Source organism: Scomber scombrus, chromosome 6, assembly GCF_963691925.1.
Source record: "Scomber scombrus chromosome 6, fScoSco1.1, whole genome shotgun sequence".
In the NCBI taxonomy this organism is placed as follows: Eukaryota; Metazoa; Chordata; class Actinopteri; order Scombriformes; family Scombridae; genus Scomber; species Scomber scombrus.
In genome coordinates, this window is record NC_084975.1 from 20,658,654 (window position 1) to 20,730,742 (window position 72,089).

Sequence of the window (72,089 nt, forward strand, 5' to 3'; positions counted from 1 at the left end):
ATTTCTAACATGAGGATATCAGAAAAACCACAGCCTAATTTTTTTATCTTCATCTTTTAGCTATTTTTGCACAGTACTGTAAGTCTCCAGCACTGACTGAAGACAGGCTAAGTGTATTTAAAATGTGCAGTAAAGCCAGACTGAAATCTGATGGCAGCAGATCAGATATTTCTTGCAGTGCTGAGAGGGTAGAATGTCAAAGTGGTCGCGCTACAAAAGGAATGTAAAATAAGTGATAATATACCGCAGGAGAAGCTTGCTAAGAAGCTCTTTTTTTTTTACATTTTCTTCCTGGTGTCGAGATATTCAGAAGAGGCTGCTGTTAATTGAAGGTACGACTGGGCAAAGAGGGTTGGCTCCACTACAGGTTGGCCACAGATCATGGACAAACCTGTAATGTACTAATAGTGACCAGTAGGCAACTAATCAGGGCTTTAATGATGCTGAGCAGGAGCTTCCAGGAACAGCTGACTTTATTGCAGTTTAAAGGTTACATTAGAGCCCTGCTAACATTTATGATATTAAAAGGTTGTTTTTTTTCCTGTGGCAATATGATGACCTGGAGTAGATGACACCACCCATCATGATCCAATTGAGTTAATTTGAATGGAAGTTAAAATAGATGTTATTTAACAGTATAAACAATATAAATAAAATGGATATTGCTGTAATCATTTTTCATATAAGACATAGAGATCCTCCAATTGTTGCTGTTCCTGTTTGGTGCCAGATACACCTTCGTATTAACTTCCATATACTGGCAGTCCCTCGTCCATAGAGTAATGAGGCATTGTTCCTATAAAGTGAAGGTAAACCATCATATCTGATTTTTCTCTCATGCATCATGCATCGCCTGGTTAAGAAAGGCAGTTACGTTTATTTTATTTGTTCAAACTGAACATGAATAGGAGATTTTAATAAAGGGAAAGTAATAACAGTTTCCCAGGCCGCCCACACCAAACCCCCAGCAGATCTTAAGCAGCGCATACCAACCCGCTCACGTATCGATATGGTAAACAGTATTCCCACACGCTCCACGGCAGAGCTGTACTTCCTCGGAAGAAATAGATCTGTGCATGTGGAGAAATAATTTGATCCTTTGACTCGCTGGCAGGACGGCTACGCTGCACTGGTAACCATTTGTGCTGAATTCCTGAGTTGCTGTGTGACTGGGTTGTTTTTAGATGCTGCTGCGCCAGTTGTGGGACTTGACCCCATCTCCATTTGTTTACATTTGGTCAACAGATGTTCAACTAAGTGGACCCAGTTTTCTGAGCCATTACCCAGCATCCTCTCTGGGGATAAAGATCTGTACCCCCGCAAATAAACCACAGGCCATCTGATGACGCACTGTGTGGGCAACATGGACTCTGCGATACATACAGTATCAGCCTTCGACGTTACTTAACACGTTTAAGAAAAAGTGTAAGCATCATGTTGACTGTGAGAAGGGCTTCGCTGTGTGAAAAAGCACACAGGCTATTCTAATCGTGCCCCAGAAACGTCTTGTGACTGATTTTAGCTCCCAGCGTCTGTCTTTTTTTTTCTAGCGATGTGACTGATTATCTAAGTATATTCTAAGCTTTTTGTAAATGCTCTCCTGTTTATTAGAGAGCAGTTCCACTTTTTTTAATTAGAAAAAAGATGTACAAGAATATCCCTCAACCCTATCAAACCGTAAGGTGTTTCCCATCACTCACAGTGTACACAGCATAAATTACCATGAATTTAGCATGCTCTCTAGGCCTGCTTTGTCAATGAGCATTTTGCTGAAGTTTCAATGTCTTTTTATAGACATGCTTGGTTTAAAGCTGCTGCGCTGCTAGGTCAACCTCTCCAGTCCAGGATTGATGAGTCCTATCATACCGAACTGACTTCATGTCTAATGAGGAGGCTCCATGGATATGTCCAGTCTTAGTTAACCATGTTTCCAAGAGTAGAGCAGCCCCAGGATCCCTCTGCAGCATCCCAGCTCCTCTTTGTATGGCTCGCCTAGTCTACAATGCTTCTCTGAGCCATTCGTCAAAACTCTGCCCACATTAAATTATCATGACCCGAGAGAGATGTCTACCTCTAGGAAGAGACTCTCAGCCCCACTCAGACAGATAGCGTGTCTTACACAGAGCACTGAATGAAAAATTGACTGCACAGAAATGTAGGTTTGTTCAGACTGCAGTGCTCTAGTATTGTATAGCTACATCATGAGAATCTGACCAACGTCCGCCAGGAGAAGAAACAGTCCCTGTGGCTTCAGTATGTTATCATTCCTGACACTGTAAATCATCCTGTATGTTTTATCAAATCACACGCAGCATAACACATCTTGAGATTCCCGTGACTGCTCTCAAAGGTAATAAAAAGATAAGCTGAAAGGAGAGCAGATGGTGTTTATGCCACAGACGAGTTTCTAATGTTAGTCAGAGTCAAGTCATTCAGGTTAAACATGAGTTAGTGGCCCCTGGAGGGCAGTGGAGCTTTCACATTATTCTATTCTTTTCTATTCATTAATACAGACAGCTCCCTAATGAGCCAGTCAGACTTAAAACCAAGAAAATTTCTCTTTTGAGGAGAGGATCATGTTACAACAGAGAGCAGCTATTTTGAGATGAAACACAAATAAAGATCAGATCCTTTGGTGAAAATTAGAGATGCACTGATTGCAATTTTCTGGGTTGATTGCAGAGTTTTTTTTGCAGAGTCTGACCTGATTCTTTCTAAAAACCATAATTGACAACATACACAAACATTTTTGTCACTTTTCTTTGATGGAAAATTCAATTGTATTTGCTCTGCTATAGCTCCTGTTGTTTTGTGTGTGGCTGTAACGTTACTATACATGCCGCCGAGACTGATTGGGGTGGGTCACTGGTCATGGTCGATCAACTGAAAACTGTTTTCAATCAGCAGCTAATTGATCGGTGCATCTCTACAAGCAGCAAAGGACACTGTGATCACGCAGTCATCGTCTCTTAACTCCCAGATATCTCTAGATTTTTAACATTTTAATGTTGATTCAGTGGTTTTCTCATAGTTTCTGTAGATTTTATTTCATGACATGGACAGAAAATCATTATGAAAATTGGATGTCTTTGATTGGTGGCCGATTGATTGGTGCATCTCCACAGAAACTGATCCATTTAAGGGGCCGAATTCTTTAAAATATTGTTAAAGTCAGTACTAGTGAGTAGTATCATTGGTTGGCAGTGTCTGTGTGTGTGTGTGTGTGTGTGTGTGTGTGTGTGTGTGTGTGTGTGTGTGTGTGTGTGTGTGTGTGTGTGTGTGTGTGTGTGTGTGTGTGTGTGTGTGTGTGTGTGTGTGTGTGTGTGTGTGTGTGTGTGTGTGTGTGTGTGTGTGTGTGTGTAAGTTTATGAGAGTGAGTGAGTGAGTTTGTGTGTGCACTTCAGTCTTAATAAGGAACTTAAGTAAACAGGGAGCTTGATGTTGGAGCCTCCTCCCTGTTGGCTTTGGAAAAGTATACTAGAAATCCTCTCATTTGTCCTGCTAGACACACAGTTTCCCTGCCATGCGGCCCTCTACAGTACGTTACAAAACACTGAGTACAAAGAAAAACAGGCAGGCAGGAAAATGAGACATAGATAGATAGAGTGTTAACATGAAATGAATCAAGACAAGGTCAGATCCTGGTACATGGCTGCACTGTGGTCAGTTTGTTACACTGATGGTGGTCTTTGTGACTATAATGTGAACTCCTGGATATTATAGTCTTAAATGTTCATTGGCAATTTACTGTAGTGGTCCCAGTAATATTTGACATGATACCCTTTGAGTCAAAAAAACAAACTAGTTATTTCCACTCACATCTTGTGATGTTTGATTTCAAAAATAACTTATTTAAATTTTAATTATAACTATTCCAGTTATCTGTGACTCCCCCTGCTCTGTCATCTGTTTCTATTCGCGGATGTCTGTAAACATTCAGTCTCCTTCATATGTTTATGTAGGATTAGTATGCTAGGCTAACAGCCTGTCAGTTGTGTGACTGGGACGTCTTTCAGAACACATAGACACACCTGTATCCTGCCCAGCATGGTTCTGGTTCTGTTAAACTGGAAACGCCTTATTTTTTACACAGTGCTGTGCTAACAATGCTAAACATGCTAACTAGCTGTTAGTCACTGGTAAAACAGTAGCGTCTCTTTGGATCCGCAGGTTTGTGCTCCTGTCAGTGTTGGAGCCTCCATGTGAGACACTTTGATCGGTAAATGTGTGTTTTTTAAACTTAGAAATTCATGGATTATCCCAAAAACAACAAGAGTCTGTAGTTTAATATGTTAGTCAAGAGTAGACTTTATGATAACACTGATTTATGCTCAGTTAGGTTCTAGGGAATCAATGACTGTTAGTAAATGTTGTTTTTGTGCTCTATCGTCACTTACAGGAAACTGATCATTTCACCAATGTTACATCTGAATACATCTTGTGGACTTTGTAATGACTCAGTATTCAGGCAGATGTGACTGTGTTGTTGTGAACTGATTACACACGTGTGCTGTGCAGGTCAGCATTGACATCTGAAGTAAACATTGGCTTCTTTGCTGAATTAAGTCCATCAGAGACGAGTTGCGCAACATGTTTTCATTTTGTTAGACTTTCACTGACGCTCACACTGGTCTGCACCTAACCGTGTGTGTGTGTTCTTAAAGTTATAAATTGCTTTGCTGAATTAGACAGACGACTGGTTTGGTGGCCGAGAAAACAAAACAACACAACAAATGTTCTGAGTAACTGAATTAGTCGTTGCCAAGCTTTACTTTAGTGTAGCTTAACGTTGGTGTTGGAACAGGGCAACAAACTATAAGAAAAAGTAACTATAGCTATATGAACTTATTTCAGTTAATATTTAATTAATATTATATGTTATGTACTTAATATACTTCAAATTGTAATTCTTTGAGTTGATATTGTAATGCTGCTGCTATGTCCTAGAAGAGGAATCCCTCCACTTCTGCTCTTTCAGGGATTTCTCCCTTCAAGGTTTTTTGTGCAGTTGTTCTAAAACTGAATCAAGGGGCTGTAGATACAGAATACAGCATTTTAAGATTATAAACCCCTCTGAGATCAGCGTGTGATTTTGCACTAGAGAAATAAAATGGACTTGATACTAATAATTTTAAAGCACAGCTACATCAGTTTTCCTTTTACAAATGTTAATGAACTAAATCAAAATCCCCACAGTCTCCTCTCTTCTTACCTGTCGTATTTGTCGGCTGTTATTTGTACACAGACCTCCATAAAGACACCAGCTGTGGTTACCCAGGAGATCTGTGACGTAACTCTGAGCTCTGTGTTTGCTGAATATTGCAGTTTTACAGTCGACGTCAGTGCCAAATTGTAGGCTGGCAGTTGTCATGTGACAGACTGTGACTCACCATGCGGTGGACGTGTTGTAGGGCAGGAGTGTGGGGCTGTGGCTCTCCCCTCGGAGGCTGTGTCTGGGCTGGTAGTGGCTGGGCACCATGGGCTGAGCTTGAGCCTGGGCTTCGCTCTCCTCTGGCATGGACCTGTGCCACTGACTCCGAGCCTTCTTCAGCCAGCGTCCTCCCAGACCCCATTTCTCCAGGTAAACCCGGCACAGCTCGTAGTTTATGGCTGAGTAGTAGAGAAAGTCCAGAGCCAGCAGCACCATGACGAAGAAGCCGTAGATCCACACTCCGACCAGGGCTGTGTAGTTACTGCGGGATAGACAGACTTGGAGTGTTAGCACAGTGTGATCTGAGTAAGACAATGATAAACACTCTCCACATGCTCACTCACTGCTGTCCAGAAGCCCTTAAACTGGGCTCTTAACTCCTAATAACCAAGAAGGAGCTGCCAGGTGTGAATGTTTGCTGTTCGTGTGGTGAAAGACCAAAGACATTTATCAAATCCTCCCTTGATAGATACCAGTTAAATATATAAACTTGTTTTATATATATATATATATGTATATATGTACACCCTCCATCTGTTCTTTTTAAATACGCTTCTTAAATTGGACAAAGGATTTCATTATCATCAGACTTTTTAATCCATCTCTTCTTGGCTCCTCCACAGTGCTCCTCGTTTTCACCTCTCATAAAAATGTTTTAACGTGTTACATGATCCAGCTGAATTTATGTGGGGCACATTTGAACTTTATTTTAGTCCACCCACATCTGTAAAGTGCAGCAAGGTAAATGAGCTGATATAGCTTCCTTAGAGATTTGAGAAGCAGCATTTGCCAAAACAGGGGTACGAAGTACACTTGGTGTGATATCTTTCCTTCTCTTGTTCCAAGCACTACACATTTGTATATTTGCACATTTGTGTGTTTCAATACTGTATAATTTGTTGATTTTTAAAATGATTTTTTACATCTACCCTTGATTTTATTATTGATTTTTATTATTTTTATTCCTGCTGCTGTAAAAAAGACATTTCTCCCTGGAGATTAATAGCCAACCGCCCAACCACCCTTCCCTCCCTTCCTCCCTCCATTCATATGGAGCGGAGGATATTTAGTTGAGGAATATCACACAAATAGAAAGTGATTCAGTCTCATCAGGAAACTTCTATTAGACTAAATGAAAAAAAATTCTTCTGACTTCGAGAGACAGAGATGACAGAATATAAATATGAAATAGAGATTTATTTGGAGGTAAAACCATCTTTTATGTCATTAAACTTGCTATTTGTTCGATTGCAGCGCTTCAAATTCAGTATATCAAGTGAATTCACTTCTGTCTGAATATGATGTGGCCTTGGGGGTATTTATCTGAATAAATGGCTTTAAAACGAACATCCGTGATACTCAAATGAACATCAAGGCAGGTGAAAACAACTACTTTATTCAAACTTCAATGTCTCCTTAACCTTTCCTCACCGCTGTGTTGGAGACATTTACATTTTATATCCATTTTATGTCTACTGTGGTAACCTCAGGACGCTACAGGCTTTCCATGCAGGGCTGCATTTACTTTAAGTTAACCTGAGGGAAAACAAACAAGAATATATGCTCAGTCCTTGGAGGGATTGATAATGAACACACAACTAATATTATTCAGTATTTAACACAGCTTCCTCCTAAAATGAAATCAGATGCTCTTGATTATCTGTCAAAGTTTTATAGCTTTTCCCGTTGCTTTTAAGTCTCGTATAACTCTTTCACGTCTTAAGTTAATTATACAGTCCTGGCAGGCCACCAGGCCATAAAAACCTTTTTTTTTTAAATACCAAAAATAATGCCAAATATCCATTAATTCATAAATCAATAGTGTTTGGGGTGTTTCTGTGCAGCGCTGCTCTGAAAGGTGAGTCGACCTCTGTGTTGTTACCTGGGTAGCTCCTTTTAAGGAATAGGATACTTTGTGTTGCGTGTGTGATACGAGTGTGTGGTTAAGTGTGTGAAAAGTGACGGTGAGTGTAGTAGAGGATAAAGTTAGCAGTAGGTCGTCAGCCTGGTGGTGAATGTATGGTATAGACGACAATATGTGCTGGAATAGTAAAGCCTGACGATTCTAAACAAAGAATAGAGAAATTGTGCAGCTGTTGAATCTCTCCCCAATTTTGTTCAATGCATCCCCCCCTCGTCACTGCCACCAACACCCCAAAGCAGTCAACATAAGGGAAACACTGATAGGACAATATGCTGTAATGCATTGACCCGTGAAACCCTCAGAGACTAAATGCCTTCAACTGCAGTAAATCTGAAACAACACTTTCACCATGCAGGGTGAAGAGCAGAAAGCAGAATTATGGCCCGTTTAACTCAGTTGGCCAGTGGTAAATATCAAGCCAGCAGTCGTCTCGCCCTGTGAGCCAGGATGAAAGAGCGGTCCAACAGGCCATCTGACAATTAAATGAAATATCATGACCTGCTGCAGGGCAGTATGTACCGTCCACGGCAGAGGCATGCTGGGAGGGCATTAGTACAGATAGCTGTGTTTTTGTCACCCAGTTCTCCCACTGAGAGCTCCTACAGAACAAGAGGCTCATTTTTCTGTCCTTTACTCAGCTTAAATCTGCTTATTCTGCAAGAGAAGCCTTCAGGTTTATTTTCTCCTCTGTGAAAATATATTGTAATATCTTTATACTTCTAGCGCAGTTTATTCATAATAATACTACAAAGTGTACTACAGTTCATTTCATGAGTTTCTATGATTTAGTCTCGGTTACTGTAGTGATACTTGATATAATAAAGGGCAGTGAACATCTGCCTTGATGAGCTCTCATGAGAAAACGTCCCACTCACAACACAACTGCTTCCAGCTTCTGCTCTCCTCTGTGGTGGTTTTGAGTCCCTCTGTAGGTGTTCATCAATGTTACTGATCCTTCTGCAAGAGGCAAATGGTGTCATTGAGAGTGATACTGCTGAGGGAGCCGTTTGATCTGAGGACTTGTTTGTTGAATATAACTCTACTTAAGATTCAGCACAACTTATTTTTCCCCTCTAACTGCTTCCACTAAGACGGTAATGTTTGTGTTCCTATTTGTTAGTTAGTTTGTGTTTTAGCAGGATATCTCCGAAACTACAAAACACATTTCAGTGTAAATTGGCTCAAAGAAGAACTAATTATTTTTTTGGTTGGATGGCGCCAAAATGTGGCGATTTATGAAGCACATCACATTGTGGCTCATTATTACTGAACCATAAAGCATAGAGGCAAATATCCTGCCTTATTCCTGCACTTCTAGTCCTGGCCATTTCCTCTTCAACAGATTAGATTATTTTGTTTGTTCCTATCCCAAACCTAATTTGGCACATATTTGGATGATGTCAACAGAACTGAATTTTTTAATTTTGGTTTTCATGTTACCTCGTTTATAGGAAATGTTTTATAAAAACTCTTGAATCCATTGCAAAATTGTGACCATATTTAGATGCAAGTGTGTTTTGAGTAGGGCTGGGTATCTAAACCGCTATATAAACCGAAACCAAGTTGTAGCTGCAGTCGATCCTTTTTGCACCCACCCAAAGCTCAAAAATATGACTATTTGTATGGACTTGCTCACAGCCAATCAACGCAAGCGTTCTTCGAATTAATGTAACGTGATTGGTCCACTGCCACAGCAGCTACTACCCGTCTGTGGTGGCGAAGTCGCAGTGAATTTGAGTTAGCGCGCTTAGCAGTTCAGCAGCCAAGATGCCCCATAAATGCTCTAAAGTGTGGCTACACCACACGCATACGCAATTTAATGCCTCTATTCACATGATGGGTATTGAATGAAGTGCTCAGTTGGTATCGGTATCACTTCAAAGGTACTGGTATCATAATTTTTTAAAATGATACCCAGACCTAGTTTTGAGCAGCTGGATTTTGTGGGATAAAGAGAAAATATATTGAAAACACACGATGATGATCATGATTTGGACATCCGTACCTCTTACTGAGGCCTCATGCCCGCTAGGGTCAGTTTACTAATCCATCCGTTTAGGTTTCTCCCAAAATCAACATGATTATCCATCATCATGTGTGTTTTGATCCAGATCCAGATGTGGATGGAAAACTTCCAAATGTTTTCTGTTATTAAAATGCAGATTTAAGGGATTTGGGAACTATGTTAGGCTCGCTCTGAATTCTTTCTACTTCATAATGAAATGACACATGAGTGCTTCTGTGCAGGGAACATCACAGCAGTCGTCAAGTATTATTGTGTAGCCTACGCTGTCAATAAATACACAAATAAAGTGAGCAAAAGGCCATCGTCGAGTGTTGTCAGCATCATCATCATCATTATTGTCTTTGCTGCTGTTTTTATTAGTGTAATTATCACTCACTTGTGCGCATAACCGTCAGAGGTGGTGGTGAGGTTGATCTGCATGACCATCTGAAACTCAGTCTCGTTGCAGCAGTACTTGAAGGCGGTGTTGTTGTGGTGGCAGCAGAACATGTAGGTCTTGTTGTCTGAGAGGCGTGGGCAGTGAAAGCCAAAGTGGTACCGCCCCTTGTGGTCAGAGTAGGGTTCACACACCCGGTAATGAGCCGAGAGAGCTGGAGAGTGGTGGGAAGACAAAGCGTTAGGTGTAAAAAAGCGCTCAGAAATCACTATTGAATATGACTCATCAACTTTGAGGCACAGTTCGTGTTCGTCTCCCTACTCACAGCTATCTAATATATCAAAATTGCCGCTGCCTTATCTTTATATTATTAGAATTATTGATTGAAAACTCTAAAGGAAAGACCTTTCAGCCTGCCGCAACCAAACTACAAAACAAGAATAATTAATGTTTTTTGTTTTCTTTGGAAGCCTCACACAACCAGAGAGGATGCCTGTAAAATTAATGAAGGACCAACAAACAAAAAATAAACACAGCGTGCTGGCAAAAATAATCAGATGATACTTGGACACATCAAATTTATATGTAATTAATACATGAGGTATATCTACAGAACCTTAGATGGACTCTCACAGAGGAGATACAAGCATTTTTTTTCTCTAAAATTAAAGAAGTAGATTTGCACCAGTGTCCTTGTTACATGTTAGTATACAACAACATGGCTACTCTGAAAGGTAGAATCACACAGAATGATGAAATCTAAAACTCATTAATTATATTTGGTACAAACAGTACTTGAGCTTATTCTGGGCTCCAGACTAACTTTCCTCACCACCAACCTGAAACCCTCCTATAAAACAATTTTAACCGTCCCAAAATCGAAATGTTGTTTCTTTACTTTATAAAGCAAGACAGATCTCATGTGTAGTTGTAGAAATAATTGTTATTAGTGTCTGTATGTTTCTTAGTATTCCCTGTTGTTAGTTTGCTTAGCTATGAGTCGGTAGTTTGTGCGTGATGAAAAATGAAGCTGTCTGCTGTGGTTCAAGCTCTGTTCTCTGCCTTGTTCATATTTTAGAGAATGTAATTAATATTTTCCTCATTAACTATGTATTATTCCACCACCTGCAATTCCTCCACTATTAATCAATATGTAATTTTTAATGATCTGACACACCTGATCTGTGGATTATCCGCAGTGCTGCCAAATATAACTGCAATCAGTGCACTGGTACGCATCACTACTGTCTACGAGCAATGTTTAATCAGTGTTAATGTTTAAATTACAATAAATAAAACAACAATACATTAAAATCATTTAAATGTATGTTTTAGTTAATATACTCACACAACGTGTTTGTGAGGTCCTGCCAGCCGTTTGTGACTGAGAGGATAGATGGACCGTTACTGCAGGAACATATCAGGTCTCGAGCTGCATAGCCAACCAGTGATAGTAACCATAGTAACAGCAACTCAGTGCTTGGTTTAGTTGGTTATTTTCTAAGCGATAGTTTAAAATAAATAAATGAATAATATATGTAAAATTGAATTTAAAATCTCTTTTGTCCCTGAGGCGTCCCGGGGAAGATGTTTGATCGTTTGTGATTTGTCCAGAACACATTTTCTACCGTCCCCGGGACAATGGGACGCCGTTAGTCTGGAGCTCTGTTATTTGTCATCTGTAGCTGTGCATTAATGTCCCTGCAGCTTCAGGAGAGGATAAATCTGTGCATCCTTGCTGTCACAAAGGATAAAAAACAAGATTGTTTTTGTTATAGAATCTGGTAAACAATAAACTTCTGCTTGAAACTGAAATCACAGAAATGAACTGTTAGAGCAGCTAAGACTCCATCTGATAATAAATCACCAATATGTCAGAGAAATGACCGAGACATAGTGCGTGTCAGTTTATGAGGCTGATGATGGTTAATACTCATCACAACAGACCAGGACAAACCTACTTGTTCAACACCCTGATATCTATTCAGTATCAGTTTCTCAGCATCCTCTCAGTCTCTATTACTAGGAAGACCGAAAATGAAGGATCTGGTTCTGGAGACAGACGTTGTTAGCTGCATAGTGCTGATACAGTACAGAAACTGCACAGAAACATGTGTGTTCATTCTGTACATTTACAGAGCGAGGGCTGTTTTTGTTGTTTCCCTCGTTCACACTCAAAATGAAACAGCTAGCTAACTGTGAAGAGAGACTTGTTGAATTTGTTTCCAGAATCACTGACTTTACCTTAAATTGATTTGTCTTTGTGCTGTGTGTTTCATTTCATCAGTGAAGCCTAAAAATCAGTTTTCGGTAAAAGAGTTGTTACTATGATTCAATTCAATCTCCACTTACACTGTCGGGCTGATAAAAGTCTTTCAGTAATTTCAGGCGGGGACAGATCAGCATTTGAAAGCAGAGAGCCCCTTTCAGGTTATAACCGGTTTGGTGTGGCAGCTTTGTTCCCCTCTACAACCTTAATTTTTACTGAGAACAGAATGAGGTGAAGGACGGGAGGATGGGAAGTCACATATGATATAAGTCACATTAAAGAGGGGGTCAGCAGTTGTAGGGAGGAGGGCCGTGACGATATCTCGTGCCACGACAAAAGACGACCAGTTTTCTATCGCTCATTTGCACATCATGTCACGTTGTGGATCAATTAACCTTGTTGCGGTAGGCACTCGTTCTAGTTTATGAACTAGCAGCTTCTACATGCTGAGAAGATCTCACAGTCAGTAGTAGGAGATGAGGAGAGGAGCAGGTTGACCTCAGGTCTCTACACTGAAAGCCTGAGGTAGGAGGAGGGGAGGAATCTAGCGCATCATGTTAGCTTAATGATGCAAAAAAGTAAAATTAGTCACACTACCAAATTTAAACACAATTTATAAGTATGTTGTTCCACTTGTGTATTTGTGTGATATAGGATTTGTGTAATTTACTTTTATTTCTGCATTTTTTATAAGCATTTAAACTTGTAAAAAAATTGTATAAACTAGAATTGTTTCTATTCTCAATAATTAATTTTTTTTATTTGTGGTTGTATATAATTTTGGTATTTATGGTTGTTATTTCCATAAATACCAAAATGATCTTTCTATGAAATATCACATTTTGCATGTTGTGACTTTCAGTCAAATAAAAACTATTTGTTCAGTCATATATTTTGTCATTGATGTTTTCTTAAAAATAGTGATAAAATCTTGTCTTGTCTCATTCTCGTGACAGTATCGTGTATCGCCCGTCTCGTGAGCTGAGTGTATCGTCACAACCCTAGTAGGGAGGTGTGCTGACAATAAGGAGGCAGAGACCCATAAAACCCCCTAATGGTGCAAGACTTAAAGGTTGGATAAGACAGATTTCGGCCAAGTCTCTCAAATGAACAGCAGCTGCTTTTGGAAATGATACAGTTGTAAACCCACCCACCAGCTTAATTTCATTAACACCTCTTGAAATTTAGGATACAGTTAACAGCTTGGCTCTTGTATTACAGTTTGTTTACAGCCTGTGGTCTGAAAACAGAGAGGACTCTCTACCACTGCAGCAACAAGCAGCATCTGAGCATCAGTAAGCACTCACACATCATATTTATGTATTTATGACAGAAATCACGCTCACAGTGTTTTGTCTTTATTCTGAGACATAACAGAAAAATCATTGGTGTTGTATTTTGTTTTTCATTCAGTGTTCAGTAACAAACAAACAAAAGTCATGATTCACAAAGTAGCTTACATAATTTATTAATAAGCTGTAAATCCATTTCCTACTCCTTAATCTTTTACTAATTGTGATGGACTTTCTGTGTACCTTTGTTACTCACACACAACAGAAACAGATGAATATGAGCGTCAGTCTTGACAGGACCCTTTGTTCATTTTGGAGCATCATAGATCATTCAGTGTTTCCTCATATTTGTTCTGCAGCTGCTGAATTATGAGTGGCACTGCGTAAATTTCATACGATCATTAATATCAATGGACTTCTAAAGATTTTTACTCACACACAGCGAGTGCAATATCACCCAACGTTATTGTGGGATTGTTTTGAGTTATTGACTAATGCATCAAATCCCAGAAACCTCCCTCTCCTCATTCTTTAAAGGACCAAGGGCTACACCAAAAGGCGTGAAAGGTGCTGTTATAACAGCAGCGTAGCTTCTTTAAGGAATGGGGCGGTGCGTCATGTGTGTGATTGAGCGAGTGTGAGAGAACGAGTGGCAGAAAGATGACGGTGAATGCGAGGGCGGCAGAGGAGGTTAGCAATAAACTGTCAATGTGGCAGTAAATGTACAGTTCAGGCTACAGTGTGTCAGTTATTAATAATAATAATAATAATAATAATAATAATAATGAAGCTTCTCAAGACCAAGAAAAGTATCGTCTGTTGTTTCCTCAACTGCTGGAAAAGTGAAACCTCAGGGAATTTTGAGTGTCCATTTTTCACTCTAATTTTGACATCTTATAGATATATAGATTTTTTATATTATCAGTATAGATAATTTAGGCCTATAAATTAATCAAAAACATACTTGGTAGTTAAATTGAATTATAAATTAATATATAATCATTAGTTGGAGCCATTCTATCAATAGTAAAACCTGACTATACAATCACCGATTTAAATCTCTACTCTATAGTATTCATTGTAAAACAGTTTTGTCTTTTTCTGGAAAGAAATCTAATCATTCTGTCAGCTAGCACAAAACAAATCTGTAAAAAATCTCTGATGTTTCCTTTTTTTTTTTTTTTTTTTTTTACTTCATCTCCAAAGTACAAGCAAACATCACTTTGCAAACATCAGTACATCTCCTATCAAGATGCAGAAATCCAGTTTGGAGAGTTTTATTTCTTTCTTCCTGACTGCCAAACAGTACAAAATCATTTTGACTCTGGCAGCCATCCAGAATTGATAGAAACATAGTTACATAAATAACTATTATTTGGAGTGGTTGCCTGAAAAGAGATCAAGGTTATATGCATATTTTGATGTATGTGAATTGGGAGAGATTCAGCTTTAATAAGATGGTCATTTACATCATTCACACTCTCGCTCAGTCATTCAGGGTTCACAGTTTATTTTAACCTGCTAAAGGCGACATGCTGCTGCTCACTGTTGGGTTGACTTCTCACTACGACAATGCATCCTCTTTCTGTCTCTTCGTACCTTCCAGTGTTATGATATGTGTGTACGCACCATGGCCTGTGTCACCATAAACTGTGTATTTTCCTTTATTTAGTTCATGGCACTCATGGCTAACTAAAGGACCCAAAAACTGGGTCTAACACACCATGAATAAACTGCTCCTAACATACATAATATTAACACACCCTGCAGCTCTTACACGAGTGTCTGGAGGCTCCTGTGATGATGGTAATATGAACTTTTGGAGACCAGACAGGCTCACAGATAAGCACACAGCAAAGTGAACAGACCTGCAGTGGACAGCAGGAGGAAGATGACTGTCAGGACATTGAAGGACTGCCGGCTGGTGATAGTCATCTTCTCGTCTTCATGTGGGAAGAAAGGGAGGGAGCGGGAGGGAGGGAGGGGGAGGAGCGGCTCGGGCTTTAGCTGGACGTGGGCATCCTCTGCTTGCTGACAGCTCCTCTCACATGGCTGCTGCTGCTGGGAGTCAGGACTCCTGATGGAAATAAGACAGGCACAGAGAGAGAAGATTAAGATATGTGATTTGGATTTCTTGTAGGTTCACCCTGCTGTGTGGACAGCTTGTCTGGCAGCGAGCGCCCACGAATTCTTCCGAAATCTGTCCTTTGGTTTACATAATGAGAAGGCTTTAATTGAAATTGGCACTGAGGCAACACTGGAGCTCACATGCAGAAAACAGCGATGTCGTGACTGTAGTTTCTCTGCTTTTATTAGAAGAAATGTGTGTGTATGATTCTCATATTACAGTCCTCAACAAAACCTCTAATGAAGAATTACAGAGCACTTATTCAAACATCAATCTAAAACACAAATATATTCAATTTACAAGGACAAAAAGAAAAAAGTGGAAAATTCTCACATTTAAGAAGCTGGAACCCCCAAATAACATCAATAATAACAAGCCTAATTGACCAGTTTGTGCTGATATGTAATATATAAAATAACTGAGCATGGTGGTAAAGCACAATGAGCGCATCGTCATTTTATTTTTTAAAGATTTTCTCTGGCATAGACGCCTTTATTTGAAAGTAGAGAGACAGGACATTACGGGAGAGAGAGGGGGGTGTGACATGCAGAAAGGTCCGCCGGCTGGGACTCGAAACGGGGTCCGCTGTGTACATAGCATGCGCTCTTAACCACTCGACCACCTGCACGCCCGCATCGTCATTTTAATAGCAGTGCACTAAAAGTTTGTTCTTAGAGAAACTGTCGCTGTTTGTACAGAATATTTAATGAAATTCACTGAACTTGCTCCTTCAGCACAGAGCAGTTTTGATTGCAGAGCTGCTGAAAAGCAGTTTGCTCGTAAATGATGGATCGTGGGAGTTTATGGATTCCTCTTATTCCCCCTCACCTGGGTATCACTGTGCACTTACTGATAAACGCTCTGTCACAGCCATCTGTCCACTGATGATAAGTGAGATTAATGCAGCCGGATTGTTTTTGTTCTTTGGCAAATGTATTCCTTCAATAGTACCAGAGGAAATGAAACAAACGGTCCCTGTCCCTGAATTAGTTAAAGGTAATGTTTATGGTAATTTATTACTAAGTCTGTCAATGAAGCATTTGCATTTAGAAATGGTTTTACAAAGTTAATGAGAGGAACAACATGTTTTGGCTCACCCTCAGTGCCAAGTGGGGTGCTGAGAGAGCTCCACGTGGAGGCAGACTGGAAACAAAGGTCGATGGCAACAGTGAAGAGAAGAAAAAAGACGCAACCTAAAGCCATGAAAATACTTTCTCTGTGAAATTTCAGACATTCACCAAGTCAGAAATACTAAGGTGTTCATATTTTTTTTAGAGCAGCTATCTTTTAAATTGAAGTGACACAATGGTCGTCATAGCAGAGAGGAGATGATGAAGTTGAATTAGTCATTTCTAAGAGATCAATAATGAACTACCTTTTAATAAAATAATAAAAAAAGTGACTGCATATACAGATTGAACACTGGTAGCGATATTTATTTGATATTTGTGCAATACCAGCAGTGTTGTGGAGGCACTCTTAAGACATTGGTTTTAGAAAGTCAGATGATGCACATCTCCCAATAAGAGATCTTCACGTCCAAAATGTTTGACCTGATCTAAAACAGACCATTATAAAACCTTTCTAAACCCAAGCATGCATAAATAATATTTTCAGTGGCAGAGAGGCTAACAGGAAACAAGGGGAGAGAGAAATGGGTATGACATGCAATAAAGGTCCCGTACCAGACTCAAACCAGGGACATTGCAGGTATGTATCATGTTGGCTACGAGGGCGCTCCAATTCTATTTAGATTTGAATTGACCAAAGAAAAATGTGCCACCAAATTACGAGCAGCTGCAGTTGAATAGAGCAGCAGAGTCCTATTTCTCATCAAAATCACATTCTTCTCCTATGATGCATCCAGTCTGCTTGGATCCATTTGGATATTACTGATATTGGCACAGTACAGCACATACTGGTCTTTACTCTTGTTGTGATGCAGCTCCTCACTGGTTAGCAATATGCTATCTTGCTACATGAATGTGAAGTCAAGCGTTACAGAAAAAGAAAATGTTTCTGTTTAATTGAACCTCTGTAGATAAACAAACGTACTGGCGGAGTCGTGCAAACGCTGCGGAGAATCCCATTCCTGCTCCTGTTTTATTGCTCCACCTATTACCATGTTTTCTACTGTGGCTCAAACACAAGGAGCTGATGGATGCACATATACAAAACCATTAATATGGACTGTATGGACAGAAAGTGTACACAGAGCACAGGAGCCTGTTTCTGTTGAAGTCTTTAAAAGCATTTTAGATCAGACAAGCTGTTCCTTCTTCAGAAAGCCAGGCAGCTGAGGTCCCACGGGGCTTGTTAGAGTGGCATTTTATATATTTTTTCCCACTCCTTTTACTTCTGCTGAGAGCGTCGGTGTTCTGTCAGATGACAACATGTGCAGTACAACTAGGGATTCCCATCCTCTCAAAAAAAACCACCACCACCTCCCCCGCCCTCCAAAAAACAGCTCTTCCTCCCCATCCCTCTGCTCTCTTAGAGGGGGGTTTTGTACACGTTATATTTCTGAAAAAAAAAAAAACCTGGAAGACACCAGGTTTTTTTTTATTTTCTCACAGGAAGTCACATCATTGTCACGTCGCTCCCCCGCGCTGTACAAGCTATAAAAGGACCAAGTTCACTTCATCATGTTGCTCGGCTTGTTTGCAAAGAATTTGAAGGGTTTGTGTAATGAGCCTGATGGTAGTGAAGCAGAACATGTACTGTAAATACGCACACACACACACACACACACACACACACACACAGTGCATAGCTCCCCAGGACTGAAAATAGGACATACTACCCAGCCGAACAGGCATGCAACACAGATGGAGGGTCGATCTACTTGCAGTTTATATCTGACATCAAACTAAAATATACATAAAGACTGTGACAACCTTGTGTTACCACTCTCAGAGTAAATGTAAAGGCTGTTAAGAGAGGAAATGTGTAAAAAATTAACAAACTCCTGGGGGTTAAGAGCACACAGAGCTTTTTTTTTTATTTCTTTATTTGTCTACTACATGTTACTCACTGTTGTTTCCTTACTGCAGCCAACCACTGTGAGTCTTACAGTGCACTTTTCATTACAGCACAGCATGAGACCCAAATCTGTCAGAGGGGTTTGATGAGGGGAAAGTGCAGTGAAAGATTTTCAGCTATTTGGAGATTACACATGGCGACATGCTGTGTCTCATAAACAGTCTTGTTCAAGTCTTATTTTTGTTACCTATTTTAACTTCAAAGTATGTGACCTGTTATTATTGCTTTCTGAAAAAAATCATTATATATTTATTTTGGCCTGCTATGTCTTATCCGGGAGGCTTTTATGTCGGTAAAGGCACAAACTCAACATTACAATCCTCTCTCTCTCTCTCTCTCTCTCTCTCTACTTAACCAGATGAAACATTTAGGCCTGTCATACGGAGTGTGTACATGTTAGCTTTTTTTTCTCCTATGGATGATGGTAGTTGGATATTTATGCAGCAGCTGAGCCTCGTTATTAGGTTTTTTTTTTCCTGAGAGCACACGCTCTTTTTGTTGCTGCTCTGGCCCTTAATCCATGTTAATGTGTATTATCAATCACCCTGAAACACGCAAATTAGTGAGCATCTGCAGCGAAGTACAGTTTCGAGATGAGACTCCCACTTCACACTGTGGGACAAGTGACTGCATCTTTTATCTGGGTCTGCTGGTGGGCTCGCTTCCAAATACTGATCAGTATTCTGCTGCCTAATTGATGCCCTCTTTGACTGTCATCATCATAAAATGAGATTCATTTACTTTTAATGACAGCGGCGCTTCACTGAGAAGCCCTACAGTGCTCCATTAGGATACGAGCCCATGTTGGGAGATTTCGAGCTGTGATCTAATGATCGTCATTGGCAAAGAGGAAGTGAAGTGTGTGTGGCATGGCCGTCAGAGCGGCAGCCCGAGGCGGTGGACTAGATCACTTGTTGACGGATGTGTAGGATAGTTTGTGTTAGAAGTCGAGTTGTAGATATCACAAGACCGAGTCCATCATCTTTAAGATGTCCTTCAGTGCTGTGAGCAAATGTCGTGTCAACAGGAAACAGCTTTCATCACAACATTAAATCAGTATAAACCAGTAGAAATTAAATATACAAAGACCTATCCAATCAATCAATCAATCATTGGAACCATTTTTATTTAAGGTAACACAAGGTCATGGACTGCTGTGACTTGATTGGTCGCATTCGGTAGATACCCAATCAGTTTAAAAAAATCAATACTGGCACTGTTTGTAGAGATCAATGCTTCTCTCCAAAACATTTTCAAACCATTCAACCAACATTTTCATGCTTATTGAAGCCTGAAAGTAAAACTGGACAGAAAGTCTTAATTATAAGGAGAAAAAGAGAGGTGGACACAGTTTCTGGAATATGATCAGATCAAAATCTATTGAACATATTATAAATAAGCGGAATATTATTTCCTGATATGAGTTGGGGTTTTTTTTTTTTTTTATCCGACTGTTCCCCGAGGAAATCAAGAAATTTGATATTGTTTTAGAGTCAGATTAACACAAATAGGCAAATATTTCTGTATCTCTGCCTCAACAGCTGGTTTATTTTTATTGATCTGATTACAGTTTGTAAAGCTGACTCTTGTGAAGAACACACATTTCCTTTATGGGCCTTCAGTGGCAACTTTGACCTCGGGGCTCCGGCTTAATTTAATGCAGGACAGCCCGACGCTGATTTGAATTTGATTTGTTGGTATTTAATACTGAGAAGCTGTAAGAAGGATATGTATTTCAATGAGCATTTGATTTTGTTTTATTGCCTTATGAGATCTGTTTTTACTAATAACTCAAAAATCCGCTCAGTTGAGATAAAAGGAAAAGTCGCCTAATAGATCTTTTTTTATTAGAGTTGTTAAACATATGTTTGAGCCTCATTGCAGTATTGTTATATTCATAAAGCTGTGGATTATTTCTCACTAGATACACAATAGTTTACAAAAAGATCGATTTCAATCCCTAATTCAAGAAACATGCAGTATACTCATACTCATACACAGTCAAGGCCAAGTGTGTTTTTCTTTTTCTATTATTTACTACAAAACAGCGAAAGCATCTTTCCATTACGAACTGATGAAGCACTGTCGGACTAATAACTGCTTATTCATTGTTGTGTTTCAGTGCGAGCTCAGAGCAGCAGAGCTCAACATAAATTTGACTGATGAACAGAGGTTCTTCTCCAGTTTATACAATCAGTCACCTGAATAAATTTTCCAGATCAAATATTCTAAATAAAGCCTTGAGGCTGCAACGTGTTTTGGTGTGGTGGCTTGATGTTGCCCGGGAGACGTTTACGTCACAGAAGATATGAGGACTATGTAACATCTACTAATTAGCAAACACAATGTAGCGTACATGAAGATGAATACAATCTATGTGAAAAAAAGCAGAGGGAGAATAACACAGCAGGGTTGCCATAGAGCTTGTTGTGGAGAGTTTAGCCTGTACGGCAGAATAATGGGCTCCGCTATTGTGCAGCACAGCCACCTTCCTGCATGGGTGGTCTGTTTCTGTTTTTGACTTTGTAATGGTTTGTTAGCTTAACACAAGCAGAGGATGAGCGAAGAGCTGTAATCAAACTCGCCTCTGCTGCGGGCTCGTTGTGCTCCTACCTGCTGAGATCTGACATGTTGATGGAAACCATTCTGCTTCCTCCATCACTTTGTTTCACATCCTTCATTTTTCATCAATTTGGATCACGAAGGCAGATTGGAAATAATAGAGGATTTGTGTGAAAATCCCTCTCAGATCCAACTACTATAATAACTCTGATCAACCTCTTTTTATGTGCAATCTACTTTAGGAAGACTATTAGTTGATATTTCTGCAGAGGGTTAAATCAGCATCCATCTGAGTGGAAATAAACGTCCCCAGCAGCGGTTTAGAACCGATATGAGCATTGCTCATTTTAGCTCGCTACACTGCAGCCTTATTTTCAAGTTGAATAAGCAAGTAATATGAAAACTATGGAGGTGAGGGAGGAGAACTATGACACATTTTCTTTAACTTTAGTCACACATAGAAACAGTGAAAGGGGGTAATTATAACACGGTTAAACACCCCAGGAGGTTTTTCATCATCAGAGCTGAGAGGAGAAAGTGTTTTCTTGACCAAATGAGATTTTAACAGGCCGATTCTTTCTGGAGTCATTTTTGCTTGGCAGTAAATATATGCATCCAGCGAGGGAGAGACGGCTAATGAGACAGCTACTGGAGATTTTAATAAGTTGAATTCATTATACAATCAAGGTCTCAGAGTCAGTTGGGGGATGAAATTCATGGAGGCCCATCTAACATAATGCACATCTACAAAGACATTTCATTTGATACAGTATGAATGAATTTCTGTCTTGTGTTTCACTCTTTAATCAAGCAGAAATAGACAAACATTCTCCGGTTCCAGCTTCTCAGATGTTACGATTTCCTGCTTCTCTGTTTTGTGTTACTGTAAACTTAATATCTCCATTTGATAAAATGATCTCACCACAACATCTGTCTATAAGCTGCTCTCAAGCTTTCAATCAAATCACACGATCTTTCTCCAAAAAAATTTAGTCTTAATGGAGTTGTAGATCAGTGGCGCCTAACTCCGGGGGGTAGGAACACCCAAAAAGGGGGTCACAGTTTGCTTTGAATGGGAGGTGAGAAGATTTCCAGGATAATAAATAAGAAAAATAAAACATTACCTTTTAAGATTTTTACTTTATCTTAACTCTTAGAAAATTGCGTATAGTTTTACAGCTTCTGGCTCTAAAATGATTTAAATTAGAGAGAAAGGAGAAAGAACCCAATTCATGCATCCTGTGATGATTATACATCGCTGCAAATTAGGTCAAAAACGGTTAGAAAACCACAGTTGAGGATGTTCAAAATTCATTTTTTTAAGCACTTCACTTAAAAGTCAAGATAGAAACAAAACAATCTCACCAGAAGCTCCATTTGGTACTTTGAATATATTACATGACCTTTATGAAATTGTGATAGGTGTTTTTCACTTATTTCTAGTGTTGACTAAACAATGAATTGATTTAAAAATGTGTCAATCAATTAGCTGATTGCAATTTAGGCACCCTGGTGGCCTAATGGTTAACACACATACCACATAACCGCAACACCCACGGCCCGCCTGATGGTAAATGGAGTCTCTTCGGGTTATGGATGAAATTTGAAGGAAATTTTGAAGAGATCAACTTGGGCTGTGGGAAGTTACTGTCGGAAGCTACTGTTGTAGCTGTTGTAGCTTCCGACAGCTACTCTGTGGGAAGAGTAGCTGTCGCAGCTAAGTCATTTTTAAGGCAACAGAAAGCCTTCAAGGAACTGCTCCAGACACAAGGCAGAATTGTTTGTTTGGATTTGCTTTAACGCCCCACTCTGGGCTCGGCTGGTTTCTCTTGGAAATGTTCCCTTTTTTCATCTGCCTGACCCTGGTTTTAAAATAGCTCATAACCGCAGACAAGTAGTCTGGTGGGAATTTGAAAAATGAAAGAGAAAATCATGACATGGGACAGTAATGCATGACAAAACTTCAGCTGAAACACAGTGGTTTGATTATCTTTGTTGTGTCCCCGAAGAACTGCGTTAATATTCAAAGTTTATAAGAGACCACCTAGGTAGAGGAGCAATGCTGACGAAGAAGCTGGCAAAAATAAAAAGTTCTGTGTGATCCAACAGTTATCTCACAGTATTTAATGCTAATAAAGCAACAATAAATAAGCCTGAAAAAAAGAAACTAATCTGTGGTGTAGTTAAAGTTGTCCTGCTAAAAAAATGCACGATAAGTAATCCGACTCCTGATCCACAGTGAATTTTACGAGAGTGTCGGATCCAAAAGTAGCATGCCGAACCCTCGGATAACCTTCCTGAATGTCTATGTCTTCACGGGTTAAACACCCGAAGGGCCCAACTCCACCCAGTTCAGCCTAGAAATAGGCACGACAGATACACTGCGGAGACCTGCAGAGCCCTCACACACCTCGAGGTCTCAGAGGTCTCGGAGGTCACGAAGGGTAACAGACAACCTTGCGCTGCACTGCCAGGAATACCTCAGATGAGAACGGATAATACTCCACACTGCTCCCCGTCCAAACGCTAATGGTGTTTTGGCAGCTGGTTTATATGGCCTGTTAGAAAAACCTTAAAATGCGAGGAACCATTTGTGGAGCGTTCCAGCTATCATTATTGGAAGTGCTGGTTGACTGGCCATCGTGGTGGGATTGCACCTCATTAATGAGGCTGTCCTGGTTTTGACCCCACGGCAAGTGAACTCTCCTCATTTTGCATAAGTTGGGCAGATCTGTGAATAATAACTTCTTATTATGTCCTGAAATGCTCCCTGACTGCCGGTGAGTTCAATTCTGAGCTCTAATACTATAATTTCCTGCTAAATGCTCTAAAGTGTAGACTAAAATGGTTCAACTGAGCTGATTTCCGTGACTGTGGAATTAATTTTTTTATTATCAAAGTGAACAATAGCGGAGTTACCTGCTGTTATTCAGTGATAATATTCAGACATAATTATTGTCTCTATTTGAATTATTAGTCATTATTGGAGAGAGGGGATTATAGTGAGCCATTATACTACATGGTGAATCAAAAATGTGTCATTAGAGCCCATAATGATTCATGGATTATAGTGAGTCTTTATATAACACACTATCTCTGTCTGAGTAACAAGCACATATATGTTTGGTGCTGCAGTAAAGCCGATGTACACAGCAGCCTGTGATGTGGCTCTTTTGATATGTGCTGTTCGACTACATGGAGCTAAAGATAAAAAAAGGGTGCATCTTTCATCTACAGTCATGTTTTTTTCCCCTTTCTTTTCCTTAAAAAAAGCAGCCTCCTCACTGTGTATCCTGTTTTAACAAAAAGATTCACCAAGTGGAAAGTGTTTTCACGTGAGGAAAGCAAACCCAAGAGATTTACCCATAACTGCTCCTGGCTCAGCTGCTCATTCTGTTCCTGAGCTATCGTCGTCCCTGGTTTCACTATCATATATCACCGGCTTTGTTTACATAGTCCTCTAATAGACTGAAAACCTTTGCAGAGGACTGTTTAAACTTTTGGTGCACTGAATGACAAACGGACAAAAGGTTTTATGAGCATTTTTAAAGCTTTAAAGGTTGTTGTTTGCAAATCCTTGACTACATTAAACAGACCTGTAGTTTGAGTTATGATGAGCTAAGAAAATAAAATAAAAAAACCAACAGTACTTTCCCCTCTGCAAGTCCAATCCTTCAGAACATAATGTGAATATACCTAAAATAACTATGATCTGTGCGACTAAACAACCTCAACTCAAAGGTTTTTTTGAGCTTTCAACTCTAACAGCAAACAGAGCCACGCCAAAGATATTTAACACAAAACTATTATTTAATTGGTTAAATGAAGACTGTTAGATATGGTTTAAAACTCTAAACTCTTTAAAACTAGAAAGTGGACCTTTTAATGTATATTATTTTATTATTATCTGTTCCCAAAGATCTAGAATGGATGTCCATGCTCAGAAACACAGTAATTTGATAACACAATGTCTGAGTTTTGGTGCAAAACATATTTTTTAAGATTTAAGAATGTTTTAATCGCTCAAAAAATGTTGTTAAAGAATTAAGTGAGTATTTAAAATGCTCATCCATGCCCGGCTCTTCCTTTAAAGCTTTCACTTTCACACTTTGTTGACACTGTGGCTGTATTTAGGCTGTTAGCCTGACACGCTCCTTTTTATCTGCTGATAAAAGCTTTTTCCTACATTGCAAAGCTGAGCCAAAGTGACAGAGGCTCTGCTGCACCTCCGACTCTGTAATCAACAGCCTGTATCTGACGCTGACGTTTAACCCTTCGTCCACTCGCCGTGCATCTCTGCTGTCACATCTGCCGACTCACTACAACACCCTTGCAGTGGATGTCCATAAGATGTACGACTTTATATGGAAGAAAATGTCAGTTTGTCCCCTCTGCTTTGGATTCACAGTCACAAAGTCTTTTTAGAGTTTCTACTCATGTTGTTCTGCCTTTATTTTGTACAGCTCATGTTTTGGTTTTACTTTAAGTGAAATTCACATTCTTCTACATCTCTCGCACACGAGCCTTTCACTGGGGAGTTAAATAATTTGATACCTTCTGGCAGCTCTCTAAATCAGGAGTCATATGTTGGAGGCAAAACAACAAAAACAACTTGTTGGATTTACTTTGCAAAGTTTTTCAGGCTTGTTTTTACCAAAGAAGTGGACATTTTGACACAGCTTTGTTTACTGATCTCAAATGAGATACAATTAGTCAACAGTGTCACATCTTCAGCTGGTCATCATTTGTTCATGTTCTTTGTAAAGTAGAAAAAAACATCATACCGCGCATTCAGACTATAAACACACACAAGTAGCCTGTGTTGTTGGGGTTACATGGGGTCCAAAGAGTCAATTAAAGGTCAAACACAAGTTAAAGGAGAAGCCAGCAGAGGAGGACGCTCTGGTCACAGGTTAGATGCCGGTAGAAGAAATAATGACAAGTGACGTAGTGTGAGGTCATACGTAACGATTTAAACGTCAATATGTCAATATTATGGTTACGTTGAGTGTTTTTCAATTTTTCTTCAAAAAATGTCTTTAATCACCCTCAGGAAATGACCCCTGACCTTTTTGCCTCCATTTTGGTTTCTGAGCTGGTTTCAATGAAGCGAGGATGACATACAGACAGAGCCGGTTATGTATGTATGATATATGAAACAAGAAAGCATGAATACAAATTTGCACAATAGGTCCACTCCAATAAATATTTGTTCAACCTGATTTCCTGAAGTATTCATTTTCCCTTCCTGTGAATGATCACTCATGTGTGATTTAACTGTTTCAGCGGGGTCAATACGACAAAAAGCCTCGGGGGAGTCTGAATCGATGTAAGTTTTCTTCCGTTTTGTTGTTTTGACCAAAGATACACAAACGCTCACAGAGCAAACATCACATTAATATTCAAAAAGGCCCGTGGGGGAACCTTCGTCTGTATTCCAACATCTTGTTCATTATTTGATTATTCCTTCAGCCTCACCACCCAACGAACCGACAAACCCAACAACAAGGCTCAAAGCAATTGAGATACACGAAGAAGGGTTCAACATATTAACATTTAAATATATGAATTATCAACTGCAAACAAGCTGAGAGTAAAACGCACCGCCGTGTTTTGACTTTGTTTGATGTCGAGTATTACAGTACACAGTAAAAGGTCAGGATGCGTAGCATTATAACGTGGAGCGGACGGCTGATATTAGCGTTGACAGTGTAATGGGACAAAGTGCGAGCTGGCTTTCTGCCCCTGGCATCTAATGGTTCCAGCACTGGAGTACATGGAGACCACATGGAGGGAAAGTGGGTGGTTACAGCTGATCAGTAGAGACGGTGTATGTGTGTGTGCATGTGTGTAATTTGCTCTACAGGCCAATGCTAGATTATCATCTGTTTGCCAGAATCTGATACAGAGGGGAAGCCAGCATCAAAGGCAACGTCAACGCTTCGTGAAGGAAACCTGCTTCTGTCAGCCTCTTTCTCTCTCTCTCTCTCTCTCTCTTTCTCACTCAGTAGTTCGCTCACACATACAAATAGATTTGTAGCCCAGAGCTGGGGAACTCGGTGTGAACCCTACAGAGAGAGATGTCATGATGACAGACCAGATAATCCAAATGAATGCAGAGTTTTCTGCACCACAGATCAGAAAACAAGACAACTCTGACTGACTCCATGCTGATGTTTATTTTGGGTTGGAAAATGTAATTATTTGGCTGCCATCGCTGCTGCTGGTGCTATTAATCAGTTGTACTCTCAGTTGGGAACTGTTCAATGTGATTTCAGGGAGGATGATGCACTCAGAAAGAAAGATAAAGCCTTTGTTCTGGTCAGATGTGCAAACAATTGGTATTCAGTGATGCCCTCTCTAGAGGACAATGATCCAAAGAGCATCCAGGCCTACAACAACAATCACCAACAATACAAGAAATATTTCAGCATCTTAGTGAGAGTTCGAACGGTCAGTTTATTCCAGGTCTGGGAGTTATTCATGGAAAATGTAAGTAAATAAACCTTTTTTTTCAAACCTAGTATCAAATCAAGAAACAGTACCTGAGTCCAACTGAACCAAGATGTTTGGGGTTCGCTGGAGTTGAACTGTGTTACGATAAGTCTGCTCTCAGAAATCAATCAGCAATCAGGACTCCTGATGGAGGAAGAGTCTTGTGTGAATGTCGTGGTAACATCACGAGTTGGATTCTGAACTACGTACTTTTAAAAATAGTGACCGATTCTTTCCGGTACTACCAAATACCAATTGACGTTAGATCAATCTTTGCCAAATTTTGGTACCTTGAGGGACTGACAGTAAGTAATAAAAGAAGTAGGTATTACGTTGTTATTACAGACAGAGTAAAGGAAATCATCATTGTTTTTTCATACAAGGTTGGTGGAAAGGTTAGTGCTACTTTTTCTTTGTGGTTTGTACAGGTGGTTTTCCCCCTTTAGCGGGGCTCTGGTGGCCTGGTCCACCTTTAGTGTTCTCAGTGTTTTCTATAAATGTCAAACAGGTGCAAATGTGGTTTACAGCTGTACTTTGATAAGAGAAGCATTATGAAATTATGTATTCATTATTTTTCCTCGTGGTTATCATGTCTGCCCTTTGTGGGCGTTTAGAGGTACTGTAGGGTCATTCACTTTTAGTGAGTATCCACTATTATAATGCTGTGTGTAGTAGAGTTGAGAACATGTAAACATTCTCAGACTGGTTTTATACAAAGCCAAATACTGGACCGGACCAGTAAAACTGGTAGGTAGACTCTTGGTATCGCAGGTGACTGAGCCACTCCTGAGTGGAACATAATGAGAGCTCATGAATTAGAGCGTAGCAGCACCAGAGTTGGGACAACTGAGCAACACATTGTGTTTCTGTTTCTCACAACCACCGTTCAACTGAACTTTTTTTGTACTAAAGACTGTCACCCTTTCACTGTGGAGCCCATATGTGCAGCAATGGGGATATGGTGTTTTCGCAGGTGAATGCAAGTTAGATATATGCCAATATGCCTGATGAAAGTCTGAGGGACCGAAACATAGCAACTCAATAAATACATATCAGTGAGCGTGACAGTGTGTGGGAGCCTTTTTTCATTTTTGTTCGCACATTCATCACTACTCAGGTGTACAGAGATTTCTTGATCTTTAAGTTAGATGTATGACCACCTTTTACCATAACTACTACTTTTTTAATACAAGGTTCACACATTGCCTTATCTATGCTTTTTGTCTCACCTCTTTCGTCAGCTTCCAATTCAATATGTTACCATGTTGGTGCAGTTTTCATTTTCTTTGAATTTAATTCTGCCATGTCTCGTCCTGTCACCCCAAAAAACACTTCACTCCACCCACTTTTGATTGGTCTCCTTGTTGCTGGCCTCGGCACTAAATGTGCACAGCCTATCAATCTTTTTTTGCACTCAGACTCTAGTGGCTCTGTTTATAAACAAACATAATATTATTATGTTAATCACATTGTCATATTGCTAATTACTGCTAAACAGCAGATTATGAAATGCTTAGTGAAACTGTAATGTAGTTTATGTGTGTGATAAAGAGCTTCCATTAAGTTTTAGTGTTTTCTTATAGCTCATACACATTCAGTGGGATGTTAAGTATCTTGTTAGTTTATTAGTTAATTAACTTTCTGTCAGTGTTTTACATTAAATAGATTTGGGAATGCAGAGTGACATAACTGTTCTTACTAATTGTTAAATTTACAGTCAACAATTGTCTTCTCAGTGTGTGATGAACTGGAGATTCACTTCAATCTCACCATGACTGAAGATGGAGTCTGAAACTCCTAAATAACCTTGACTGTCTGCACTGCGATATGTGGAGATATACGGCTAGATTTGGTGTGCTGTGCTGATAGTCAAACAAAAAAACTGCTGCTCGGTATAGCTGAGAGTCTTCGCTTCATCTGGACCGTCATAAAAACCACCATACGTGAGATAACGATAACCACAGTTGTAATAATTTCAGCTCTGAGCCTCTGACTTTTATGTTTGAAATTCAGGCACCAAAAACTGTTCCTCTGCCAAAAGACTGTCTGCATCTGGTGCCGCCAGCTACTCTGCAGTTTCGACACCAGTTTGATCTTCTGTTCTGAATTTGAAATGCTCCTTACTCAAAATGTTCACCTTGAGGGCTTCTGCCAAGCCACTGGTCACGATGCTGCTCCCTGCTCCGCCTCCCCTTGTGTGTGTGTGTGTGTGTGTGTGTGTGTGTGTGTATGTGTGTGTGTGTGTGTGTGTGTGTGTGTGTGTGTGTGTGTGTGTGTGTGTGTGTGTGTGTGTGTGTGTGTGTGTGTGTGTGTGTGTGTGTGTGTGTGTGTGTGTTTTGTATTATAGGTTTGTATTATAGGTTTGTTCTATCCTGTCTTTGTGTGAGTGGATACATTCCTGGATGGTGTGATTGTGTGCTCATATGCCTGCTGGGAATGTGAGTGTGCAAAGTGTACATGCCAGTTAATGTGTGCACCAAGCGGACATCAACACTCTCAATGTCAATGACTCCTCCTATTAGGGAAAGTCAGTGAGCCACTAATGGACTCACCATAACTGTCCCTTTAAGGCACAGCGCCATAGTTATGGATGTGCTTAAACAAGGCAACACAGGAAACAGTCCTTGGCTTATGACTGAGGAGTGGACTTGACTGTCCTCACTTCATGTTCAGTCACTCCCATGGAGGTGACAGTGATTATGTTAGAAAAACTTAAATCCACTAACGCACAAAGTCCAGTCTAAATACAAAGCGAGGACGGTTTCTGTACTATTCTGATCCTCTTTAAAAGTAAATTCTTTATTTTAGAGGTTTTTGTGTAAAGACAACCTGCTGAATATAGACAAACACTGAACCATAAATGAAATGAATGGACAGTACAGCTCAGGCTTATACAATATCTTTCCTTTTGTGTTAAGATTGTGAATGGAAAATAATCGACTGATAAGTCGACAATGAAAATGATCATTGGTTGCCCTGGTGATTTTTTTTCATACAGGGGTAGTGAAAAGAAAACAGAATTACTTTTTCTTTGTGCTCTCTACAGGTGGTTGTGGTCCTTTCAGCTGGGTCATGTGGTCCTGTCCACCTTTAGTGTTCTCAATGTTCTCTATGAATGTCAAACAGGTGCAAATGTGGTTTACAGCTGTACTTTGATTAGCATTATGCACAAGTACCACAGGGGTTCTGACTCAAACAAATAGGCCCATTGCGAAAACTGTCTCAGCTCAGTATGTATTTGGATTTGAAGCACCTCATGAATCAGGACTCATCCTCCCATGAATTGATGTATCCATTTTTCTCTTCGTGGTTATCACGTCTGCCCCTTGTGGCCATTTAGAGGTACGGCAGGGTCATTCACTTTGAGTCATAGTTTACTGTTAAAATGCTGACCTGTGTGTGTCTGTGCTGTACACTTTGAATATAAATCTATTGTTTGTACTTTTTCCTTGTAAATGAAGAATCAGTTTTAGATTTCTCTGTGCTGGAGGCAAACAGAACATGTTATTACAGAGTTAAAAATAACAGCACATTATGAAATGCTTAGTGAAACTGTAATGTAGTTTATGTGTGTGATAAAGAGCTTCCATTAAGTTTGAGTGTTTTCTTATAGCTCATACACATTCAGTGGGATGTTAAGTATCTTGTTAGTTTATTAGTTAATTAACTTTCTGTCAGTGTTTTACATTAAATAGATTTGGGAATGCAGAGTGACATAACTGTTCTTACTAATTGTTAAATTTACAGTCAACAATTGTCTTCTCAGTGTGTGATGAACTGGAGATTCACTTCAATCTCACCATGACTGAAGATGGAGTCTGAAACTCCTAAATAACCTTGACTGTCTGCACTTTGATATGTGGAGATATACGGCTAGATTTGGTGTGCTGTGCTGATAGTCAAACAAAAAAAATGCTGCTCGGTATAGCTGAGAGTCTTCGCCTCATCTGGACAGTGATAAAAACCAACATCCGTGAGATGACGATAACCACAGCTGTAATAATTTCAGCTCTGAATCATTAATAGATTAATTTCTGTTAAGAATTTAACCAATTAAAATTTGGATAACCCAGTAACTGACAGAAGTGTATGTTTTCTGTACAATTTATCTGTAAATCACATACTGTATATTAACTTTTACATCACAAGAGGGCAAACTTAACCTTTTCAGATCAGAAAAAAAAATGAAACTGGGAAACTGAAATGATGAGGCAAGATGAAGATGGCAACATGTAATATATGTATATGTGATATATTGTAGATTATTTCTTTGTGTTATACTGTGTATCGCAAAATCGCATTTATTGTGATGTATCGTTATCATGGGAAGAATATTGTGATGGTTTAGTGAGTTCATACAGTATGTGATTCCCACCCCTAATGTGTAAGTGGACACATTCCTGGATGGTGTGATTGTGTGCTCATATGCCTGCCGGGAATGTGAGTGTGCATAGTGTACATGCCAGTTAATGTGTGCACCAAGCGGACATCAACACTCTCAATGTCAATGACTCCTCCTATTAGTGAGCCACTGATGGACTCACCATAACTGTCCCTGTGAGGCACATTACTGCACCTTTGGACGTACATGGAGACAAGCTGACACAGGAAACGTCTCCTTATGACTGATGAGCGGACCCGACTTTCCTGACCTCACTTAATGTTAAGTCACTCCCATGGAGGTGACAGTGATTATGTGATACCAACATACATGCACTAACACACAAAAGTCCAGACTGAACACAAAGTGAGGACGGTCTCTGTACTATTCTGATCCTCTTTAAAAGCAAATTCTTTACTTTAGAGGTTTTTTTGTTAAAAACAACCTGCTGAATGTAGACAAACACTGCACCGTCACTGAAATGAACGGACATTAGATCTCAGGCTCATGCAATATCGCTCATTTGTGTCAAAACACACAGTCCAGAATAAATGTTCTACATGCCTCCACCTGTGTTTACAGTAAGTACACAGTACTCTCCCCCGTCTTCTTTAATACATATTTCATCTAACTGGCCCCCGCCCAACAGAGGATCTTTAAAAAACTTCACTGTTCATAAGCTGTTTCAAGCCTGCGTCAGAGGCCTTTGTTGCCAGGAGCCAGAGGCCAACCTCAGCATCTAGGTACACTTATCTTATCCCCCCTTAGAAATGGCTATGGCAGGCTTTGTGACAAACAGTGAGCGGACTGAATTTTCGATTGAATACTGTAAATAAATTGGACAAAGGCTGGACAAAGGCAGAGTCCTCAGGGAGCTAGTTTAGTGCGTAAATTACACAACTGTTCATCCATTCATTACAGAAATTGCACAATGGTTCATCTAGGGACAACAATATTTAGAAGAGCCGTGGTGTTTTGCTATATTCTTATTCTCCTTTTGTCTGACGAGTTTAAAGTGAATAATTTATTTGCAGTAATTAAACATGAGAGCTCAATAGACTTGAATACACAATGGAGAGACTCTGTGTCGTCCGTGTGCACGCATGAAGACACATGCAGCCACACGCTCACTTTCTATGCACGCGCCAGTACAGTTACACACAGACTCAAACAATGTTCGCTGTTGTGCAGAATCATAAAAGCTCACAACTGCTGCCTGCGGGCCAGTTTTCACACACAGACGAGAGGAGGATTTTTCACAGAGGAACAGGCTTTTGTGTGAATGAACAAAGGGAATATCCTTCCTCCTCAGCTCCTCTCTCCCCTAAATCCTATCATGTGCCCCCATGCATCTCCCACACGCCTGTTTCCAAGTTACCGGCGCCGTCGGCTGCCAATCCTGCTTAATTGCCTCCTGTGTGAAGTGATGGCTGAGGAGCAACTGATGAGAGCGAGCTGTCCTCGGCTTTTCCTGCAGCTCGCTCTCTGCTACCTTACCAAAGGAGACTCCACCTGAGACCCGTACGGCACCTCTGGGAAATTACACTGAAGTGTTAAGTAAGAGTGAAACTTCAGTAACCAACCTGGAGACTCTAAAATGTAACTAAGAGACTATTAATTTGGGGGGGAAACTGTGTCTAGAAATCTATAAAACTGCTCTGTGAGGACGTTTAATTTAAGCCTTAAATGTACATTAAAGGATCGAGAGCACATGAATATAAAACGTCTTGTCGGAGATAACAAAGAAAAGAAATGCTGAGTGATAACAGCAGGCAGTTGTTTGTTTTAAACGATAAGCAGCTTTCCTCACTAACCTTGTTCGAGCCCGGAGAAAAACCCAAGATCTTCTCGCTCACTCTTGCTCTCTGAATTAACCACCCTGTTGCTCCTCGTTCCCTCTGCCTTTTTGTCGCGTCCTCCTCACAAATAGATCCTCCTCATCCTTGGGACCAGGGCTGGAATTAACAGCTCATGAGGGAAGCCAGGCGGAAGAGAAAGAAAACACACCAGAGAAGAAAAGAAACACACTCTTCTCGCCCGTAAGTCCTCCTTGGCAGTGTATCCCCATCCGTCAGAGCACAGCGACTGAGAGAGAGTATGTGAGAGAGAGAGGGAGGGAGAGAGAGATTAGATGATACTGAGTAAGTGGGCGAGTGAGAGAGGGAGGGAGAGGGAGAGAGAGAGAGAGAGAGAGAGAGAGAGAGAGTGAGCTTGTGTGCATACTGGAGGGAGATCCTCTACTGTATGAGCTCCTGTTTATCTCTCTATCTGTCTCCTTTACTAGCATTCCTCCTCGACAGAAGCCACAACACTTGGTTTCCTCTTGAGGGAAAAAGACTTCCTGTTAGTTACTCTGCTCCCCCATGAGTAAAAGCACCCTGAGTTTTTTTTTTTTTAAAGCATGCACGCTCGCTCTCTATTTCTGTATCTAAAATTATTAGCATTCTAGTGAAAGGAAATCTAATCTCCTCTCTCTCTTCGAGTACTCCTCCCAAAGCACTGCCTGCTCAGAAGTTATTCCACTGATGAGGAATGTGTTGCAATTTTATTTAGGCTAAACACTGTACAAACATACAAACATTCATAGGCGGTCACCCACATATTCAGGATATAACGCTGCAATTTGCCCGTATTAGCAAAATTAACTGATGGCGTCTAAAGAGAGGCATGGCTCGTGCACACAAGGAGAAAAAAAAAGAAAAGTGCGTTTGTGCAGCATGTCACACATGTGCATCATCTAAAACTGTGATGAGGTTCAGCTACTATCAACTGTCATAGGGGCAATGCAAGTTTAAATCCTAAACTATGAGACATTATATTTAATGTTGAAAGATTAATTAGTGAATTAGTTGATCAGCAAAAATATTTACTGACAATAACCTTTTAAATCAATTTGAAAGTGTTATCAAGCAAAAATGCCCCAAACAATGTAAAGATTTGCTGCTTTGCTCTCTTTTGTATCACTAGAAATTAATTATCTCTGGATTCGGGACAGCCGGTTAACAAATCAAGCAACTAAAAGATGTAACCTTCGGAATTTCTCATTATTTTCTGACGTTTTCAATTAATGTTAGTCGATTGATTCAGAAATTAGTTGCACCTGTATTGCATTTGCATATTAATGTTTTGTTAGATAGACCAGTTTGTAGTTAAAAGGACAAATTAATTTGCTCGAGGGCATTTTGGAAATTAGTTGAATTTCAATGCCTCCTTTATGCTTAATAGGGTTGAATTCGATTTATTTAGTTAATGTTCAACAAAACTGACGTGAAATGTTTGTATAAAAAGTCACATTTGACATCAGTGTACTGGTTTAATGCTGTAAGACACAACAGTATTGTCAGTGGTGACTTGGTCTTGCGATTGGCAGCACAGTTTGTGTGTACACTCTGTATCTGTGAAACTCTGCCTTTCTTCCCTGCTCTGTTGCCTCCTGATGTGACATGGCAGCCAGGAAGTCCGAGTGTCTCCCCTGAGTGCGATGCATACTCGGGTCAATATGGACATAAAGCTGTGGATCAATCTGGTCACACACATCAGTGAAAGGTGATTCAGAGGCTAACCTGACAGCTTCCTCAATTATGGTGATGAAGTGTCAGAATATCATGAATCACACACACCGTCACACACAACACAGGCAACGTGACAGAGCCTCACAGTTGCACCACCAGATGAAGCTGTAGAGAATCTCTCCGCAGTGAGGAAAAAAGAAGGGAATGGACATATGGCTGTGTCATCTTGACGCTGCACATTCGCCCGCTGACCAGGTGAGCAAGAGGTGCCCCCATGGTGCACTGTGGGTAGCTGTGCTGTCTCAGCTGGCGGGTGATGCACCAGGACACGTGGCCACATGCAGCAGACGGAGGGAGGCTCTGATAAAGGCCGGTTTGTGTCAAAAAAGGAGGACGGGTGGACAGGGAGGCCGGAGGCAGGTTGAGTGGGGATTAGGATGTATGATGTTCATCCAGGAGGAAGCAGATACAACATATCCACTGAGTGTGTGCGTGTGTGTGTGTGTGTGTGTGTGTGTGTGTGTGGAGAGGAAATAACTGTAACTACTTCACTCTGTGTCCAACATTTAGATAGATAGATGCTTTATTCATCATTCTCAGGAAATCACTTTATAGCGACGTCCACAGTCAAGACAGCCACACATATCATAAAACATAAATTCTAAAACCCCCTACATTGTACTAATAAAACAAAAATGTACTATACTATACTCAGTAGTATCTATAATATATCTAAAAGATATAAAAACACATAAAAACCCACACGGCAGCCCAGAGTCTAGCATCCACCACAATCATTACTTAGGCACATTAAACAGGAACATTATATAACAATATTTAAGCGCATACTTTTTTTTAAATAAAATCGGTATTCATTTGCACTGCACATGATCCAAAGCCATAAATTAAAAAAAAAAAAATAATAATAATAAAATATGAAACCATCAGAAAAATCTTAGGGGCTGATTTTATTTGTCGCAGAGAAGAAATTTAATGAAATTCTTTCCAGGATTGCTGTTTGTTATAAGGAACGCTCACCCGCAGTGCCAGATAGTAAATATTACACATTTTGCTTACAACTCTTATAAAATATTGAGCGGCTTGAAATGTACTCTGGAAATGAGGTCATGATAAATGAATCTGCATGAATTGTTGGCTGGCGGCACTTAGTCACAAGATAATGTCTCTGATGACTGTGTATCAGATGGCAGTTATACTCAAATCTTTCACATTGTAAATACATCAATAGTTTTCTGCACCAGCGGGGTAAAGATTCAGTTTCACCTCGAGGTGTGCAAACTCTCACCGGATCGCAGAGCATGTAGTTTGTTTGCGGCCATGCTGGAGGGGCTGGAGGTTGTGTTCATGACGAGCTTGTTGCTTGAATTGTCTTCCACACAGCTGGCCTCATTAATTATACAAATGGCTGTGAGCATGGAAGCGTTCATCACCTCCGTCATACCTGTACTTTATTACAGATGCAATTAAAATTATCGACTCCGGTTCCCTCTTCTGTTACTGTTAAATGTTCCCACCTCTCTCTCTGTGCTCCGACACATTCAGATGATAGTTTTTGGGGTTTTCTTTTTCTGTCTAGTCTGACCTCTCCTCCTTTTAGCCAAGCTCCGGGAGATTTCTTTGAATCTTTTTAGGGGGCTCCATAAATGTTGGGGATCAGCTTACACGGTCCACCGTTAAAACCAGCAGGGTATTTGATACAGATGTGACTTTCAATCTTCACAAGAAAAAAAGAAAAAAAGAAGAGATTTCGGCTTAACTTTCTATTAAATGGTCCAAGTGCAAGGAAATGACTTTTGGAAAAGGCTTGTCTCTCTTCCTCTCTCTGATATTTTTCCCTTCTGCAGTACAAGTCTCTTGAGCTGGGTTACCTTCCATTGTCGGGACTCTTGACATGAATTTAGAGTCTTATGCAAAATGTAGCCCAGCTATGAATTAGTGGCCTGCAGCTGATGCTGTACAGTCCCCTGGCACTAAAGAGAGTGAATGTTGTTGTCAAGCATTTCTCAGGGGTCCTGCTTAAGCGCTCTAGATGGAGGTCAGGGGAGGCTGGAGGGAATTGAGCAAATCCCTGCAAGTCATTGCACGTCCTCTGGTCTTTAGATGGATGCTGCTTCAGGAAACACGCATCCTGCTGCTTTCTAATGACTCTACCAATCATCACAAGCCACTTCTGGACATTCAGGTGCAGTTTTACATTTACTTTGATTAAATTCAAGCACGGAAAAAGAAAAGTGAGTTTGGTTGTTTAATTCCCTCGAAAGAGCTCAGCCTTTTTACAGTTCATTGTAGGCTAATAGGGACACCCAATTGTGACAGGCTGGTGTTGACAAAAAAAAAGAGACACATCAGCTCTCTGTTAGGCAATCCCCTGATGAGTCCATGTGTTTTTCCTCATTCAGGGAAGTGTGTCCTCCTAATTGCCTCGAAGGTAGTGTGGCTTGTTGCAAAAGCTGTAAAGCCCATCTTGAAAGCAATGGGGTGTCACTTAATATCAGCAATTACAAGATTGAATCATGAACCGCTTAGCCATCTGAGAAATACTCTGATAATCATTTTTCCCCTTCAAAAAACAAACAAACTTAGTGAGCACACTAATATGCTGCCGATCAGGCCGCTACTCAGGGTACTCTGAGCTCTTGTTACTCTGAACTGATAGGCAGCGTTTCTGAACAAAATTAACATCTGAGAGGGAATTACAAAGTGAGATTATAATGCAATATCGACAGACGAAGAAATTAATTTTCATTGTGGCAGTATATAACTTGAAATGGTATTTTTGGATCAAATTGTTGTGGATGGATTATGACACATTTTGATGTGAGTCAGGAGTAAAACTGTTCTTACTCTGAGCTGGAAAAAGGAGAGGCTCTCTGATGGGTTTTGAGTCATAACTCTGCTGTGTGTTTTTTGTTTTCTGTGAATCAGTCGTATTTCTAATCGATGTCACCCCCTCCTGCATGTGAAGTGACAAATCAGTCCTGACATCACACTGAATTAGGTTTGCTCTCTCACAGTCACTCACAGTCCAAACTTCAGCGACTGCGTTCATGTTGCCAAGCTTCAGGTCGGCTGTGGTGTCACGTTTCCATTTTTCCATCACGAACGTGTGCCTGGTCTGTTCTTCCAACTTGAGACATTCAATATTAATAATAACTAATATGACTCAAACAATTAGTCAATTGAAAGAAGATTACTCAACTACAACGATGAATCATTTAGTCATTTCTAAAGGTTTTCCTGCTTTTCAAATGTGAAGATTTGCTTCTTTTCTCTGTTTTGTGTCTTTGCAACTGAAACATCTTTGGATTTTGGACTGGGGTTTTGCAGAGGTGCAAAAACAACTGAAGGACAGGTAAATACACATAAATAAAAAATGACAACAAAAAACGGAGAAACAGTAATAGTGATTGCAAGCAGCTGAATGTTAACATGAGTGTGAATTTTACATCAGGAGATGTCTACTTAACAACCTGGCTAGGCTGAGTTGGGCTAATGGCGCAGATCTCACTGATAACCTGGAAAAACATGGCCGGGCTGCTTTCAGCTTTCAGCAAACAGAAAGCAGCCTGTGTTTTGAAAGTAACCCACAGATAACAAAGGTACATGACAGATGATTTTACCAGCTTGCACGGTGGCTGGCAGCTGGTCAGCATGGCTAACATTGTTAGCATAGCATAGCCGTGTAGCTTCAGTGTTTCTACCTGATAAACCAGAAGCTCTGCGGCTACACACACCACAAAAGCACAAGAGGAAAAATGTAATGGTTGTGGTGACAAATAAAAACAGGATATGTCACTCAGTTGTCCTGACTGTGGTGCTGCTATACTCCAAACATGAGCTCTCATTATGATGAACCATTCCAGCTGAGTCACGTACATCACCTAGCGGTAAAATTTGGTAATACTGGTCCAATTTTTGGCTTAATATCAACCGGTTTGAAAACTTTTTGTGTTGGACGGATGAAACAAGCCATTTAAAAAATTTCACTTTTAGCTGGGGGAAACTGAAACAAGTAATTTTTATAAATGTAATGATTAATCAGTTCATTGTAGAAATAATGGACAGATTACATTTTTCATTAAATGCTACTGTTAAAATCCAATTCTTCTTCTACACTAATAATTAGACTAAATATTATTATGGACTAAAGTTTGGATATCTAGCAAAAGTACAGACTTGTTTTCTCTTTAATGATGTGTAGTATTTACTTCTTGGAGCCAAAATATTAAATGTTATGGTGAAGCTACCTCTACATGCAGTTATATAATTATAGAGGAGACAAATATTTGGACATACTGTGAGGCCAACTGCCAAACGAGGGGGTTTAATTAGAAGACATATAAATATAGTAAGAAGTTTATCATGTCTAAAAGAAAAATTAAACCTACAGGACAGTGTGCTCAAAATGATGTAGTAAAGACCCCTCATTTATTTAAGGACGGCTCCTGAACTGTAATTTGTCTGCCAGCTGGGGGGAAGAGTGTCTGTTTTTTTAAATGGTAAATAAATCATTTAAAAACAAAACCCTTTAAAATCTTTTTTGAACTAATAATTCAGAAGATGAAGAGGGGTAACAGAAATGTCAGAAGACACAGGACAGCTCCATAAAATATTTACCAGCTGTCAATAGCAATATCTGCTCTTTTCATCCTCGCCTGTGTGTAAACAACAAAGCCTCAGAGCACCAGCACCCATCATATTTCAATCTGAAGCCTCAACAGAGAGAGCAACTGTCAGTCACACAGATAAAGGCTGATGACTCCATGTAAATTTTGTATAAGGTTTTAGGGGAAAAACTTGATGTGAGTATCTGCGGCGCTCCCAAAGTGAAAACTCACAAAATAACTAAGCTCCTCTGATGGTCGTCAGAAAGCGCTGAAATTACTTTTGTGTACGTGAATAAAAATGATGTATTATTACAACAATCCTCCCCTTTTAATACCTTTTCCCCTCCAGAGGAACCGTGTCTTTCACAATGATTAATGTCTTTACTGTCGATTCGGTGCAGGATAATTAGGGAGAAAACAATTCTCAGCGCTACGATCAATTCCACTTTCTGCCAGACCCAATGGCTGCAGAGGATTTTTTCTTTTTTTCTTCTTTTTGCATCAGTAATAAAATGAAACAGCGCTTCAGGGCAGTTTGCTTTAAACATGGCAGTGACCGTGGTAAAACGTAAGAGCAGCAAATATGTTAATGAGCTGCTGTGGAGGATCTTGTGACGGGTTTTAACAACAAAGTTATGCAAAGAACAGGAGTCTGAAATCAGACACAGAGGAGGGAGAAAAATGAAAGATTTAATTTAATCTAATCAAGTTAAGATAGAAAGAAAACTTTTAAAAGCAGCTTCACTGCTCTCTGATAAAAGATTCATTAAGAAAGCTTTACTGCTGCCTCCATAGCTTTTACTGACAATCCATTATATGTTTTTAGATTAGTAATAAAGGTGCTTCAAGAACTTTCTTTTTCACCTTAAAACCTGCAGTTCAGAACTTTTACATATAAATAATGTCTGTTACTTTAAATCCTTCACCAAACAAGTTCATACAACGCTAATTAAGCCCAACATCACCAGATAAATCTCTCTGTATTTAACAGTATACAGAGTTTTTAAATCTGGTGTTGGGTTCGACATTCTTGCGCTGGCTGTATGAATGCAGACTAACGCCAGCCGAGCGGCTAATTTCCAGTTAGCTCACTGCTAACTTGAAACAGGATAAAATAATTTATTTGTGTGGCTCTTGATTGAATTGAAGAAATTCAGATAGTGAAACGAGTCATTTCGCTGGGCTCGTGTGATGCTCAAAACAGTTTATCTACCATTTTACAGCCTATGACGTGAGCATGTGTGTAAGTGCTGTCACTGCCAGAAGGGGGAGACAAAATTAAGAAATAAAGACGCTGCATGATAATATGAGTCAATGATTTCTGTCTGAGCAGAAGACCATGAACCATTAGTTTAAAAATCTGATGAAAAGAAAGCGTACATATTTTTGTCTTTGTGCATATACACAGGATTTTATGCATGTGGCCTCAGGAGGTCTGACTCCTTGTGTCTCAGAGGCTGATTCACAACTCTCTGACCTGTCGACCCAGTGTGCTTTCCAGACTGAAAAGACGGATCTAACATGTAATGAAATTACTTCCTTTGCTATGTTTCAGCCATAGAAAAGTATTTTATAGCAGACACAAAGTGAGAAAAATCAAATGATATGTCATTAACAGCAATAAAGATCTGATGCTGCTTTTTATGTCTTGTTTAATGAAAATAATTTCTGCTTTTCTGTTCAGTGAAACACGTTCAAGAGCATGCAGGTCTCAGACATGAACTGACCTCCTGACCTCAACATTTTTGGCCACTTCCAAGAAATCCAATTAGTCTTTGCAGACTTTGAAACAACTCCTTTCCAGTTACTATTTATCTGCGCAAAGCCTCAGTGCTTTTCAGATTTTCAGGACAGATTTCAGTATGCATAAAAAAAAAAACTGTATTATGTAACTATTCTATCCCCCACTTTCTGTTAACCAAAGGCTTGAAAATTAATGTCCCCGAGTTTGTTTGATCTGAGTGATTTCTCTCCTCTCTCTAAAGAAATCATGGATTTTATTTTTTTAATACTTTTTTCAACATGTTTTTACAATTTCTGAACTGCAACACTTTTAACACTTTTTTAATTGCTTCTGGAAGAACAAATACAGAGGCTCTGATGTGATGAGGTACAGAGAGCTGTGACGCAGCTACAGCAAAAATCAAACCAGTGACAGACAGTGAGTGTTAACAACTAAAACAAAAAAAACAACCAAAAGCCTCAATGTCAGGATAAGGCTTGTGATATTCTCATTATTAACAAATCCACAAAAATATAAGTGTAAGAGTGTTTAATTGTACACTTTCATCTGCACTCCTGTTGTTAATGAAAGTCGTGTACTCTTGAAGCACCATTTCAGCCCTTCCTTTAATTCTCCGTAAATGTAACATACTGCCTGCGACTGATGGAAGGGAGCAGTTGAGATGGTGTTGAGTCGTGCACTGACAAAAACATTAACGTGATATTGAGGCTTTGAAGGAAGTCCTCAACGAAGGGTTCACAAAGACTGTCAGCACCGCACAGAACTATTTATATTATGTTTACACTGGAGGCTTTTAGAGACATACTTATCCAGGGGAACTTAAAATGAATCTGTGTGTAATAGCTCAGCAACACAGCCACACAATGCACAGTTGCTGCAGGGACTACATCTTTCAACTTCCTCTGTAAGTACAACACTGCCGCCACACTGTAGTGCTTCCTGGACGGATTTATTGTAACACTGACTGGTAAAGTACAACATTGTCAGCAGCCTCCTTACCCTCTAATCCCTCTAAACCCCCTGTGCGAACACTCAAAATAGGTAGTGTATGAAATCTGCATTAATATGAAAGATATCTTTACAAATATTACCATGAATCATTATAACTCTCGAAATAGATTATTAAATTAAGCAAATTAATCTATGATATAAGTACGATACATTTTGAAGAACAGAACAAGTAAAAGGAGACATCTTGTTCGGTCTCTACAGTTCCTACAGGACAAATCAGCACTTTAATTGTCAGTCAGCATAAAAGCCATCTGATGTGATTGCACATGCTCGTTAGACAGCTATTCAGTCGCGTTCAAGAGCCCCATTGTGTGTGCGTGTGTGTTTGTGACTGTGTGTCTGCGATTGTGTATTCAGCTGCATGAAATCAGGCGACCATAGGGATGTGAGTGTGAGTGTGAGTGCACTTTGGAGCACGCTCCTCATGACTGATGAGCTGACCTCTGACCTCTGTGTGTGTGTGTTTGTGTGTGTTCTGTCATAAGCAACTTTTGGGGACAAATTTCAGAACAGTTAATTGGGAATAAAAGGCGAATGTAAGTCTATGCAATGTCCCCAAAAGTGACCTAAGACATAGTGTGTGTGTGTGTGTGTGTGTGTGTGTGTGTGTGTGTAGTTGCATGAAATAAGGGGAGGCGAGTGTGATTGCGTTTTGGAGCACACTCCTCATGACTGATGAGCTGACCTTTGACCTCTGTGTGTGTGTTGGTGTGTGTGTGCTAGAGAGGTAGTATCTGTGGGATGCTACACTGATAACTCCTGGACAGGGACTTCGATCACAGAGTAAGGCACAGAGAGTCCAATCCAAATAAAGGTCATGGATAAGCACAAGACATTCGTTTGGATGTTTGGGTGTGTATGCGGGTATGTGTGTGGTTGTTTACTCATGAATGTATACAACAGGCATTCACTACCACTCAACTACAGATAATAAGTAGAATGACAATACATCTTGCAATAAGGAAGTATGACATCATCAACTATAGTAAGTGCACTAGTACCAAAAAACGTTGGGGTTGGTTGTAAAAGGGCGCTTGACAACAATTATAGAAATTGAGTAGATTTTCCTTCAGTGTGTGTGAGTGTGTGTGTGAGTGTGTGTGTGAGAGTGCGTGTGACAGCATTGAAGGATCTTTTAAGTTATTTTACATTCTCATTCTTTCAAAAAGCAAAAAAGTGGATAAGTGTAGGATAAGCAAATTGTTGGAACTTCTAGCTTCACTATGAATGATCAGAAATAGTTACTAAACTGAAAAATCTCAAAAGCAGCTTTGATAACGCTGCAGATCTCGATTCAGAGAGCGTGTCAGATCGCTTAGAAGAAATATTACTTTACTACAGGGACACTTAATCCTCAGATATACAGGAAGTACTTTGAGCCGCAGGTACTGAGGGTGAAAATAATAGCTTGAAGTGTGTGTGCGTGTGTGTGTGTGTTTGGTGAAAGAGTGTACAGCAAAGATACTCAGAATAATTCATAACTATTGATTCACTGGACCTTCTCTGACCTATTGATATATTTCAAGGTAGTGAGCTTGTTCAACATTGGAGCGTGCTCACTGTACATCTTCTGTTAGATGTGCAATGTTATCAGAGCATGTTTGTGCCCGATCTGTCTGTTGTATAGATGAGTAATGATGACAGAGTGTGTCAGTGTCCTGTGTGTGTGTGTGTGTGTGTGTGTGTGTGTGTGTGTGTGTGTGTGTGTGTGTGTGTGTGTGTGTGTGTGTGTGTGTGTGTGTGTGTGTGTGTGTGTGTGTGTGTGTGTGTCCGTGTCAGGTCTGTTCCAACCTGATTGTCAATCATAAGCATCCTGATTAGAGTCACGTACCATTTGTGGAGTGACTCATGGAAGGTCGTGTAACAAGACCTTGGATGAATGAAATATCGACTCAGGTCCAAATCACCTTTTCTAATAAATTAGAACATGTCAAAGACATCTACAAATAAACAAGCATGTCAACGATTTTTTAAAGGAGCCGCTGTTGCATAATTAATAAAACCTAATCAAGTATTTGGTCTTCTTAATGATGCAGTAAACTGACATGTAAAAACAATTAAACCACTTCTGCAGGAAATACTTGTTTCTACACAGGTGTCCCTTAAAATGTAACAGGAAACCTAAAACATAGGTTGAACTACTTTCTAATCCAGTGCATGAGGCATATTAAACTGCAGGTTACCATAGCAACAGTACTTCTACTTCATGCTACATTACCAGTTATTTCTTACTGGTGAAGCTGACACAGTAACTACGGGTTAAACCCACTACAATTACACTTAAAAAAATGTAGACAGAGCATCTCTTTCTGTCTGTGGTAAGTGGTCATGATACAGTTTTATAAGAAATACACAGATTATTGACATATTATGTAAAAGTTAAAATACCACAATATAAAAATAATCTGTGACAATTGAAAACTCTATTTAAAATGTACTCGTATAAAAGTGTATATGTTTCATCAGCAAAATGGAGTATTAAAAGTAAAAGTACTCCTGGTCTCTTTCTAAATGTTATATTATTGTATTGTATACATTATTGGACTAGTACTATTAATGAATTTAGGTGTTAACAGTGTTTTAACATTGTACCTGGTTGAGCTTAACTTCTAACTATATACTGTTGTTTAGTATAATCTAGGACATCATTTTTTTTAGATGATCATGATGATAATTTGTTTTTAAAGTCTTAATTTTCAAAATAACAGTCAAACAAATGTAGCAGAGTAAAATGTATGATATTTGCCTCTTAATCGTAGTGGAATATTAAGTAGCAGAAAATGGAAATACTTGATAGAAATATCTTAAGAGTGTATTTAAGAACAGTAGCTGAGTAAATGTACTCAATTTATTTAAAATTAAATAAAGGGTCTGTAATTGTGTTCCATTATTTTTTGTTGATGAATTTCTGAAAAGACTATATCAATTTTATTTTTTCCAAGAAAAGCCTGATAATATAAAACATTTTCCTGGATTTTTTTATTGACATGGGATTGTTTACCGTGGCTGTAAAGTGCAGTAAATTATAACTGTCTCTCTACTGGAAGCTCATTCAAGCCAACGAAAGAAAGCATCCACTTTACTGCGTCCTTGGAAAACACACCAGATCTCTGCCCGTCCAGGGTCTCTGACTCCCAGAGGAGAGAGACAAAAGAGCGAGGGGATTTCTTTTGAGAAGATCAATACACCATCACAAAAAAGGTAAAATCACATCGCAGAAAGAAAAAACTTACTGAGGACCGAACTGATACTGCATCTGTTCTTTCAGCTCGTACCAGCTTTACTTTATAATGGTAGTCGGCTTAAGATCACAAAGTAAAAACAAGCAGACTCTTCTCGTGTACTAACCTTGACTCCATCCAGTGCTCAGGTTTGGCTGCACACGGCAAAGCTGTCTGATCATCCAAGAATGAATCGGCAACCCAAAGAGCATTTGTGAAACCAGCAATATAATTTTAACAGCTGTCAGGAAAGAACCAAGAGACCAAGTTAGGGAAAGAAGCAATCAAAAAGTGTTATGTTGAATTATCACTGTGTCTTCTTATCAAAAAGAAGTTACTGAGAAAAGTAGACGTGCAATAAATCAAGTCTGTGTGAATAGAGCAGATCACATTTATGAAAACATTTTTATTTATAACTGATTTAAAGCTCAATACGTTCCACTGCATGAGAAGAGGTCAGTCCAGCAAACCTGTGGTCCCATGCTGTTAATCTAACTGGGAATCCACACACGAAACAAGATATAAGCGGTGTAGGAGTGCGTTGTATCTGCTCTATCCAATCAACCCCCGACTCCGACCTGCGTTCAGCGTCTCTGCCCATAGAAGCAGCTGCTGAGAGGACAGCGGCCTCATAAACTACCTCTGCCAGGCTGACTGATGGCAGAAATTTACTGAGCAAAAAAAAGTTTTCATGCCTACTGCATGGTGAGAAATTGAGTGTTTGTATTTATTGATTTAATTGAAATGAGGTGAAGATCAATCAATGTAGATACGGTGAATACGTTTAAAACACACATACAGCGGGACATTTGTATGATTTAAACAGATGTCTGAACAGATTACGCTTCGATAAACAAGACAAAAAATAGACTTGGAGCATAAAAGGAACTGCAGGGGGTCTTTCTCATGTGTATCTACGATTTAATGTGGATTGATACATTTAATGAGATGTGCGAGTGACCGACATCAAAAACGCCTTCTTTGTGAATTGGCTGTTAGTCTTCCTTCTTTACTTTACTGGTTTTCAGGGAATCACCCTAAATTGAGCCCAAGAATCCAGCTTCCCCCAAAGACCGACCCAGAGACAGACGGGTGAGAGATCTATTAGTGGTTTAGATCTCATTGCTCCCAGCAGACCTGCGATGCATCTCGTACAGAGAGATTTCATGAACGGAGACATGATATAAGCCTGGCGTAAATATCAGCAAAAAACAGCAAATATCAATCATCCTTCACACGGCAGAGCTCAGGGGTCCTAAACCTTGGTACTGAATGTGGAGAAGGTGATATACGAAAATCTGATTTACAAATAGATAAACCGGTTAATTAAATATAAGATAAATGATGAAATTAAATTATGATATTTCACAACTGTAAGGGTCCTTGAATGAGACAAGAATGAGGTTTTTGTCACAATCTGCCAAAATCTGGCATGTAAGGGTGTTTGACTTCTCACTTTGTTATAATTTTAGTCTATAAATACTGATTGCTGCTACAGTGATCTCTTTCTTGGAGCCACGTGTGCTTCATCTGCTGCCTGAAATATTTCCTCGTCTCTTGCACAGGTTGAGCTGTGTGTTGTGTTTCAGTTTCTCTGGGATCTGAAGAATAGTGCATTTCTAATCATAGCAACGTATTCACACTCAAACCTCTACTGAGCGAACAGTGACACTGTGTTTTTTGGGATCGCCTTGAGGAAAGGCAAAATTAGCTTTGATCGTATACACACACACACTCACACTCACACACGTACAACAGACGTCTTGTGCCTTGTCTTTCATCTTTTCTCACTGCTTGATTCCATCTGTCAATTCAGACTTAATGCACCTCAGGGTCTGTGTTTTGTTATATGTCTGTGTGTTTGTCTGTGTGTTATGTGTGTGTGTGTGTGTGTGTGTGTGTGTGTGTGTGTGTGTGTGTGTGTGTGTGTGTGTGTGTGTGTGTGTGTGTGTGTGTGTGTGTGTGTGTGTGTGTGTGTGTGTGTACGTTTGCCCATGAGACGGGTGGGAGGAAAAGGAGAGAGACGGACTGTCTTGCCCTCTCTGAGGCCTTGGCAGAAGCAGACAAGGTGATTTCAGTTTGACTTGGCATGAATCACAAAACATTAACTCAACATGACAGAAGACAGACGCTACAGAAACACCTGGAAGGCTTCTGCACGCAGAGCACAAACCACGACATGCTGACAGCGCTCAGTGCTTTCCAGGCTCTTATTCGCTTTTGGATCAATCTTTTAGAAAATAGAAGATGTTATAATTATTTCATTTTACAGTATAAAGTAAATAAAGAAGTAATCAATCAAAATTGTGGCTTTGATGGATATTTTACAGATGAATGACAACTGGAAAAAAAAATCTGTGAAATTGGTTCACAGCTTTAACAATTTATTTTTAGATTAATCATTATTTTCTCCACCTTATCATCACACCTTTGAATCACTTAAGAGAACAAAGTCTGTCTCAGTTTTGCGTAATAGAAAATGGCACATGGTGTTTGTGTGCATGCCTCACTTATACAGGTGGGTCCTATTGTTCCAGTGTTACTAGATTAAGAAGGTTTAATCTTCACAAAGTGTAAAACTATTAGTCATATTGCTTCTTATGAGTGAAACCACTGAACATTTTATTTTCAAGCTCATTAAATCTCAAAGTAAAATTACAACATATGCCGATCAGTAGACTGTAGGAGGATTTAGCAACAGGGAAGCCAAGTCTCTTATGTATTGGAAGGTAAACACACACCTACACACATATGCACAGATGCACCTGAATGGTAGAAGAAGAAAAAACAAAACAAACAAATGCAATCTGATTGCCCACTGAAGGCCCATGACGGATGAGTGCTGACAGCATGCAGGGATTACCATTTGTCTAAGATGGGCAGCTGCTTTATGCGTCATAGAACATGAGCAGCCAGGTGGAAATGAACCAATTGAAAAGTTATTTCATTAAAAAGCATTTTACTCAGGTGTGCAGGTGGTCGAGTGGTTAAGAGTGCATGCCATATACGCAGCGGACAAGTCCCGGCCGATGGACCTTTCTGCATGTCACACCCCGCTCTCTCTCCCGTAATTTCCTGTCTCTCTACTGTCAAATAAAGGCATCTATGCCAGAAAAAACCTTAAAAAAGAAGCATTTTACTCACAGAAAAACACCTTTCTTTTGTTGCCATGAATTGTTCAATCTTAAGTCCATTACACTTGTTGAGGTGGGCGACATCACTGGCTCCATATGGTGTACGAGCCTACGCTGGTGTAATTTTCTCTAAATCATCATTAAAGCATTTTCTGAGAAATATCAGATAGCCTCACTGAAAATACGCTGCATGATTTCTGTTTAATGGCATTTAACATTTGCTCTGATGTTAATTACGAGACGTTCATGAGAAGAGTTTTGTAAGAAGTGTGTAAAAATTTAGCGGCATCTAGAGGTGAGGTTGTAGATTGCATCCTCCTCCTCTTCCAAGTGTGTAGTACAATCTACGGTGGCTGTGAAACTCATGTTAAAACTTGAAAGGCGTTCTTTGTAGCCGTCGTTTGGTTTGTCCATTCTGGGCTACTGTAGAAACATGGCGGTCCAAATTGGGGCTCCATGGAAGAGGACCTGCTCCAAAGAACAACTATTCTCATTTTCAAGTGATTATACACTAATTAAAACATACTTATGAATATTATATTTCATCTGTGCCGAGTCTTAATTCTACTTACTGCACCTTTAAATGTTGTAAGACTAGTTTTTTTAAATCGTTTTTATCAAACCTGCAGTATCTATTTAAATTGTACAATGTTATTAAATTTGTGAATTGTATTTTACACTTAATTTTGAATTTTATTTTATGAGTTTGAGCTTTTTGAAGTGCCTGCATGTCTCCATGATCTTTTAACTTTAGATTTTTGGGGCAAAAGCGTGCAAGAGGCCAAGAGAAAAAGGATTCAAAGTCCTTTATGATGAGATCAAATGAGGTTAGATGTGGGACAGTGGGGCCTCCTGAGGCCAGGCCTGAAGGAGGAGGCCTGGCTTGGACTCATGCTGCCTGGCTGGACACACTACATAGATCGGCCTTGTGGCTTTACCAACCGAGACGAGGACAGGGCTTACCTCTGTGCTCTGTGAAAAACCTCCACAGCGGGAGCTGGACTCTCTCTCCATGGTGAAATGTGCCAGTGTCAGATCCTCGCTGTGAATATCATCCTATTGAGAAAAACAGACACAACCCAAAGTTACCTTCAAGTTGCTCTAATCAATATTTTTAAATAACAATCGACCAAATGACTAAATGTAAAAAGGGGGTCACTCCTCAGTCTCCTCAGCTCTATAGAGCATCTAAGCCTCTTTGAGTTCATTTTGTTTTTTCCAGACTGCACCTTTATATTTTGGTTCACTCCCACGACTCTTATTGTGTCATTTTTGGCCACAGCAGACTGCTCTAAAAACCCCAACTGCACGCTATCCTCCCAGCACCGAATAACAGATGATAACTAGCTTGTGAATACAGCGTAGCATTTAGCAACTTTAGAGTTATATACTCCCCTCGAGTGTTAGCGGAAACCAAACCCAGGGCTAAAAGAGGAGCGAATATTGCACTACAAATTCATAAAGTGACTCCAAATGGATGCTCATGCAGCTGCTTGTCCACTGGGTGTGTAAATATGCAACTGTTTGCTGGTTGCTGTGTCAACTTAAAAAGCTGATAATATGTGTATGTTGCGTTCAGAACTGAAATTCATTCACGTTTATTCATGCTGAAAGATAAATTATTGCAGATTTGACAGAAACAACAGATTAAGAATGATACTTTGTATTCAGTGCAGCTCGGCGCTCATCTTCAAGCACCGGGCAACAAATCAATTTCAAGAATGCCACTGACAGCACAAACATCCATCAAACAATCACAGACTTAACGTTTCCTTCTTCTGAAACTAGTGCAGCAACTCACTGAATGTCTGACCAGGCCAGTGACGTCCATAAAAATGAATTCAATCAACATTTTACCATTTTAAAGTGACGCTTCTCATAATGTTAAGTCATGATTAAATAGCACTGTGTTCGTCTCTTTCTGCTTCGTCTCCTTTAATACTGAATTTCAATTTCACACAACCTCAACGAGCCTTCATATATGTAAGTGACACACAATAGTTGGTTAATAGAGTCACTGTGGACACTCTGGAACAAGTAAAGACTGCATGTTAATACTCGTCAGTCTCTGACGACCCTTGTGTGCTGCGTGTGTCTGTGTTTACTTCTTCAATCTGCGTGTGTGGATGCTCGATTATTACGTAACGCGCCACAAACAGAATGCAATTAGCTGTATTGGTGTGGACAGATTCTTTGATGTTAATGAAAAGAAATGTTTGAAGAAGAAGGGGAGATGCTCACCAGCACAGCCCGGTTGCCATGGCAGAGCTGACGCAAAAAAAAAACAGGACCCTCCGTGCGCACACACACACACACACACACATACACACACACACAGTTATTGGCTATTTTAAGCTCTACAAGACTGTAATTTGAGTGCTCTATTTTTGACCATTGTGACTGGGTGCGCAGATTGGGGGGGGGGTTGATGGATCAGAGGCTGACAGGGGTGGAGGTTGGAGGTTGGGGTGAGATACTAACAGGTGAGCATAATACGGGAACACAGCCCAAAGTGCCAGCAGGCAGGGTCAGGGCAGCCACTTGTTATCCAGTCCACCTCTGCCCCTCTAACACTTTCATCTGCTTTCACAGAGAAAGCCGCCATGCAGACAGATGAGCACTTGGACTGCCTGTCGAATTGCTCGGTAATCTTAAAGGCATTTTCACAGCATGAGGGAAAGTTTGGTCTCCTATTTTCTCCTAAATGAAATAGCTAAATTGTTGTGCTTGTTTTGCCCTCACTATTGCAAAAAAAGAAGAAGAAGAAGTAGTTTACCACCCGCCGTTGGTATTTATGCCTAACAGGCTACGGAACACAGCAGGAGACCTTGTGCCTGTGTGATACCAATAAATATACTTCAGTGACTCATGCAAGTGTACTATACTTCATTTATACGTTTATGCCCATAATGACGAGAGAGTAGCAGCACTGGACAAACGCCATTCCTTGCGAGATGAGTGGGTGGAAGTCAGATCTATTCTTGGACCTGGATGGGTTTGCTTTTCAGACATCAATTAGTCTGGAAATAGCAGCAAGTCAGGGAGATTACCAGCAGGATGAATCAGACAGGAGGCAGATACCTGCGCCAGGCTATTTATAATGGAGGATCCCGGGCAGCTGTCATGCACATCTGGGTAAAGTCACAGAAAGTTACATGTGACTTGATCTGAAAGCCTGCAAGAACCAGTGGACAGCTTATGTTTTCTCTTCATCTTTATTAATTGTCTTCCTTTACTAATATTATTACAGTGGATTCATCATGGAAAAGAAGTCATTAAGATAAAAGATGATTAACAGATAATATGATTATCTGTATGTAGAATACTAAAAACGATTATGTTCATGTGTCATGTGATTGCAGCAGGTGTGGGGATGATGTCGTCAGGGTTAGTTGTAAGAATCTGGATCAGTCGACAAATACAGGTCATAAACTGCAGTCTCTCAGTCTGGCCCATGTAGGACTCCTTTACATCAAACCTAATATTTTCCTGCATTCATTTGTTTACGCAGGAAGTTAATAACAATGACAATAATAATAAAAACATTTGATTTGTAATGCACTTTACATTTGAAACAAATCTCAAAGTGCTACAAGGTAAAAGCATTAAAAAATAACATAAAACATTATAAAAATATAAAAGCAGCAACAAGCAAGGTTAATTCAAATTCATAGGTTCTGCTAAAAAGAAATGTTTTAAGTCCTTTTTTTTTAAAGCTCTCAGTAGTCTGTTGTGCCCTCAGAAGGTCAGGGAGGGCATCATAGACTGTAGATAAAATGGACGTAACGTGACGTCACCCATTGGTTTGTGGACTGCTGCTTGGAAGCGAATAGTTTCGGATCTGGGCAGCGCCATCTTGAAAATTTCTGGTGCATGCTGGGTAAAAAAAAAAACACGGATTCTACTTATATAGGCATCAAGAGGGGCAAGAGGCGCCTTCCTGAACCTGTGAACCAATCAACCTGTCAATCACGACGTAGCCACGCCCTAATGCATACCCTGCTTTATCGTCAAATATAAAATCAGGGAGGCCAAGATTTCCCAAATGAACATCATACTGCATTGAAGAAGACTTTAAACTAGCGATTGAGACCATAAAAACATTTGGAAAACGTTTACTGAGGTTATAAATCAAGTGAGAAGTTAGTGAATTCTCCATTGACTTGTATAGAGACGGAAGTCCTTTTGACACCACAACGGTCGCCCCCTGGTGGCCTTTTGATAGAATGCAGTTTTAAGTTACTTCCGCGTTCGCATCATTTCAGAGGACCAGAACTCCCCGCCTGGAGGACATTCAATAGACGAGGGGCAGAAAAACAGAAGGGCTGATCACTCGTGGTGCTGAGCTCAGTCCTGGGGAGGAGAAGATTGGAGTTCGTGTTGAAATTAGTGGGGTGAATATTTCTTTCACGTAGGCCTTAGATGCACTGGTGAGTAAGGAAGGAGACCTCATATTCAGTTCTGGTGGACACGGGTATGTTGGTATGTGAGACAAAATAGGAGGGGTGGAGTAATCAATTTAAGCCCCATGTTCAGCGCACAAAATTAGCACCAAACACCAGCCAAATGCTGCTAAAATATGCAAGTTGTTGGTCGATTTGCTTCACTCATCAGCCAAAAACAAACACACAATGGTAATCTATTGAGTGGCTGGTAAAGGTCGAACATTCACTAGTCATTTGACTGGTGGACAAAAAGTTAATTTAGCATCCTGCATATACTGTAGGACATTTCATTACATTTTGTAATGGCTACAGCAAAAGCTCTGGCTGCCATGTTTTTAATCACTAATGGCTCTGCTCCAGGAGAGATTAGCAACTAATCATAAAGTCTTCCAGCAGACAGCCTGGTTTAATTTGTAGTCAGTGGGAGCAGGATTCACCCTCACTGTGGACACACTGCTACTCCTCCCACCCACCATCATCATCATCATGTTGCCTCCACACACACACACACTACCTACAGTGTTCCTCTGATTTTCTGCTAGTAAAAGAAAAGTCTGATAGATGTTACTGTCAATGTGCTCAGGTTATATGCACTTAGAACAGATCTGTCTTTTTTTAATATGAAGTGGAAATGGTCAAAAATAATGGAAAATACAGAAATGTCACTCCCCTGAAATACAGTCTACACTATCATTGTACTTTCAGTATCCTGTATCAGTCTGTGACAATGCAAACTCCTCGGCTCCATTCAATTATTTTAACAACACTACATGGAGTAACGAAGGTCTCTGAGTGTCTGCCAAAGGCGATTCAGACCACTCTGTGGATCAAACTGAAAATCATCATTAGTTTGCCCTTCAGAAAGAGGAAGAAAAGGAAGGATGGAGGAAGAAAAGAAGGAAAGGTTTAGTGGGAGTTCAAAGGCAAAAGGAAATGTGAACCGTGTGCGAGCCCTAATTTCTTGGTTGTAAAAAACATTTTTGTATATTTTTTATTTGTAATAACTGGGCAGCGTGCCTCGTGGCTGTTTTTAGGCGCGGGCTTAAAGAGTCTATTGGCAAACAAACAGTGAAGCAATTAGTCAGCGGTTTAACATACAATGAATGCACAACAGTTATACCACTCTGAAATGCGTCTGTTTCACGGGAGGTCACACTTGGTTTACAGTTGTTGGACATTCCTGCCCGTTACCAAAAAAAAGGAAAAGAATTTAAAGCTGCTGTTGCTCTTTATACAAGTGGTGGCTATTCCCACCATTGTTTCCATTTTATCTTTTGAACTGATTGTGATTTTTAAAAAATGTTCTCTGTTCATTTTTTCTGATTTTATCACATCAAGCTTTCTGAACAAAGTCAAGTCAGGTTTAAAAAAAGTTTTATGCAAAGGCTTAATTAAAAGTTGTAATTCAGCGAACTAGCATAATATATTTCCCCTTGCTCGTGCAGTTTTGTGTGTACTTACACAGTCCTTTCAAAATTTGATGCCTTACAACACTTATAATTCATCAGTACTCAGTATAATTGTTCCCAGGAGTTCCCGTGTATTTAACACCCTTCCTGACAAAGTACGACTGTATTGTGCCAGTGCGTGCCCTATGGCGTGAATGCATCAGTTAGGCCACCATCTGGCAGCTTGTGCAATATTTGTCCCGCTGTGCTCTGCGAGTGCTGCCGCTGAAATGGCAGCATTGGTAATGCAGAAACAGCTTGTCGGAGACATACAAGCCTTATTTACATGCCTGTCCCTAAAGGCAGCAACAGACTGCCACGTTCTGTCTAAAATCTATAATTCTGCATGACGGAGTTAAGATAGCAAAGTATAATTCTATACATAGTCTGAGCACAGATTATTGGTCATGTGTGAATGAACATTACACACAGAAATGAACAGATACTAATGTGAAGTATAGCATATAATTGTGCAAAAAAAAATAAAAGTAGGCCAATAAGAAAAAATGTGCATCCCTCCACTCTCACTCTCCCAGTGTCTAATAAGTTACCATGACAACCAGAGAGTGGAGAGGATTGCCCTTGTTGAGCTTGAGCTTCTTTTTGTTGAAAAGGTTTCCCCTCTTTCTCCTGTGATCTGCCCATAATCCCCCCACGATAATCACTCATCATCTTTATGGAAAGAGTATGTTCCCCCATGAGAGTGTTGTGAATGAATCAAGATGAAGAAGAAGTAGAGGACTGACAGATATTTTGCCAAAATCAATTTAAAGATCATCCACACTGACTGAGCATTCATTCTTTGCATATGAAAAGCTGCTGTAACACCAGAAAATCCAGATAGGTTTGTTTTTTTTCTTAGATTTTTGATGAAATAGCTTTTTTCCAGTGACTGTCCTAGCCGTCCGTTCTTTTTTTCTTTTTCTTTTTTTTTTAAAATTTCAAACCCTGTTTTTGTGCTTTGAAGCAAAACTAATGTGAAAACACGTCATCACCGCGTCATGCTGGAAAATTAAACATCCAACTAAAAAGAACAGACATGTTTTCCATTACTATCTGTGGCAGCAGTGAAGACACACTCATTGAACACATTCATTGCATGTTCCTGTAATCAACACTCCTACACCTGTTGAAGAGGATTAGAATTTGAGCCCCTTTTTTACATCTATAATCCCCCTTTAATATGCACTTCATGTATTAATGAGCTGCTTGACTTCTCTGATAGCACAGCTTGAATCTGATTCAAAGTCACCCCATGGTTTGAAGAGCTCCTTCTCTGCCTCAGCATCAAAACTTTGTTCTGCTATTTTGTATCTGACCCCCCTCCCCCTCCTCTCTGTCTTTCACTGCCTGCCAAATGAGCACACACGCATCTCATACGGCGAAACAGCCACTCATCTTCTGCTGCTCTGATGTGAGTACGCTCCGACTGACTACTGAGGGGGGCAAAGGGTATCATTTATCACACACGTGCTCCTCAGCAAAAAAAACAAATTAAGGAAAACACGTCTTCAGTGTTTGTTTCCAAACCACCAGCACTACAAATGACATATTTCATGTCTATTTGGTGGTGAACTGATAAGATGGGAGGAAATATGAGTCATTAGAAGTCCCCCAATCCCATGAATAGACGGACGTATTAGCAGGAGGGTAACGGTACACATAATCCATAAATCAGTGCATACATTCACTCTGTTGTCACTTTCCAGAGGTTATGTTGGTTAATCTGACCAATACCGAGCTCCCTTAACCCTTACATACTGTTCGGTTTAAATTTGCCCCATTTTGAAATTTGACAGCTGTAAAGACACCCCAAATGTCTTTTACCCTGAAATTTGATGACTTTTCCTAAAGTGGCCCAAAATGCAAAAAAAAAAAAAAAGGTTTAAATATTATACCCCTTTTGACATAGCTTTTTGTTAAATGAGTAGGAAATAGTTTTAATAAGATAGTAGTTATGAGGATTTCTGTTTGTGATGTAGCGGTGAAGACTGATGGCTCTAATGGTTATACAATAAACCCCACAGCTCCATAAAGTTCTTGTAATATTCTATTTCAATCAAATACATTTAAATAATTATTGCTATGTTATATTTTCATGCCTTAGGTAAAATAGGACATGATATTGTGTGATAGTAGGTGTTTTTCTCCAAAAATGAGTGGTGTAAAACCTAAAAAATACACCATCAAGGTTTATTCACCCATTTATTGATCAGTCAAATCAGCTATTGATGCTTTCTAAACAGATCTGTGGTCGAAAGTTTGGTGTAGACACTTTTTATGAGGGGAGTCTTAGACCGGGTCAAATTTGACCTGGAACATACTTCTGAGTGTAGAATATGAACAGTATGTAAGGGTTAAAAAATGTGTCCACTTATTGTGAAGTTCAAATGAAGAGAAACATTTGAACTTCACAAAAGAAACAAATGCCGACCAAAAGAATCTGTGATTTTTAGATACATATTTTAGCTCATTGTCAAAATTTGTAATAAAAATATTCTTGGGTTTCGGTTACTGTTGGATGTTTTGCGATCCAACATTCATTTGGGTTTTCATAAACAAAGAATTTTAACCCTATAACAGCAGAGCGTTTCTAGGATAACGAGAAGCTCAGAGATGTTTTCATTTTCTCTCTCTCGCTCTCCCTGAATACCAAAACCACCGTATCTGCCTCTGTTATGAGTTATAGTCTTTGTTTAATTATGATGATTAAAATTCCACTCATCTTGTGTTGCCTGCATTGCATTACTGAAGCACACACACATACACACGTACACACATCACTTCCTAACTTCAGCACGGAGATGAAAGATTGCGGCCACGAGAGAGAGCAGGGAAATTCATCAAGGTGAACTTGTGATAAATGAGAATGACAAATATTATGACATAAATGTTAAAGGTCATGTGTGACACAAAGTGCACCTCTCCAACTAGGAGAGTGAGCCATGTCATTATCTCCTCCGCCGGCTCAAAGGAGGGACCAGCAGGGCAACGGCCAGCTAAATGTCACATCTGCCCTGCCGATGCATGCCGACGGAGTGTGCTGACAGCCCTGTGGTGCCACGGGTTGCTGCTGCTTTGCCAGTCCATTATATTGCGCCCGTCTCAGGACTGGCACACAATAGCTACTGTCACACTGTCATCTGAGCGGCTGTCTGCAGACAATGAGCTCCACCGCCACTGCTTGGACCGGGAGTGTCCAAGTGTGCCTGGAGAGATAAAATAGATTAGAGTAACCTGGACCGAGAGCCTGCTGAGCTTTTCTCCTCCCTTCTTTGTTCCGTGTTGTGAAAGAACTCCTCGTCTCTTCAACTTATTTTTACTACTTCTTAGACAGCAAGGAGCATTTCTATAGGTCAGCACAGAAACTTACCTAACATTATATTACAGATGTCACACTGTGTGCTTTAAGACCTGCCGCTACACATTTGTTTTTACTTTGTTGGGAGATTGATGTGAGATTGCCGCTGCTGTCTGAAGGCTGTTTGTTGTTGTCGTACATATTCGTATCTGTTTAACTGGCGTCGTTCTCCTCATTTATTTTTTCAGAATTACAGATAGACGACTTGAAAGCCATGGGGTGGAAGAGGAGAAGAAAGACAGTGACAGTTATTGAGGGATTATGCGTCACCATTGACATTTGCATAACATTTTTTATCGAGCTGTATTCATTATCTGGCGAATTACTCCCTTTTTAGCACCTAATCAGCCCTTCGCGGATTAGCTTCAGCTCATGTCGAATTTAAGCTTCCACAGGAGCAGGGCATGAAAAGCCACTCAGGCCAGAGAATCTGCCACAGGCATGTGAATAAATGACACTTTGGATAGCTTGAATGTTATGTAGGAGTATCATTAAGCATAATAAACAATTATTTAGATATTGTATAGTATAGTGCTCTCTTACGACATTTTCAAAAATCTACATAAATACAGCAGTAAAAAAACATTTAACTGAATGATAAAGCACTGCTCTCTATCAGCCTATTTGGTATTCTTCCTGTTTCATGTTACCCACACAAGTTGCACTGTGACTGACCTTTAACTGGTGAGAGAATTAAGTTATCCACCAGGCATATTTATATGGAGAACATTATTAATATGTTAATACCTGCCAATGCTTCTCTGCTTCGCATTTAAGACAGCAATGACTTGACCTTTGCTGACAATCAGCCAACAAAGTCAAGCTAGCTCAATTTAAGAAAGTTATTTAATACCAATTGTCCTTTGCTTCAGGGGAATGTGCTTCATGTGTGAAAAACAACTTGGAGGGGCTGATAATACTGCTAGGAAACAGAGGTAGGACGAAAAATAGGACCTAGATTGTCCTGTTGTTAGTAAATATTATTAAACTGACTGAATAATACTTTGAAAAATACACTGTAATATTTTTCTGAAATTTGAAATATTTGAACAATGAAAATTGATACGTTTATAAATTCCTGACCAGTCTCAGTGTCACAACATGTCACAAGTTGTCAAATTGTGTTGTAACACTGGATCTTGGTCAATTTTGCAACGTAATGTGGTTTAATGGAAAGTTTGCAAAGGTTTAATTTAATTAATTTAATAGTTATAATTTAACTTTATAGCAGTGCACTTTAAGAGCCATCCTCAGAACATAATATTTAAAATACAAAAAAAAAATCATAAACTATGCTGTCAGTATACGATGCACATAACTACAGTCAGGTTTTGGATGGCATTTTATCAAATCTGAAACCTTTCAAATCCCCTAATTTCATTAGGCTAAACTTACAAAAAAACAATAAAATCAAGTTTCATTTTAGCTGTTACAAAGTTAAGTTACTTAGATTCTATTCATATTATCTAATGGTGTGTTCAGACCAAACATGAGACAAACTATTGCCTTGTGTTATTTGCGCAAGTTTGACAGTTGGATCATTTGTTTGACCTAAATAGCCAAAACTCATCACTGCACATTAGCTGTGAGCTAGCAAGCAAAAAAAGTCACAGACTGTGTTTGTGTTCAGCTTCTGTCAGTCTCTCTCCCTCTCCTCTCTGTATATTCATGAAGTACATTCATTAAGCCCTGCGAGACACACAATAAACATTTTCAACTCATCGCCTGGCGTAAATTCACGTATACTCACATCTTAACATTGATTTAGTTGAAAATCTCTGTCGACCCAAACAGGTTGACAGCCATTATTCAGTATGCTATATGAGGATCGTCTGACACAGGAGGGAAAATAAATGTAAATCGTACACACAACCTGACAAAAAATGGTCTTATTTAGGCTGAATCTTAACAGGCGGATCAATGTGAAGTCAACAAGGATGAAGTCTTTTAAGTAGAATAAACCAGAGCTGTTTTTAAACCATTCGAGTACGTCATTATCATTACTAGAGACATAACCATGTTAACACTTTGGATAGAGAGGGGCAAAATCTGGCAGACAATAGTGCTCGCGGGACACCAAACAGACTTCATTGATCCAGGGAAACACTTAATTGAGTTGACTCCCCCCCCCCCCGCGTCTCCAGCTTCATGATACCCATCAGTTACTGTACATGCAGTGTGTACAGCAGGGCGCAGCAACGCCGGCCCTTGAACTGTGGTGATTAATATCAGCTTCAGTGATGCTCTGGGAATTCAGTGTTTTCATCTTCACCATCATCCTGAGTGTGAGGCTGCAGCACAGCGTTCTCTTCACATGACTTGGCCTGTTACTTTGACAACACTGTCTGTTTTAGTGTGTCTGCAGTATGACTTAGAGATGGCTCTGCTGTAAAAAGCACAGTGCAAATGAAGATAATTCATTCATTTGTTAATTCAATAAACCCATAAACGTCTGTGTGTGGTATTTCAGTTGACTTTTTAATATTTACTGCATAGTCATGTTGCTGGCACAGTGTTTTCTAAAGTAGCCTGTCTAATGAAAACGTCCCGTCTTTGCAATCAGTGCAATTCTTTGTGTTTTGAATATTAAGTCGAGATAAATATAATGCTTTTAAGAATCCATGGAATAAGAAAGGATTATAGGCTAAATAATAACTACACAGTATGATGGACAAATGTTTGATCTCAAATTACAGCTACCTAAGAGGTTATGATTACAGAACACAAACCTTTAAGAGGTCTGCAGTAAAATAATATTTCAATAATGTACATTTATTGATGTAATACTTGATAGATCTAGATGCAAGATAATCCATTATACAGCTATATGTGTCGCAGGTGTGTTTGTGACTCATTCAGGGTTAAAATGACCTTTTATACAAAGATATTCACAGCAACATTAGAAGTTAACTATCACTTTCCACAGTTCCAGCATGTCTCAGTTCTGCAAAGTGCTGCTTGAGTCATCATCACCTGACTGAAATCTCTCTGGTGGTTTATTTGGTTAAATTACGGATCAAAAACTCCAGTTTGGGCTTTGTGATTTCGACATTAGCAGCGCAGAAAGCCAGCCTTCCTGCAAAGAGTCAATGTCTGTGAATGATTTGACTGACTCAAAGGTCACCTTCCACTCACTGAGTGCATTCATTTCACGAGGCGAGCTATGAGTCATGCTCAGGGAGTTCAATTCAGTTGACTGAATTTGGGTGGCTATAGTAATGAGGAGTGAGGGAAATTTCATTGAATGCTACTATCACTTGATATAGGCAGCAGTGTATGAACCAGAAACATTTAATGAAGCCATATCGACATGTTATCACCCTATCTGGGTTTTATATTTCCAAAACTCCTCTATGAACCTGTTATGAAGCAGCAGATCTTAAATGTGCTCATTTCTGGGAACTGAAGTCTTATTGAAATACCAGTTTATAAGCGAGTTCATTAGTGTGTCTGCATAATACTGGACCGAGGCGCCTTTCACACCAGCCGTGGCATGAAAGGAATGGTAGTTCAGGCCACTGAGAGTTCTGTTTGTGTCAAAGCACATAGTTACTGAAATTTTTGTTTAGACGGAGCAATAAACAGAGATAGGACTGCCGTGCCAAACTAATAGATGGTCTCGGAGTTTGGTAAAGTGGCTGGCAAATGGAACTTCATCTCTTCTCACTTTTAATGATGTCCCTTGTGTGCTTTGGCAGATATGTAGTTTGAAAACCATTCCAACGACTGGTGCGATTTCATTACACCAGTGCTTAATGTGCACACTGGTGTTGAGTTAGACCAAATATACCCAGGAGGGAAACAAGTTTTCAGCCTTTTTAATTCAATGTACTTTGACCTGCAGGGGCATTATGTAATGTATGACCTTCATTGACGCCTACTGGCAACTAATGGGACCTGCAACAAACATCATCAGGAGCTAGTTCCTCCTACACATCTCCAGCAGAAGCTCCCAAGCCTATAATTAATATAAATAAGTCATATTTTCACAACAGAGATGAGTTAAATTCTAGACATATAGAGCTCATTTATCACAAAGCAAGAACAATATGTGTTTGTTTGTTACGTTTTTGTGTTACAGCAGTGAGTTGTTTTTTTTTTTGCCTTTATAGAAATGTGTTGAGGAGAATTTGCTTTTAAAACTGTTCTCTATCTTTAAACAGCTGTACTGACGTAACAGGAGTACAACAATTACAGACAGTTTAAAGAAGACATGCTGATAACATAACATAGTAACACATTTATCCTGTTATTTTAAATAGTCAGTCAGAGAAATATCAACTTCTAAATAAACTCGGATTTGCTGTTGAGAGCCGTAACCAAATCATTGGGGTGTGTCTTAATGTAATGTGTTACAAAAAGATTTAGCATGCTCACTGCTTTGCTAAGAGCGCAACAGCACAAACATTTCTGACACCCAGATCTAATTTGCTTTGCCGGGATTCCTGGCTGACAAAACAATTAGTGCAGCTGAGCCACAGAGATGTGCAGCGTGTCTGCTGCCAGCCGCTCGTCCTGACGTGACACTGATGGAGCATAGAAAGATAAACTGTCGCTCAGCAGGTTTAGCTCTGCCATTTACATACCAGCCTCATTAGCTAGCGGACGCTGTGTATGGACTGAAAAGAAGCCATGAAAGGGCATTTCTAAATGGTCAAATTAATATATGAGCTTTGGTATCAGAAAGTTGAGCCTCTGCCCTAAAAATAATTCATCCAGAGTTAGAAAGAAAAGAACTGAAGTGCTATTAAGTCTGCCATTTTTCTTCAGCTGTTTAAAAAGTTTTCTCTATATAAAACTATTGATTTATGGAGCCATTAAGCAGTGATCCTGTGAATCATTAACTTTTAATAATAAATCAACATCCAGAGGAAAATTGGGTAAACTGCATTGCCTGCCTGAACCGAAGCAAAGCTGCAAACTATTTCACACACAAACTGAGTATGAAGCAGGATAATGAGCTAGATTAACATTCAACTGATGGATATTTGTCACAGTATAACGATTAAGACCCTCCAGAAATACCAATTCTGTCCTATAAAGTATATATACTGGATTGTATACAGGTGCTCAATGGAAATGCAGTAAAGTAGAATATATGCGTTTTGTAATTTAAGCGAATACGGTCACAAATTCAAAACATAAATCAGTCGGGAGGTTCCAGTTTTGGTAAAAACCTCACCATTTTTTCACTTCCAAGTAATTTCTTTAGAATAGATTTAGATAGATTTGTACACATTATTTTTAAACTGAAACGGTGGTTTAAACTCGCTCTGATCTAATGACTCACACAAGAAAGTCGCCACATGTCCGTGTCTCAGCACTGACATCGGTGAAGTGATGTAATGCTCTGATGTTTTGGTGCTCACCTTAGTTCATGTTGCCCTGGATGTTTATGTCAGGTTGGACCATGATGTTGTCTTGATCTTTTCCAGATTCTTGATAATATATTAATGTTTTTTGTTTGCAGGCAGTGGGACACTGCTGTGCTGATCTTCTTCTTCAGGCCAGATCATTCTGGCTGCTCGTTTGGGACTACCACAGAAGTAACAGATCTTTAAAATCAGTCTGCTGATGATCTTGCCTCTGCTGCTTGAGATGTAGACATATACACCATGTGTGTTGGACTGAAGCAGTATTCCTCTGCAACGGTGAGGGGGGCATAAGAGGAAGATTTAGAAACAGAAAATATACCTGCAATAGTTTGTTTACCTGCAATATTTGTTATATATATTATATATATTAGTTTGATCTTTTTCTTTGATGACATTTTAAAACATCTTCCGTTCACTAATTATTCTATAATAAGATATTTACAATACATGACTTGATTTTGGCTTGTCAAAGCTTGATGGGCTGTATGTGTTTGGGTCAAATGTTGCCAGTAAGAAAGAGAGGGGCACCATGATTGACTGACAGTGACGCCACAACGGAATCTCATCCTACGCGATATATTTATGTGCAGATGGTAAGAAAATGTCGGCTGGTGAAAATATTTTTTCTATGGTTTCAACACGTTGTATCCCCTGGACTGTAAATCAGCATCATTGGTCGCCATCAAAACGAGTGAATACAGCTTCAATAAGAGTTTATCATTGTTTACAGTATTTACCAATATCAAGTTTATAGCCTTGTTTGTTGAAACATTTCTAATAAATTAGTGTTTCTGCAGCAAAAGTAGCATTGCTGCGATGATTAAGACTAGAAACACGGGACCTCGTCAGACGGTAAGGAAATGGTGCTCACTCAACTAAAACCATCATTTAAAATTTGCTAAATTAGTCATTTTGTCGGGTTAATTGTGAAGGTACTCATTTACATTTCAAAATCCGCTCACAAAAATGTATTTTGCTTCGCAGAGCAAAGCTTCGGCCTTAAGGGATCCTGACACTTTAAGTCCTTTAAATCGATCTAAGACCATCTGTTAAAACTAACCCAGCACGTTCCCAGTTTGAATTGAAATGCAGTTTTGTTGGAGACCAGTGTCACTGAGAGCGCACACAAGCCATTATTAACTCTCTCTGAGCCCTACTCGTGTTATCCACGGGTGTCTTTGAAAACTTTGGCTGTTAATTTCCCAAATGGCTTCACCAGCAGACATGAAACGAAATCCCCCAGTGACAAGAGTCTGCCATTTTAAATTGTATTTGTTGTCGTCCTCAAGACCCATTTAAGTTTCAGCTCAAGAACCTCTGCTGAAATCACAGAGGAGAGAGGTGATTAAGAAAGACACAGACCAAAGGCTTTCAACAGAGCTGCAGAATAGACACTGACCATTGTCCTCATTGTCTAGAGGATTTATGTCCTTAGAATTAGAATTAGAATTAAAGCGGATAACAAAAGTGGGAATTGTGGCCACAACCTTCCCGTCATTCAAATGAAGGTCATTTTTAACCACCAGAAATCAAGAAATCATCCAAATGAAATAAATATAAGAGCTGTCTGGAACATATGGAAATGTGTAACATTAAAGGGGTCACTCGTATCCAACGCCTGATATAACTTATTCCTCTAGACCATAGAGATCCATTGTTGTCCAAAACCTATTAAAACACATCAGTGAAGCACATGGCTGCACTGAGTGACATGTTCCTACATTATGATACTATTTCCTGGTTTCTTTGGTCCTTTATGATATTAAACTGAATATATTTGGATTGTCGTCTGTTGGTTGGGATAAAAGAAGGTATTTAAGGCCACTTAGGTTTGGGAAATGCTATTTTGTAATTTTTCATTTTCTGACATTTATTGTCAGTAAATCACGAAAATAATTATCAGATTAATGGATAATGAAACCAATCAGTAGATGCGGCCCTAATTTGAATTAATCCCACATACAACATCCTGCAGATGCAAATACTCACAGTAGCACCAAATGTCTATTAAACTGTGGCTGAAAACAGTCCTCAACAAATGTTAGTATTTAAAGCGCTTAACATTGGAAAGTAAGAGATGGACTCATTCATTGTTGGTTTTGCTCTTTTTGCAGGATTTCTCGACAGTAAGAAAAAAATAACTTTGACATTGTCCTTTAAAAAAAACTCTTTGATAAATTCTTTAGATTTTCATTAACAAATCTTGGACTTGAACTCAAGCGATGCCACACAGCATTGCAATATTTAAAGTCCTTGCGGGCGTGTGTGTGTGTGTGTGTGTGTCAGCTGCCACTCCATACCCTGATGCCACCGTTCCCTCCTTGCCAGTCAGGGTGGGATTAGCCGAGTCCGTCAGATGCCTTTGATCAACAAACAGGCTTGAAAAGGACAAGACACTCCACTTTCCCGCAGCTAATTATCTTTAGTGAGCTACCAGGACAAAGAGAGCCGGTGCCAAAGCAGTCAGCTCTCTGCTAAATACTTCATCATTCCCTGTCACAGATAACATACCATTACAAGGTCACACAACTGAGTCACTGCATTGTGCTTGGTTGTAAATACTGACCTTTAAAATTAAAAGATACCAGCTGACATTTCAGTCTTTTTTTTTTTTATAATATCAAGACTTTCAATGTAACACTTGGAACTGTTTTACTATTTTACTTTAACAGATAGTTTTTGATTATCATTCAAATCCGATTAGATATTTTCTGTTACAAAATATTAATAAGAAATGATGATGAGCCTACCATCAACCAAATGTCTGGTTCTGTTTTAATTAAATAACTTGCAAAAGCTTTCAGATCACAATCTAATTTGTCAAAAAATGTTCTTAGTCCTCATTAGATATTGAGTCTCCGAAATGCAATAATCCCTTCATAGTAACACCTGCTAAAACATTTTCATGGTATGTGGCTGTGAAATTTCAAAAGCAGTTGAGAAAACACCTATTACCACAGGGCACCAGGAGACTGTTCCTATTAAGCTGCTTTGAGAGTTTTTAGAAAATAAAAATAGACACTTCTAGCTCTGAGTATTGCTGACAGCTTTAGAAAGTTGTTCCGATTTTATCCGTGGAGGAAAATGGTCGGAGGGGATATTTACAGCCCCTTGAGAGAGAGTGTCAGCCTTCCTGATCCCGCTTTAAGCTTTTATCTTGGACATGTTCACATACATTTATGTTTCTTTACTTTAGAGTAATGTTGTGGTTTGTTGTAACAAAACAGATATTTATGTTTCTTTACTTTAGAGTAATGTTGTGGTTTGTTGTAACAAAACAGATACAAGTCCGCAATGAAATGAGACTCTTGCATTTTGATTTTCTGAGATGAATCTGGGTCTAAAGTGAAGCGAGGTAACTGTGGTAATATCCTCCAGCTCCTCCTGCTGAGAGACAAGAGGACGGAGGCCTACCTTTAGCCTCTGCATATCTGACATCATTACTACAGACAGAGGAGTCCTGCCCATGGGCATTCACATGAGGTGTGTGGGTGTATATGTGTTATTAGCCGGTTTTATTGAGCCTGTTCAAGGCTTTATTAAGGAACACAGGAATGGGAGGCATTAGTGTTCAGATGTAGTCGCATTGCCGAATTAACGTCTGTGTAAAAGGGAGAGCTGCCGTGACAGGACAGTCAACACTAGACGCCCATGCTGTTGTGTTACATGTCACGTCTCGGATTCTGGACGTTGGCATTCAATATGAAAATCACACACTGGGGCAACATTATATCGGCTTTCTTCAGTTCAGTGTAAAAAGGCAAAGGCGGCATCATGAGGGGTCTCCTTTACAGCAATATCGTGGAATCTCTGTTGAAAAAGGAGCTACTGCGTGTATGCATTTGTAGGTAAAAAACGTAATTGACCCGAAGAGGACACATTCTTTCAAATCATCATCCATCACAGAAAAGAGTGTCAATCAGTGTTAATGTGCCCTATCTCGTCTTGACTGAACAACTCTGACCAAGCACAACAAAAGCTGAAGCCAGATGACATCTGAGTAACTACGACACATTATCAGTTAAGGGTTGTACAACATAGCCAATCAAAAGTTTTTAAAAATCAAGTATTCTGTAAGTCAGCTTTGTGCTGAGTGAAAGATGTTAAATATCTTCTTGAGTTTCTTTAAAAAATACTGTTTTGTTTTTTGTTTTTTTTTGGGGGGGGGGGGTTTGAGACAATGCCAGGCCGTTTATGAAAGTCATATACTATACTTTGGTCCTGCCCTGTTGTCATCACTTGTTGGAAAAACATGTGCCAAACAAAAAGAGGTATTCTCAACCACAATCCCTCAGAGACTGGATGTTATAAATCAGAGCAATATTTCATAAGTGATAAACCCTGATGATAGAGTACTTCTGGCAGTACTACTTTTATGCATAAAAGTCTAATAAATGACTAAAGCCCAAGGCTTTGTTGATTGATGACTGGATGGAGATGGTTCATCAAATATATATTATAGAGGAATTGACATACTCCCTCAGAGTACAGGATAAATGTACAAATATCACATCAAGGTGGACGGAGCACATGACACCCAAAGACCAAAGACATAAAACACAGTCATGTAGTTTATGCCTACTGTCATTCCTCCCAGTTCTGTGTGTATAGTTTTGATGTGCCAACTGGGAAGAAACTTGAGTTTTTGTTTTGGTACATCCAGGTTCTTATTTTTCTTTCCGTGGCAACAGCAACCAGCGGAGCCTCGAGGAGGTTTCTGCTCCCAACAGGACACGGTCCAGCACATAACCTCACGTAAAAAAGAGGAGTTGTTTCTTTTAAACTTTAGTTTTTGGATGGATTTAGCAAGCAGCTTTTATGGGTGTTGTTGAGGGGAAACAACTAGCCCAACAGTAACAAAATTTGCCTGTTTCCAGTTTTTGTGCTAAGCTAATTGACTGTAGCTTAATATTTCTGTTTAGCATCGCATTGTGGTATCAATATTCTCATCTAGCTCCTTGCCTATAAACAAATTCTCACTTTAATATCTATTTTTATCCATCCATCCATCCATCTTCTTGCCACTTTATCCGGGGTCGGGTCGCGGGGGCAGCATCCTAAGCAGGGAAACCCCGAGGCGTTCCCAGGCCAGCAGAGAGACATAGTCTCTCCAGCGTGTCCTGGGTCTTCCCCTGGGTCTCCTACCGGTGGGACGTGCCCTGAACACCTCACCAGGGAGGCGTCCGGGAGGCATCCTAACTAGATGCCCGAGCCACCTCATCTGGCTCCTCTCAACGCGGAAAAGCAGCGGGTCTACTCCGAGCTCCTCCCGGATGACCGACCTTCTCACCCTATCTCTAAGGGAGAGCCCAGCCACCCTACGGAGGAAGCTCATTTCTGTTTGTACCCGCGATCTCGTTCTTTCAGTCACTACATATATTTTTCTTCTCACAGTATATTTCACAAAAAATCTTCCAAATATCTTCTCCATGACATTTCCGCACACTGAAGGCGCGTGCTGTGAATATATATATATATATATAGCTAAATGTCAGATGCTGTTATTTTACCATCTTCCTGGAGGTGAAATAAGCAGGGTCACCAAGCATCTCAATGCAATCACAAGATAGGTGAAGACTGAAAGCCAGTGAAAGAAAAGGGGGTTTTGTGGGCCAACAAAATAAAGAAACAGCCACAGGTGTTCTCATTTTGAAATCAATAACCAAGCTGGAAAAAAAGAGGCACAGATGAGAAATTGAAGTTGGAAAACAGTGTGTTCCGTTTTCATCGTATAAGATAATTGATTTGATTTGATTTTCATGCATCTCTGAAAGGACTATCCTTTGAAGTAATCACTTTGCAAGAAAATCCTATTAGACCTGCTGTGATTGGTTTGAGGTTCTTGGCAGATTTATGAGGAGACGATGAGCAAAAATAAAATGATTGACAGGAGAGGAGTGAGGCCAGTAGGCATGTGCATGTTGTGTCACATCAGTGAACTCGCTGCAGCCTGTAAGGCCTGTCTGCTCTGACTGAGAGGAGTGTGTTCATAACTGACAAACACACCACTGGGGTGCCTGTGATACACTGGCTTTGCAGGAGTTATGCCATCGGCTACACTTTGGTATGAGCTACAAGTGTTTTATGTTAATATTCCCTCTACTAACACATAATACATCATATATGTTGCAAATTTTGCCAATTTTATTCGTGGTTGGAAAGTACACAATGGCATATCCAGGGGGTTGTGCAGCTATTTTACTGAGTGGTAACACGCCACCAAGCTCAGCCTGATTATACTACACTGAGATATTAAGATGCTGCACACATTAACAAAGATTAATAATTGATACAGTTCTGGTCTTGACATTTGAGAGCCTGGTGCAGGAAGTATATAAAATGGTCTGAAGGGATATTCTCTGTCATATTGTATATTCTTCAAATACACCCTATGGAAAAATAAATGTGCTAATTTGCCACCCAGGATGATAGTTAGTAGATAATATGTGTGTGTCTTCAACCACTTTTACACTGCCAGCAACATTATGCAACTACTATTACTGTAGCTATTACTGTTGTGCTGCTAGCTGTGCTGCCAGTGATGTGATGTTGCATCACTGGCAGCACAGCATTTCCAGGTGGTATGATTGTTTGCGCTGCTGTCACAGCGACAACCAGATTGCTTTCAGTTTACCTCAGAGCTTAGCTCCATGAAGAAATGATCAACACCCCTTTGGAAAGAGGTAAATTGAAATTGTCATAATTTTATATTGACTTTTGGACAAGGTGTCCAAAAGCTATTGTAATGATGTGCATTGCATGATATAGTAGTTTAAGTAACGTCATTGCTTCACACAAACAAGTAACTACAGCTGGGGTTGGTTTCAGGGTTGCGGGCGGAGTAACGTTAGAGGAAAACAGGAGAAAAAGAGGAAGTTTGTTCATTCATTTAGTCTTTAATGGAGACATGAAAGCAGACAAACTCTTTAGTATGTGATGAGAGAAGCGAACTGAGTTGGTAGAATGTTTATGTTTTTACAAAATGCACAGTGGAGGCAGTGATAAAATATTCTCTGTTGGTTGATTTTTATATGAACAGGTAGATCACACTGACTTGATACTCATCCAGCATTCTGTGGCTGTAGGGCTCGTAGCTTAGCTTACTGTTTTCTAGAAAAGCTTTCTGCCCATTAACTACCAATCGCTACTGGGGAAAACAAAAGACCTATCCTCTTCCTCTTTTGGTTGTTGCACTTATTTGTGCCATAAATCCAGTCTTCAAACAGTGGCAAACAGAACTGCACAGTGAAAGTTAGGCTTTTTGGGAACCAGTCTTAACACTGAAGGTGACATTATTCTAGGGCCAGTTCCTCGTGCAATCAACATTTACTTTATAAGAAGTTAAAGGTACAATGTGCAAGATTTGGCCAACCGATCCATACAAATAAGGGGCAGCATATCACCAATAGATACGCCCCTCCCCCCACACACTTCAAATGGAAAATAAATACAGAGCTGCAGGTGTGTATCCCAGTCCTACAGTGAAAAGTACAGCAGCTTTTACTCTGGCTCATCTGTGCTACTTCTTCCCCCTATCATGTTAGACTGAGGGCAGACTGGACACCACAGAGATTCATTATTGACCCTAAGGTACAAAGTGTTATTACAAGGCAGGACAGACCGGGACTAGCTGGTCAACATGCTCATTTCTGGTCAACATCTCTGCAACACAGTACATAGACGTCGTCATCAAAAGTGTTATTCCTTCACATTTTGTTGATATATTTTTTTCTGTTTTAAACTAAAATTCTGGCCGGATTGTACACTTTGTACCTGAAATTGTCTATTTTGACTTTAATAAAGTGCGAATGTAGTGACTGATTTTATCCTGCTAGTGTGTTCCTGGCCAATAATAAATCCATCTTTCTAGGCATTGTGAACAGTATTCCTTTCCTGAAATAGTCTCTGGTCCCAGGTTTGCTGCATATTAATTTCAGCACAAATCAATTTAGCCAAACGTTGTGGGCCACAGGAGTTTTGGGTTGGCACTTTGCCTGGTTTGTAATCCAAACTTGACAAACTGCTGGTGGGAAATGACACCATTTGAGCTGCAGACAACTTTCTATACAAAGAGATAAACCCACTGTGGCACATTTCTCTGAAAAACAGCAAGTTGACCTGTTTTCACTCTTCTTTTGATCTGTTTGCTGTGTGAATGCAAAGTAAAAGCTAAGGCCCTGGTCAACCAGTGCTTTTCAGTGAGGAGCATTAATACAGCAATTAAATTTCTTCCCTTAGATGGACCAACGGCAATTAACGTAAATGTTGAGAAATGTCCAAACGA

At 39.8% G+C, this 72,089-nt stretch overlaps 1 protein-coding gene across 1 annotated transcript; it reads right to left on the minus strand.

The window, feature by feature from the left end:
- Positions 1-5,386: 5,386 nt before the first annotated feature.
- shisal1b (shisa like 1b) lies at positions 5,387-15,320 on the minus strand. The gene is made up of 3 exons (XM_062421360.1): positions 15,187-15,320; positions 9,758-9,971; positions 5,387-5,693 (listed from the first exon to the last, which is right to left on the minus strand). The coding sequence occupies exons 1-3, from the start codon at positions 15,251-15,253 to the stop codon at positions 5,387-5,389; spliced, it is 588 nt and encodes a 195-aa protein (XP_062277344.1). The 5' UTR covers positions 15,254-15,320.
- Between the last annotated feature and the right edge of the window lie 56,769 nt (positions 15,321-72,089).

Bases quoted from the DNA above. Each gene is read 5' to 3' on its own strand.
- shisal1b (XM_062421360.1), bottom strand. From the start codon at position 15,253: ATGACTATCACCAGCCGGCAGTCCTTCAATGTCCTGACAGTCATCTTC. The intron at 9,972-15,186 runs GTCTGTTCACTT...ACCACTCTCCAG, and splicing joins CCTCCTGCTGTCCACTGCAG to CTCTCTCGGCTCATTACCGG. The intron at 5,694-9,757 runs GTGAGTGATAAT...TCTATCCCGCAG, and splicing joins TCTGACGGTTATGCGCACAA to TAACTACACAGCCCTGGTCG.